General features: G+C 41.1%; 3 protein-coding genes across 5 annotated transcripts in view; 2 read left to right on the plus strand and 1 right to left on the minus strand.

The window, feature by feature from the left end:
• The window catches only part of LOC145399133 (glucose dehydrogenase [FAD, quinone]-like), a 14,544-nt gene extending 6,796 nt beyond the window's left edge, over positions 1-7,748 (plus strand). Inside the window, exons 7-13 of the mRNA XM_080271872.1 lie at positions 28-141; positions 597-753; positions 1,479-1,636; positions 4,880-5,057; positions 5,507-5,580; positions 6,285-6,436; positions 7,598-7,748. Coding sequence (XP_080127998.1) covers positions 28-141; positions 597-753; positions 1,479-1,636; positions 4,880-5,057; positions 5,507-5,580; positions 6,285-6,436; positions 7,598-7,748 — 984 coding nt within the window. The remainder of the gene's footprint in view (positions 1-27; positions 142-596; positions 754-1,478; positions 1,637-4,879; positions 5,058-5,506; positions 5,581-6,284; positions 6,437-7,597) is intronic.
• A 9,792-nt stretch (positions 7,749-17,540) lies between these two features.
• Positions 17,541-23,888, plus strand: LOC145398955 (ribosome biogenesis protein SLX9 homolog). Its single transcript, XM_080271689.1, has 4 exons — positions 17,541-17,752; positions 20,538-20,707; positions 20,951-21,155; positions 23,217-23,888. Exons 1-4 carry the CDS (start codon positions 17,601-17,603, stop codon positions 23,335-23,337), a joined length of 648 nt encoding a protein of 215 aa, XP_080127815.1. The 5' UTR covers positions 17,541-17,600; the 3' UTR covers positions 23,338-23,888.
• A 10,739-nt stretch (positions 23,889-34,627) lies between these two features.
• LOC145399069 (uncharacterized) lies at positions 34,628-57,971 on the minus strand. 3 transcript variants are annotated; one of them, XM_080271818.1, is made up of 5 exons: positions 57,926-57,971; positions 55,138-55,245; positions 47,168-47,305; positions 46,440-46,545; positions 34,628-35,052 (listed from the first exon to the last, which is right to left on the minus strand). In XM_080271818.1, the coding sequence occupies exons 1-5, from the start codon at positions 57,950-57,952 to the stop codon at positions 34,988-34,990; spliced, it is 444 nt and encodes a 147-aa protein (XP_080127944.1). In that variant the 5' UTR covers positions 57,953-57,971; the 3' UTR covers positions 34,628-34,987. The 3 variants fall into 3 exon arrangements, with proteins under 3 accessions (XP_080127944.1, XP_080127945.1, XP_080127946.1); XM_080271819.1 differs by having other exon boundaries at positions 57,910-57,957; XM_080271820.1 differs by lacking the exon at positions 47,168-47,305.
• Between the last annotated feature and the right edge of the window lie 10,617 nt (positions 57,972-68,588).

Here is a 68,588-nt window from a genome sequence, read left to right on the forward strand (position 1 = left end):
TCCTCTACACCTACACTACGGGTTCAGGTTCGGACAGTGATGGTGGCCAGGGAGGTGGTGCTGGCTGCGGGGGCCATAGGGAGTCCACACCTGCTCATGCTGTCGGGGGTCGGGCCAGCACAGCACCTCGCAGCGCATAAGGTCAGTCAATATCTCAAGTCACTCGTCCAATACAACGCCACTCTTTCTGCCCACTCCAAATGATAAATATTGCTGACTCTACACTTTTACTACTATTGATTCCACTCCACTCCTACTACTGGCTTCAAACCATCGATACTTCTCACCCCACACCCCTCCAGCTGCTCACTGCACACCCCTCCTGCTGCTCATCCCACACCCCTCCTGCTGCTCACTCCACACCCCTCCTACTACTCACTCCACAACGCTCCTACTCCTGATATCATAATACTTCTACTGATTTTGTATTACCGTCTCCATGCTTCTGTTGAGTTTCATTCTAGAAACAAATTGCTCGCTTTTAAACGTACGGTACTGTCTGAGTGTACGAGAGTGAAATGTACCGTCTTACAGTATGATAAAGAAATCTGGATATGAGACAACACTTAGCTTATCTGACACCCCCCTCCCTGCAGATCCCCGTGGTGGCTGACGTGGCAGGGGTGGGGCGTAACCTGCAGGACCACCCCGCCGTGTCCGGACTGGCGTGGACCGTTCAGAAGGGCGCCTCATATAACCCCCTCACCCTACTCAATCCAAAGAACATTTACGACTTTCTGAAGAACGGACAAGGTAAGCACAGTTGCCAATGATCTACCTTTTTATTAACAGACAGATCGATTGACAAAGGAATGGAGAAACAGGCTATACGCTTGTGTTCATTATTATACCAACATATCTGGTAAACTTAATTAATGTCTGATTTTACAGCATTCTGAAATCACATACTACATACCTCAAATTAGCATAATATTTATACTGTATGAATATCCCTCTCACTTCAATACCCGCATAGGTATGTGTACACAAGCAAAGGAATTCTATATGGACATACGTGCATACACATACTTGTACATTTACGGGTGATGCGCTAAGTCAATTGCTATGAGAAATTAACTGTCACCCATACTTTTAGTTCTTTTTTCTTTTCTTTTTTTTAACTTTCTGATCATAGTAGTGATTGTCCTCCTACTTTTATACTTTCTTTGATTAGGGATCCTACCTCATCCCATCATATTTTAACTGGGAATAGCGGCAGAAGGTATTATGATGATGTGTGCAGATGTTCCCCTTATTAAATTAGTTGCTGTGTACATTTCTGTTGGTCACCTAGGTCCGTGGAATGATGATGATGATGATGATGATGAGGAGGAGGAGGATGTCTGGTTAGGATACCCGAGGACCGTGAGATGATGATGATGTATGGTTACCCGAAGACCGTGGAATAATGATGATGATGATGATATACGCTACCCTATTAATTTTGGTTACAGTTTACATTTTGTTGGTCCCCTTAGGCCCGTTCACGTCCCCGGTGGGCACTGAAGCCAACGCGTGGGTAACGTCGGCCGAGGGCGACCCGAAGTGGCCAGAGATACAACTGGCCTTCGTCAGCGGCACGCCCATCATCGACTCTGGCTTCCTAACTACCCAAGTCCTCGGCTACAGGCAGGACGTAAGCTACAAACATTCATCTCTCGCTGTGTGTCATATTACTTCTGTACCTTTCCCCCATTCTGCCTACCTTTAATTTTCTTTTTATCTGCAAAACAAGTAAGCAAAACAACACTTTAATAAGGATACTTATTTTTCATTATTGGTATACTATATGATTTGTGCCTGTTGTCATGCGCTTCTTACGGCAACTCCTCGTTTAAACCACCTTATCAATTTGACATTCTTCTCTGCCATTAATTTCCCAGTTAAATACAAGCACATCGCTCAGTAAAGGTCCCTTCCTGTCTATAAAGCTAATTTGCCAGTTTCCCTATTTACTACACAAAAGCAATGGAAAAGGTTACAATATTTTAGAAAACATCCCCAACTTTAATGAGGTCTGTCTATGAACACTTCATCAAAACAAGCCTGTAGGTGACGATGGCTAGCTCTAAGCGAACCAAACTTTGGCCCATCCGAGGTACAAGTTATGCGTACCGCTGCCAATGACAGGAAGTGAGTTTTGACACTAAGTCATTTCTATATGGAGGTACTCCAGTGCAACATTCCACCTAAGAATCATGGCCCTGGCTTGATAATCTTATAGCCTTAGCATTTCGCGCAAGCAAGGTCGTACTTTTAGTGCTTTTCACATTTTCTGCACATGATAACCTTTGACCCCTGACCTGGCAGATATAGGTAATGCATGTTCGAAGCACACTTGTGGTACTCATTAACGTCTAAAAGCATGTAAAGTTTCATTTGATTCCATCCACCCACTGTGGCGCTGGGGAACTTGAAATTCACGGAATGGCCCACCAGAGGTAAAACTGTCTGCCAGCGCTGCCAGCAACTGGAAATGAGTTTCCACACTAAATGTCATTTTTGTATGAAGGTATTCCAGTGCAACATTCCACCCAAGAATCATGGCACTGGCTTAATATTCTTTGGAGCTGCAGCATTTCACATGTGCGTAGTAATGATTTTAGCTTTCACCGTTTTCCTATTTGATGACCTTTGACCCTTGATCTGGCCAATGAACCACATAGGCGTATCGAATTGCTGGGGAGTTAGGAGGCATTTTTGGAAACTGGTACTGGTTGTTAAGGACTCTAAGGCCAATGTTTGCAGGGTTGCCACTCAAAAACTAGAGCAGAGAGAGGAAAAATGGATGGCACACATCAGATAGGGAATGACCTCAAGATTATGCCTAAAGTATTCAGAGCTTTCTACGCCCACTAGTAATGCTTCTACAGCTCAAAACGTGAGGTACGAAAAAAAAAAAAAAAAAAAAAAAGTTTTTTCGGCCGTTGTTAGGCAACGAATAGTTGTTTAGCAACCAAAACCTTGCAGACACAACTATACCTCATACCAATTAATCTGGCCAGGCGTGTATGGCAACACTGTTCCTGCCGAGATTCTGATTGGCTGGAAATGTTTGTTCGATTTCGTTGTTGCTGAAACTGATACTCTTTTTATTATCAGATATGATACTGAGTTTATCCAAAATACAATCGTCAAAAGCAATAAGAAATCCGTTATATACTTAACAATAATGAAATTTGCGTAGGAAGATAGAAATATGAGTCAACAAAGTATTATAACAGTCCAAGTCAAGGTCAGCATTCGACCAATTCCTTTAAATCTCCGACCCTCGATAATATAACAGGAAACCTGCTTAATCTAAGCGTTGGTGAAACACGCATTTAAATTTTAAGATCCGTCCGTACCCTTAAATCGTGCCACAACTCTGAATAATTAAAAATTCTAATGAAAAGACGAGTTGTGCGGGAAGGGAGGTTTGAAAAAATTGCGAAAATCAAAGTAGGCTAAAGGAAAACTATTTCATTATATCTCCTCTATTATCACAGTACGGACTGATCTTAAAATTTAAATGTGTGTTACACCAACGCATAGATTAAGCAGGTTTCCTTAATTTTCTGTTTTATTATCGAGTGTTGGAGATTTAAAAGAATTGTTCGAATGCTGACCTTGACTTTGACTGTGATAATACTTTGTTGACTCATATTTCTATCTTCCTACGAAAATTTCAATTTTGTTAAGTATATAACGGATATCTTATTGCTTTTGACGATTGTATTTTCGATAAACTCAATATCATCTCTGATAATAAAATGAGTACCAGTTTCAGCAACAACGAAATCGAACAAACACCTCCAGCCAATCTGAATCTCGGCAGGAACAGTGTTGCCATACATGCCTGGCCAGATTAATTGGTATGAGGTATAGGTCATAGGATGGTCATTGTGTCCAAGTTAGGTCGGAATCGGTTGATTCTGAAGGGTAGAAGTGTCTGCCACAATTAAACAATAAACCATGCAAGAAAACTCGACTAACAATAAGGGCAGCATGAGCGGGCCAACAATTTATATGAATTTAACTAAGATCAGGAGCAGTATTCTCGTGCAGTAAGTATGTCCCATAACACCTCTCCAATAGCTATTTGTTTCTTTGTTTTTTTATATGGCTGGTTAATATCCTTTTGAACGTTATTAATCCAGATGTGGCCATTTTGGAAGGATTTATGTAACACCGAACAGGAAAGTAAGGTGTGATAAGCAAAATATATCGCTTAAGAAAATGTGTTAGGGAGCTTCCTTAACGGGGGAGAATACGGCCTGGCTCACATCAAGAGCGTCAAATGCACATGGACGACTGCGCAAGTATTATTAGACTGGTTATGTCCTAAGATTACATTTTTTACGTTATTTTTGCTATCTCCAGACGACTCTATTCAGCTTGGGAGAGACTTTTCAAACTGGAGAGGTTAGAGAGAGCTTTCAATAGTCCCTTAAATAAGACTATGGTAAGCTAATTGTTGAAGAGCACCATGAATAAACTCTAAAACACGCCACTGTACTAAGGGGACATTTATATTTAAGGACTTTACCAACACCCGATCATGTTCGAGCTGCCAAGTGAACATATTCTACCAGTATTTCTAAGAAGTTTACTACAGACAGGACAACATGTTATAATAATATTTCCATGGATTATACTGTATATAACAACGATTTAGTATTGTATCAGTGTCCTATGGAATTGTATACTAACAGGAGTGACATAGGTTTCTCATATTTCACTGAATTTTACCGTACAGAGGGACATGTGAGTATATTTTATCACTATTTTTAAGGATGTTACTAATATCGGTTCACATTCAGGCAGCCAGGACGTATTGACATATTTTATCACCATTTCTACGGATGTTATTAAAATCGGTTCACGTTCCGGGCGCCAGGTGTTCCAGGAGTACTTCGGAGGGATCAGGGGCCAAGAGGGCTTCACACTGGCCCCCTTCCTGAGCCGTCCCCTGAGCCGCGGCGCCGTCACCCTCGCCTCCCCGGACCCCAACCATCAGCCAAACATCGACCTTAACTTCCTCGCCCACCCCGGCGACGTGGCCACGCTCATCAGGGGTCAGTCACGGGCAGGGAATACGCAGAAACGGGCACCAAAGCAGAAACATACTGAAACACACACACACACATACACACACACACACACACACACACACACACACACACACATAGAGAGAGAGAGAGAGAGAGAGAGAGAGAGAGAGAGAGCAGAATAAAGGTAAGTTTCCTCATATAAATGACACTGAATTCTATCCACAAATAAAGCTGACTGTCGCTGTGTGGATATCTGTCTTTCTATTCAGGTGACTGACTTTATTCTGTGAAGTTGTCTGTCTGTGTCTTGCTGTGTCTGTCTGTGCGTGTCTGCCTGTGTCTTTCGGTATCAGTGTGTCTGAAATTTTTCGTGAGCATGCCCGTCTGAATCTTTCTGCGTGACTGATAAATAGTGAAAGAAAAAAACCCTTCTAGACAGTTAAGTAGCAATTGAACCTCCCCTCCCTTTGCAGGCATCAAGCTGGCCCTGGCTGTTGGAGGCACTGACGCATTCAAGCTGGACCACGGCGCTAAGTTCTATGATAGGGTGAGTGCTAGTACAGATCGCACGGAAATCCTAAGAACACTAGCTCCAAAAAGTATCGCGCAAGAGGACTTCGATGATATCCCGAACAGTTAATACAGCTCATGATGTCCCACAAAGATTAATATTAACCATCTGAATATTTGCATGATAACTAACTAGGAAATGTCACAAGCATACGATATAATACATCCTCACGAAAGCTGGTTTACCAATATGGGGTGGAATCATCAGGGATTTTGCAATAGCCACTGCCTTTGGCGTCAGATTCCCTTGCGCTAGGTGTGCATCTATTTTTTTAAGCAGGTGTACAGTCATGATCTGTTTTTTCAGTTATTCATATTTGTCTGCCTCCAGTGTATTCTATAATATATCCATTTGGACATTTAGTTCTATATATCTTCGGTGGCTCGCTACTGGAAGGAAACGAGCTCGATTCTCGACTGGTCAGACTGGTAGACAAAGTCTGTTTCCCGTTGTCGATATTCAGCCTGCAATACAAGTCGACACAGAGCAAATTCGACCCTGCAAGTCTCGTTCCTGGGGAAGATTAGGACTTAGCAAAAAAAAAAAAAAAAAAAAAAAATGGTTGTCTTCATCCAGTCCACAGGCATAATTCTAATACCGGTACTTCCTTTTCCGCTCCTACCTCCCCCCTCTCCTCCTCCATTCACACTAAACCAAAACTGCGCCCCATTTTTCGCCAGCCGCTGAAGGAATGCCAGAATGAGGGCCCTTTCACAGACCAGTACTGGGCCTGCTACGTGCGTCACATGGCCACCACATCCTACCACCCCGTCGGCACGTGCAAAATGGCGCCAGAGTACGACCCTTTGGGAGTAGTGGACCACAGGCTCAGGTGAGAATAGGCGATGAGCTCTTAGTGGTATTTTCGTCACCTATAGGAGGTTTTCAAACACCCTTTGCTTAGGATTACTACACCACACTAGTCTCTAGTATGTTATTTGCGTTTTTTCTTTCTTTTACATGAACATAAATTGCACAAAAATCTGTAACACCATTAACGTGCCTTATGCAAAAATAACTACACTCCTTTCACTCTACCTTGGCACTGATCTCTTTTGCAGCTTATTTTACAAAGTAGCAGAATGACAATGCTACGGCTCTAAATCCTTTCCATAGCACTTCTTCGTGACTACCATCATATTCTAGTGTTAAGCTAGTATTCAATAAAGGGAGATGATGATTTTAAGTCACGTAAGAGTAAAAAGAGTGTAGTTGCGAAGAGACTCTAGGGAGCCTCCTTAACCCCTTCTGTCCGATAACTTCCCTTTTAATTCACACACCGCCAGTCGATTTACTTCAACCTACAGACCTTTCGAACTGAAGAGCTTGGGTATAGCCTATAGGTCAACCTGCTCATTATTAAGAGGTTCTTCTTAAGATGCACAAAATCGCCTCGTAGTAATCCAATTGAAGTTAAAAGGACATCGCCGTAGTGAAGGTATTAACGATGCGACTGCAGATCTCACACACATTCCACTTATAGTTAGCTAATACTGTGGAGATTATATGACACAACGTTTCTTTTCCTGCTGTCATTAGATGTGGTTGTGACAGGCCTACTAATAAAATGCAAGTATTTAGCGGTAGGTGCGATGAAAGAAACTTCTGTGTCTGCGTCGGAGCTTAGAACGAAGGAGATAGTTTTTTTTTTTTTTTTTTTTAAGGGAAAAATTACCCGACCTTCAATGTTTCCAGTGTAAGGTAATATTACAAATAGAATGTGTAGATCAGGTTACTGGAGGGCAAACTTAACCCCTTTGACCCGAGAACGTAAGTTTCATTCTTGCTAACTCCAGAAGTTGTTATTCAGGTTTCGAGGGATTTTTAGAACGGGTGATGTTAGACGTAGTCTTCATTAGCTAAACCTCTTCACGACTGGAACTCCCCCCTAAGTTAAATAAAAACCGACTGACGGTAACAAGAAAAAAAAATCTTGTGAAGACTTAACATATGTACGATAAACCAGATGTATGACTTACATGTGTGATTGCAGGGTGCGGGGTGTACGGGGTGTGCGAGTGGTGGATGCGTCCATCATGCCGCTCATCGTCACCGCCAACACCAACGCCGCCACCATTATGATCGCTGAGAAGGCCGCAGACATCATCAAGCAGGAGTGGGACGCCCGCGTACACAAACCATGACCTAAATACACATATCTACGTCAAAACCACCGATGCCAGCGACCCCAATGTACTGTCTTAATACCTACTGGCTACATTATGTCTGCAAAAAGAAATAAGCTGAGGTGACAAGGATCTTGAAACAAATGCCGATGGACATATAAGCACGCACAAAGTTACTTGTTATGCTGTAACCCCTAATAAACAATAACCTAATTCCCTATAAGACTGGGGACACAGACCGTTTACGGGTATCCCTACGCCGGTACGCAGGGGTGATCATTTGTTTAACACCATTTTCATCAAAACTGTTTTATCATCATCACTTCTTTCGCAGTCAGTTCCAATGCCCAAAAATCAGTATCAAAACAGTCAAACATCTACTAACCATCAACCTCAACACGTCTGCTTTTGCGATGCGTCTGGCTCCTTGCGTGCATATGGTTGTGTTGCATTCATGAAATTTACGGTAACATGATTCCAATAGCCTGCTGAATACTGAACATTTAATTCACAAAACTGCATCAGCAGGAATAAAACAATACATACCTCCTTCCTGCACCATGGCAGACTGGTAGGCTACTGTACCTGACCGAAGATTTTTCCGTTTGGGAAAATAATTCATTACGTGTCAGTTCTTATTGTGCCAAACAAGTACCGGTATCTTGCTAACGTTACTGGTATCATTTGATAAAGTTACATTAAGATGTGAAGATCAGTCCGTAGATGGGTACCCTTGGATGGCAAAATCTAACTTTATAGAAATACCAGGAACTGAGTCTTGTTAAGTGTTGTATCTTCGACAAAACGTAATCTTCTGCTACCTCATGATGTTAACAGCGTAGCCTATAGTAAGACTCAGTCAAGGACACCGTATATTTTACGGTAAATGCTTACGCTATTACTCTGCCAAAAGTGATTCGCACACGAGTAAGAAGCGTGATTTAGTACAGTACAACGTGTCGAGAGCTGCGCAGGAAAAAACTAAGCATTCTCAGCTAACAGTTCCTTCAAAGTGCCATATACTTGATAAGCCAAACCAGTGTTGTACGCACCAGTTTCCGACTAATCAGCTCTCTAAGTCATCTACTGAAAATCTTTGGTAGAGTTCATTTTTTTTTTTTTCTTTTTTGTGGTGGTGGCAAATGACAATTAGAAGCAGCCTACTCGTACTTGTCATCTACCCTACGGTGTTTAGGTTTCTTATGAGTTAGCCTTACGTAATCTTTATTTATTTAAACAAACTGAAAACTACTGTACACCACTAAGATAACATGTAAAATGTTTTTAATACATCAGCTTAATAAAAACACTTTTTCATTACCTTGGCATTGCTGCTATTGCACTTATTACCATATCCTCTTGGCCCTCATGCACAAACTAACTTACAGTCAACCTCCACGTGTATAACTCATTTTTTTTTTTTTTTTTTTTTTTTTTTTGTAGGATGAACATAAATCGGGAAGTATATACCTACACTCTCCTCTCCCTGTCTTGCAAAAACGAAATCTGAGTTACAGAAAAGGTGATGGTAAACGTGTATCTGAATCTCAAACCTGGTGAGTATGCAATGCTCATGTCTCGAAATTTCTCATTTTTACACAATGTGTAGAAATGAATAAAATATTACAGATAAACATCAGTTTGACTTCATAGAGCAACAAGGTGGGTATGCAAAATCCGGATGTCCACAATAAAAAACAATTATAGATTATTATCATTTTCATATCTTTGGTTTGGTGCTTTTTTGTATAACCAGGAAGGAAGAGGTTCCTCCAAACATCTATGATTGTTCTTTCAAGTAGATCCTATGATGCAGCTGGCGAAAAAATTAAGAGGGTTTCTGTCAGCACAGTTCAGGGGTACTGTAGGAATATGAGGACAAGTAGTGTTCTTATGTACCGTAAATCTTATTGTGCGAACTTAAGGCCAACTTACCTGACTATGTATGGCGCTTCATTTTTTGAATCAGGGACAACTGTTTTATTATGCGGGTTTGTGTGATTAATGTTTTATTTTTACTCAGTGTACAGTAACAGTTTACTGTTCAGCCGCACATGTACAGTAGATGTTTCAAGGATTAAAGTGTTGTAGATTATTCTGGAAATTTCTGTTGCATAATTATAAGTACATAAACGTATAAAACCACGGAATATACTGTAGTTGGGGGCCTGTTCATTGTCGAATCTGTCGGGGTATAATGTACACAAATTATTTATAGTTTTCCGAGGTATGTCCGAGTCAGCAGGAATCTGTCGTAAGTGCTGTGGAATAAGAGTCAATGACACGTTTATACAGCCATAAAAATGACACTGGCGACATTTGTAAAACGTTCACTTCAATTTAATATGCCCTATGGAATAAACCTAGTTGGTGCTGATAGTATATTGTATTGTTTGACTGGCAGTAGCTCCAATATACAGGCTATATAAGGATTATATTATGTAATTTGGCGTTACCGTATATGAAAGTAAAATCGAAATAATCTTACATCCAGGTTCAGACTGTAAGACATTTGTAATGGACCTGGTAAATACAACAGAGCTACTTGGTTTATTTGCGACATCAGTGGCGCCAGCTTCACACGCTTAACGAATTTTAGAAGGTTGCTATACACATATAAACCAATAGAATACTGCTGGATATATTTTAAAACTGAAGTTAATAAAGCAAATACTTGTTCTGCAGGGTATAACTTTAGAGGTAACCAACGTTACCAATTTTGATTATATTACGTCCCTGAACTATTCTAACTAAGACTTACCTTTTAAGCCTAGTTTGAGTTGGGGAAGCAAATTTTGTAGGGGATATAGTGGCTTAGGTTAGGTTGTCGCTCAGTAACGGATGAATGTTGCACCATATTGGCTGGTGAAGGCGTGTGCATTCGGTCTATGTCAGGCCCTAGATTAGGCCTAGGTTAGGTTAGGTTAGTTTAATGCAAAATAGTGTGTTTTTAATTAATCTTGATCTTAATTTTGGGAGATAAACCCACTTTTGGAAATCTTACTCAAAATTCCAAAAGGGGGATTTTCCCCCCAAAGTGAGGGTCAAAACTAATTAAAGCACAGTATTTTGCATTGGAAACCATAAAAATAATACCCGGTAATAAAAGAAAACGTTGGTTACTTCTAAAAATTTACCTTCTGGAGCACTGAGCGAGTTCCCGACGATATTACGGTTTGTTTAAATGTTTTCATGTCTGATCACTCGGTTACAGCGGGATACATTAACCTACGTTAAAGTCTGGTTTGGTTTGGTTGTTAGGTTTGATGAAGATATTTAGTTGTTCGGTTACGTTAGGTTTGGTTTGGTTTGATAAGCACCTACCTTCAATATTGTGCAGTGAGGAAGTTGGAACTGATGAAACGGTTGCCTGCGCTGGGATTCCCTCTTAACTGTAGGCAGTAAAACACTTCTCTCATCCTGAACCCTAGAAATGATATTCGATTCTCATACAACACAGCCACTATGTTCGATTATCAGAGCGTACAATTTGGTCGCGGAATGTTCAAAGTTCCGAGAATGGCTCACTGTAATGGTTCCGTTTTCTGAGGTGATAACCATAGCAAGATGCTACCACCCGACATTACGCTGTGCTTGTGCGGAGACTTACTAAGGAGCGCAAAAACATCTGATGGTCTTAGCCCCAAGACACCCCCCCACCACCCCACACGTATATATAATTCACCTCACAACGTGCATACTTTGTAATGGTTAGTGAAAATAGAGTTTGAAATTCAAATTTTAACAGTTTGAAATTCAAAATTTTTGCAAATGCTAGTTTTCGGCGCATGAGCATTTTAGATTGTGGAGGCCGAGACTATGAGTTATCTAGCCGTGATCTCAGGTTCTTTTACGTGGACCAACAGTCTGTAACGTGTGTTCTAAAATATATCCACTAATAATTTTTTATCAAATGGGCGCGGACTTTCCATATTTTCTATTGAAATGAGTCTTTCAGAGGGAATTGGCACCTCTCCTGGACTACCATACCTACTAGGGATTTTTTAAAACTTGCCTCTGAGGGCTATTATTTAGGATTTTTTGATTCATAAATATTATGCCGACATCACCATTGCTGGATGTCAAACGCTGAGAACGCACGTTTACTTTTGGCGCAATTTGCAAATGGTGTTTCCAGGATGTACGATTACTTTGGTGGGATTGTCTGTTTTTTTGCTGTGGTTTACATCAACATACGCAGCTACATTTCCTTATCAAGGACACAACAAGCTGCAAGAAGTGGCATTCCACGAATTGCTTCTGGCTGCAACTGTTCTTTATCTTCCTGCATATTGACTTCTGCTTTCGTTTTTTTTTTTTTTTTTCTGTTTTTTCAGCTTCTTACTGAGTTGCATTTTGCCTTGATGGGTTTTGGATCTTCAATGTACTATTTTTTGTCAATCCCAATTTCGGGGAGAGTTAAGTTGTTAGGATGGATTAGGTTAGGTTAAAAGTATGGGGGTCTAGGGGGACAAAGCCCCCCCCCCCGTTAGCTTTGGGTACGGTAGATTAGGTTACACTAGGTTTGGTTTAATCGCTAAGTTTTCCAGTTTTGACGACAGTGTTTTGTTTGATACATCATACACTGACCTGTCCAGTCGGAGCGATGGTTGGTTTACAGCGCTGGTTGTCGGAGAGATTGTTGATGAACATAATCGTGGGCGACCTGGCCGCTTCCTTAAATACCAAGCATTAGGTAAATTTTGTCTTTTCCCAATCACTCCCTGCAGTCACAACTAATATGTCTATGCCTGCTGACCTGTAACAAGAATGGGGGTCATTTTTCTTAATGCTATTGAGCTATTTGGGGGGAGGGGCGTTTTACGGGTAGAATTGGGCGGAACTGGAGCCTGCCGACCTATGACAACTGTGCCCGGGTGGTATGTAGCCAAGCCAAGTAACGTGTTTTTGTGGATAGAAAATAAAACAACGTTCTCCTAAAATTTATCCAACACAAGGCAAACGACGCAGTGGTCTGACATAACTGCACAGCCTTCATCCCGAGACCTAAACCAAGAAAGCATTTTATATGCCCGTTACAAATCCACCGCGTTATCATACATTCTATCAAGTTCTCTGGCAAGTCCAAAGCAAGGATTACCGGATAATATTCAGAAGAAGCCACAACTGGAATTCAAGTATTTTGAAGTACTGTATAGCAATATCGGAATATTTGTAAGCACTTTTGTTCTATAACACTTCTGTCGCAAGGCAGTATTAAAGTTCTATCTATCTATAGCCAGATGCCGTAATCCCGTAAAGGGTGGCTGTTTATCCTTTGGTTTAGTTCTAAGGTAAGAGTCACTAACCCATTTACACATTCACCAAAATCTTGCCCATTAAAATTTTTGAGTTTCAAAATCTGATTTCACTAATTTTAGCCATGACCCTGTACACACTGTGTTAGGTGGATTCAGAGTAATGGGGGGGACAGGGATCTGAGGGGATGTAGCCAAGGCCACCGAGTAGCCTCCCCAGTCAGACTTCGGCTCATGCATAATGTAGGTCTCCCATTTGATCGCTCATGGTTGGGTTAGGGTATTTGGGGTTTGGGTAGGCCAATGCCTGAAATATCCTGTGCTGTATTTCTGGAAACATTTCTAGCAATGAAACTTTTATTTTATTTGTGTGTATGTGTGTTTGCAACGTGTTCCTACCACCGCCCCTGTCGTAAGGGAAGTTATAAATAGAAAACTGGAAAGTTCCAGTATAAAGGAATGTTAAAATCGAACCAGTCACGTTTTTAAAACCAGTTTTAGTTCTGAAACAGAGTCAGAGGGAGGCAGCAGGAGGAGGTAAATACACACACCACTTGCTGCCTCAGTGGTAGCGTTCTTGCTTGCCATCTGGTGGACAGGAGTTCGGGCCTTGTTCAGGTTGCGAAATAGTTTCACTGACGAAGTGGATGGTTACTGTCCCCCTCGAGCAAGGGGACGGGTGTGTGCGTGTGTGAAGTTCACAGCCTTGCCCTTAGATCGGACTATATGAGCTCTCAGCTCCCTTCCGGAAGGGTAAAAGCTGACCATCACGACCATCAGGTGATCCTAACCGACCCGGTAAATTACATAAAAATTTTAATATTAAATCTTATTTGTTATTCATTGCCGATGGAAGTGTTATATAACAAAAGGATTTGCAAATGTTGCCTTAAACCATACAACACATCAAAATACAGTACCGTACTTGATTTCCACTTGAGACGTGTTAATATTCACTGGATTATTGTGCCCTAGCAAAAACATATTAAAGTTAAGGTTAATTTTAACTTATCTACAAATCCAGTACTGTAGATCAAAAAGTAAACAAATGCTGATTTACTGTAATTTTGACATACATTGCAAACTCTCAACATTGATGAAAAGTTGATGTTCATGAACAGACAAAACAAACATTTTCCAAGGCTAGGTCTGAAGCATGCCAGGGCAATAAATTTACATGAGTGCTCACAGTACAGTTTTTTTTTTTTTTTTTTTTTTTTTTTAGGTATTAGAGGTACTTGTAATTCATTATTATGCAACCACGGAGTGCACTGTGTTATGACTTGCGTATTTTAACAAATCCTCACTTTGTTTGCTTCATTTATAAAGGGTTGCATGCTTGGCCTTGGTCACCTAATTGTGGCTCCTTACACTGCACGATCTAGTCCTTGACCCTAAGGTCGTATTCTGTGACCTCATTCCAAGTCCAGTTTGGTCTACCTTTTGTATCTCTGCCCGCAACATTAACGATTCTCACCCTCTGCACCCAATTGTCATCTTCCATGCTTTCCAGACGCTCATCTCAGTCTACCCAGTACTCCATCTCATCACAACACTAGCCAATAAATTCAAGTCCCATCCTACCTCTCAGCTCGTCATTCACAACCCTGCCCCCTACCCCCATCCCAGGTTTGTAGCTACTCATTAAAATTTAGGATGCAGTATATGGTCAGTAGATTTAATCACAGTAAGAAACATTACTACTAAGTGCTTTTATAACAAATGAATGTTTAATAGTGCAACTAGTTTCAGCCATTCATAGTACACTGTGGCTGAATTTCATCCAGTTACAAAGCATCATAGGCCTTTGCCTGTAGGTTAATTTGAATTATATACTTTAGCTTCAGGATGGCTAGGAATGAAGAATGCCCAGTTCAGGTCAAAATTAAGTCTGGATGAAGATGTATTTTTTCCTCATTTATATATTCTGGTAAATTGCCTTTATATATGTGGTATATATATATATATATATATATATATATATATATATATATATATATATATATATATATATATATATATATATACCAGTATATATAGTTGGATAATCATTTCTAGAAAAGCTTATTGAAGGTTGGATTTGAACACTGTGCACTAATTTTTTTTTTTTTTTTTTTTTTTCCTACATGAAAAATAGCGCTGTAGTTTGACTGGTTAAAACTAATCTTTTTATTTATGTTTGGTATGGTATTCTGGTCAGTGTCTGATGATTTTCTTAATCAGAGAGAAACACTATTGTTCTGTTGAATTTAATATGTTCGCTATATATGGAATGAGCTCTGGTCCAACTGTTAGTTTGTGTGTGTGTGTGTGTGTGTGTCAGTGTCGATGTCGATAGGTCAGAGGCTTAGCCTTTGTAATGGTGCCTACGTAACTCAATTTCCTTTATGTAATTAGTTTCTGTTAGTGTTTGAATTTTGTTCCCTTATTTTTTTTTTCTCTTTTTTTTCCAAATCTTGTGTAGTATAGCTTTCTTTTCTTCTAATCCTTGATTTTCAAGCAAAAATTTTCAAATTATTTTATTTCTATATTCCTCATATGGCTGTTGTAGTATTACGGTTGTTGTTCTATCTTCATAAAATTCTGGGCATTCTAAAATAAGGTGTTCTAAGTCTAAAATAATGTATTCTAAGTGTGTGTGTTCAGATTTTTTAATAATTTGTTAAATTTAATTTGATGCTAATAATTTTTTTTTTCCAGAATTTATATTGATATAAAAAGTGTGTGTGTGTGTGTGTGTGTGTGTGTGTGTGTGTGTGTGTGTCAAGAGATGATGATGATTGCCTAAACCTTTGTTGAGAATAGAATGTCTCAAGTAAGAAAAGTGGCCAGTGCTTTGAAGGCCTGGATATGAAACAGTGGTCTTAGTACAGAGGCTGCAAGAGAACTGAATGATGATGGGAGTGTTAATGTCCACATTATTGTAATGTATGAGTGTGAAACAAGTATTGCACAAGTTTGAAGTTTCTCAAGTGACTGTAATGGATATGATAGTACATATTACCAATAGGCTAGTTGTTGTTTCTTAACCCCAGTCTATCTTGTTGACCAGACTTGTCAGTGACAGGTTAACAACTGCATCTGTGAGGCTGTCCTACAGGTACAGAATAGTATATACACTATGTGGGGATTTGGTGCCACCATGTAGCTAGTAGACAACACTCCACCAGGTACTTCCCATGGCAAGGTGCAGGAAACTATGGTGAGTTTTGGCTACTAGGTGGATGAATTAGCTTTTTCATCCAGGGTGTTCCCTACTTGTCAAGTGGGTTGGTGGAGGGTTAGTGCCCCTCCCTGTAAAACAAATAACTCAGAGTCAAATGGCTACCCCATACGGGATTATGGCGTCTGGCAATAGATAGATAGATAGAGACCCTGGGTGCACAGCACCACCACAAATAGGTTCTACTCCAGTGCCTGGTAGTATCATATTAGTAAATAGTGACAGTGTACATGGGTAGGAAACAAAGTATCAAACAAAGATTTATGAATGATATAGAATCTCTGAATCAAAAGGTAGGAGTGTTTACGTGGATACTGTAGTATGATAATCAATAGTAATGGATTTTAATAGGGTTGTGAAAGTGTCTGTATGGGTGATGTCAGCCCAAGAATAATCTGTCTTACAGCTATGCATTATCAAACACATTCAGGCTATGTTTAGATTGCTGCCTGTGAGGTGGAATTGCTGCCTGTGAGGTGGAACCGAGAATTATAAAGGATTGTTGATATACTGTATGGCCTATTCCACTGGACGCATAATAATTCTTCATTATGCTTTCTTGTTTCAGTTGTTAGTTCCAACCAATGCCATTTAGTAACTGTTTTGGGAGTAAGATGGTCATATTGAGTTATGATTTTACTCTGCTTTTAGCTGTCATCTACTCACATGGTGTAGTGCTGCCTTCATCTTCCTTCCCCTTTCACAGACTTTGTGTCTGCCCTCCTCTCATTCCTTCCTGTCAAATTTATTACTCTTTTTTCCACTTCAGGTGAATCTACACTGAGTGAGAAAACTAATGGCTTCCTGTAACCCACTAGGAAACCATTTACAGTGCTGGGTGGTAACCATTTAACCAAATAATGAGATGCAATGGAGCCTGTTATGGTACCCCTGTTAACTGGATGGAGATAGATATATGCGGCATTCGTCCAGAAACCAAATCACCACACTAATTCCCACACTTCACTATGGCGAGGCACTGTCTACAACAAGGGAACATCAGTCCACTGCACAGGACAGCCCTGCAGGGACAGTTGCTTGCTGGCAGTTGATGGGTCTGCTCAGCCAGACAGACTGAGTTGATCAACAACAACAACTTTAGTCTTAGTAGCATAAATTATCCAAACAGTTGCATAGGTTATCAGATGGCTGAAGAGATGCATTTACCAGGATTTTAAGACATTTTATTTTTTTCAGATTCTTTGAAGGTGCAAGCACTGACCTGTACTGTACTTTACTGATAGTTACTGTAAGAGGAAGGACATTATGCATTGTATCCTGTATCTATTTACTCTTTCTTTGCAGACTTGTGTGGACAAGTCTATATAAGCACAGCACAGTATACAGCACCACAGGTCCATCACTAAGTAACACAATAAAACTGTCAAAATGGGAAAAGTTAAAAGACTACGTCAGAAGTATCATGCAAGTCTGGCTAAAAGTAAAAGTGATGAGCAAGTTGCTTGTCGTGAATTAGATAATACGAAACCCATAGTGATGCCTACAGTTGAGGGAGCAGCTGGCAGTGCACCAAATCTCAGGTAAGGATCACAGCAAGAACCAAATCTCAGGTATGGATCACACCAAGATACTGATGATGGTCTACCCTTCTCAGGTAGTGTGGGGTCTGACAGACCCTACCAATTTTTATCTTTAGTTTTTCGTATACTAAAATAAGCCCTAGCGATCTGTCCTCCCCTCTACTTTCCTGATTAGTTGAGTAGTTTAGGGTGGTGATGGGGTCATTCCTGGAACTGGCTCTATCTTTGCTCTATAGAGCTGTTGAGGTCCAACAGACCCCACATTACCTGAGGTGCACCTGAGGTGAAACACATTGGCATTCATTTACTGTGGTTCTACTTTTCTATACAGATAGTTGGGGCATTGATCTTCACAAGAGAATGTTGGTCATCTGCTTAATTAATATTAGTTTGAGTCATGTAACTGCTAAAGTCAGCAATGTGTTAATTTTCATTATTTTTTCTAAAATTCTTTAAAAAATATTTTGTACACTATAGTCACTTCAGAATTGCATTAAAGGTAAGAAGATATGTTAAAATAATTGTGTTTTAGTTCTTATTTCAATAAATGTAGTGCAAGTTTTTTTTTTTTTTTTTTTTTTTTTTTTTTGGGGGGGAGGGGTCTGTGAAACCCCACTTTACCTGACTTGTACAAAAAAATATGTTTACCTGAGAAGGGTTAATAATACTGTGTCTTCTTTATCATGAGGTAGGCAGATCCAGGGCATAACTGATGGATCTCATTGGTGACATGAATCAAAGAAGAAAGGAAGCCCTTGTTGCAATTTTCCTATCTCCTGTACCATGGGAGATGGGAATTATGAGGTTTGGCTTCCAGGTGGATGCCACAGCAGCTGCACCCAGAGTTCACAGCACCCTCACATTTAGGCACCTTGTCGGCACCTGTTCCATATGTATTCATAAGAACTAAGATGTCACAGTCAATTAGAGTATATTTTCATTTACTACAGTTTCATTCTTAAGCCAAACACCATTGAAAAGCCTAGTTCTGTGTCTGTTAAACTACTGGTTTTGATACTGAACCACTCCATACCATCAGCACATAGCAGAAAACCCAGACATCTTACTACAGTACTTGAATACAAGATGTAAGTGGCACTACCAGCCAAATTCTAACTCATATCCTTATCCCAGACTGAAGGAAGTTTGAATACATAATTATTATCCCCATTTTACACTGAATTCCCATTCCTTGACTGTGCCTGCAACTCCTCCCTGAAAACCCACACTCCTCCTCCCCCAACACCTGAATGGTTCATGATCGGTGTGGATGTGCGACAAGGTTGTGTGATGTCCCTGTGGTTGTTCAGTATATATATGGATGGGATGATGAGAGAAGTAAAAACACGAGTAATGGGAGAGGGATGACACTGGTAATGAATGGTGATGGATGGAATATCTCAAATTTGATGTATGCTGATGATGCAGTACTACTTGCAAATACCAGACAAAGGCTTGGTAGACAGTTGCAGTTTTGTAGATGTCTGTGAGCATTGTGCCCTAAGAGTAAGTGTAGAAAAGAATTAAAGTGATGGTTATTGAGAGAAAGAAGGTGCCTCCCATTGTGATGTTACAGTCAGTGGAGAGAGACTGGAATTAGTGGAGTTCAAATACCAGGGTATAGTGAGAGAAAAGAGAGGAAAATGTGCAAAGGAAATGGAATGTACAGTGACACAACGAAGGAAAGTAGCTGGTGCTATGAAGCCTGTGATAAGAAACAGAGGCTTGAGTGTTGTAGCAATGCGAGGCTTACATGAAGGAGTGTTAGTGCCAACTTTAACATACGGGTGTGAGACTATGGAGTGGAATGAAAATGAAAAGTCAAGAGTAAGAACGGTGGAGAGGCGACTGCTGAGGAATGGCTATGGAGTACAGAGGGTGGATAGGATATGAAATAATGCAATTCGTGAAAGATGCGGAGTGAGGAAGTCTGTGGACACCAGAATCGAAGAGAGTATACCGAGATATTATGGCCATGTGGAGAGCATGGATAACAATACAATGATGAAAAAGATATATCTGATTGAATTTGAGGGAGGGAGGAGGCGAGATAGGCCAAGAAGAAGGTGGAGAGATATGGTGGATAAGTGTGTGAGGAAGAGGTACGGAAGTTGGTGAGGCAATGGGACTGACAAGAGATGGAGCTGGCTGAATGAATTTTATGCGGAGAAGCTCATGACCAGGGATTTGGCACCCCATTTTAATGTGACATGATTCAGGTTGACTCTACCTGATAAGTTTATATGAAGCTACAGTACATGGTGAAAAGGTTTATACGAAGCTACAGTACATGGTGAAACCTTTTGGCCTGTCATATGGAGTTTCTGTACCTCCCTTCCTCTCTTCCTATTTCTCCCATCTCTCCTATCACTTCTTATTGCTTTTCTTTCCTTTACAGGTGGCTTTACATTGAGTGACAATCCAAATGGTTTCCTGTAAGCCAAGAAACCATTTATGACGCTGGATGGTAACCATATAACCAAACCATACGTGCTCCCTACGTGTCAGCAAGTGGGTTGGTGGAGGGTTAGTGCCCCTCCCCGTAAAGCAAATAACTCAAAGTGAATGGCCACCACTTATGGGATTCTGGCGTCTGGCAATAGATAGATTCCGTGGGCTTGAATGATGAGTGAATGGAAGTGTGGCCCATTGAAGTGGGCAAACTTTGGCTGTTTGGACGTTGCTACTCCTCACCCCACCTTAGGGTGGAAATTGAGGCCCAGATGATGATGATGATGATGACTTCCGACTTTTTAGTTTCTAATGAGACCTTTTTGTTTTCCAGTGGAAATATATTTGCTGGTTTACAAATAAAATTTGATAAAACTAGAAATCCTCCTGCAACATGCAAGGCAGATGACATGGATACTATAAGTGTGTTGTCCCAAGGCCGCCACAACAGAGAAGGATCAAAGAAGGAAAGGAGAAAGAAGAGACATGAGGAGTTTATGGAGAGTAAGAGTTATTTACAGTAATACAGTGAAATATTGTAGTAATGTTTAGAGAAGATTAAGAATTTGTAAAGCAAAGGAATGGAGGTACAATCCTGGCCAACTGTAGATGGATGTGTGATATGTAATTATACTGCTCCCTCCATACTTTTATGTACAGGACTTTGTCAACTCTGTTGTTTTTCTAATGCTGCATAATGAAGTGAGATTTTACTGTACAGTTTAGTAAGTTGTGCTCTTCTTGCAGAAATTGATGCAGTACGTGCTGGACAAAGGGCCGAGAAGGAACGACGAAAGCGAGAGAAGAGTGTAATTGTAGGTGATGTGCAGCCCATGATGAATGCGCTCCCATCACTTGAGGAAATACTTTCACTCTCCAGTATGAAAAAAGAAAAACATAAATCTAAAAAACCTAAAGGAACACCAAAACAAAAGGAAGCACAAAAAGCATTGTAAGTATACCTGTGATACAGTGCAATTCCTAAGTCTGAATTCCACCGAAAGCCATTTTCCAACAGATTTTATAGCCAGGTTTGTATCATCATACTGTTTATAAAGGCTGCAGCATACTTGCATGCTTCAGGCTTGGTCACCTAATGGCAGTTTGCCACATTGCTGAAATTTATTTTTTGAAAAAGGACAGGTATATTTAGTGGAAATAAAGATGTGGCTTCTTTTCCAGGCTCACTACTGTGTTGGCCAAAGCTACCTAAAGCAGGACCTACATGAACCATGTGGTAGATTTCATAATTTTATGTTCTGTGATTTTTTCCCCATGGAAAAATAATCATCAGTTTACTGTATTATTAAAATTTCACAACTGAATCATGACAGTCATGACTATGAGGTAAATTATAGCATTGATACAGTGATTACTGAAGGGGATGCTAAGCAGATGGATGTCTGTTCATGTAAATAATGGTAATTGTTGAGAATTACAGTTTTCCAAAAAATTCAGATTTCCAAAATCCGCTTGACCCCAAACATTTGGGATTTTGGGAATTGCATTGAACTAATTGTGTACAATGTATGTTTCATTTATGCTGTTGTTTAGCTGCTTAATTGATTGTGGTATCAGTGGTACCATATTTCTTTTCAGTCTGTCAGTATAAACTATCTTCATTTGTGCGCTAGATGGAAAGTCATTATTTATGGTATATTTTAGAGTACGGTATTGTACTGTACCTTTACCACTGAAGCATTTAATGTCATAATTAATGGCAGTATCTTCACTGTCTCGCGATGGTCTAAACCTAGCTCACGTTTTCTTTTAATGGGTGAACAATCCAACACTTGGTGAATTCTGATCGAAGGATCAGAAAGTGACGTCGCTGTGAACGCTTGGCCACCAAAAGCCAACGGGTGACGTTACACTCCCTCTTCTGTCTTTCTTTCCTTCATAATTTCCTCTTTCTTCTGCCTGTGGGCTACTCTACACTGAGTGACAAGCCAAATGGTTTCCTGTACACCAGGACACCATTTACTACCCTGGGTGGTAACCATATAACCAAATTATGGCATCTGGTGGTTTAGTGGGTAATTAAGGTGCTCCAGTCGTATTGAGCCTGTGTAGGTTTCTATCCAAGGGGTGGTTGGGGTCTGTTGCTCACATAATGCCACTCAGGGATGAGTGAGGCTGGTCGCTCTCATCTTAAATGTCAGAACCAACTTGCCTAGCCCCGGGCTCCTACACTCTTCATGGTGCAACATAGGATTGGATGGTGGATGGATGGATAGATGTTAAAACTCCTCAGACTGCATTTTAAAGAAATCAGTGATATACAGTATTGAGATAAATGCTAGTGTGAGTTTAATTAACCTTCTTGTTGCTGTTTTGGCTTCAGGTTCATCTGAATATGAACCCAGTGGACTGCAGATTCAAGCTGTCCTCCTGCAATCCACCATCCTACTTTTGAGACAGGGAGGGAATTGTGAGACATCTGTATATCCGCTGGTTATATCAGTGCCACCATACGTTGTCCCTCTCATGCACATGTATTAACCCCTCAGCTTCATTGGTTCATAATGTGCCTTTTGCCGTGGAAAAAAATGAGAATCTTTTTCCTTAAATTTAATTTATGTAGAATCGTATGACAGTCAATAATCAGTAGCTTTTTGTTAATGAGACCAAAATTGTGAAAAATAAAATTTCAGAATTGCCCATTTTTTGTTCAGATTTACCTTAAAAGGGATACAGCTGAAATACAGAAGCATGTTGCAAAATGGAATACATCTGGACATCAGATAAAAAGACAAAAAGAATAAATACCGGTAAATAAATAGCCATGGATATCAGTCGTCACCCATTGACCACAGATAACCATAGCAGTCAAAGGATTAACCCAGACCCCTTATTGCACTAAATGGCTGCGTAATAATAAAAAAGTGGTGTGTTATATGAAAATTGTTATTATGTTGATATAGCAGGTGTATAGTGAAAATTTTGCAGTGAGGAATTACAGTACTGCATTTGGGTATACCTGATGTACTTTTTTTTTTTTTTCTTTTTTCAGCATGTCTGACCTTGAGATGTTTATGGCAGTTAACCAGGACCCACTCTTCAATGAAGACCCTTTTGGAGCAGTTGCTAAAGCAGTGGAGAATAGGATAATGTATGCTGAGGAAGACGTGTAATTATCCCACCCGTTGTTTTCTCAAATTAAAATAATTGTATTGTTGAGTGGGCCATGGTATATTGTACATGAAGTAAAGGGCTTTGTAGTTTCTGATCAGTCTGCTCTCCCCACCCCCCCCTCCATTTATATATAACAAGTGTAACTTCAGTGTGACTCTATCAGATACGTTTATGTGAAGCTACAGAATGTGGTGGATGTTTTTGGTGTATCAATTAGAGCCAGGATTCTGGGGATTTGAATGATGAGTGAGTGGAAGCGTGGCCCATTGGATTGGGCAAATTTGGACTGTCTGGACGTTGCTACTCCTAACCCTGCCCTAGGGTGGGAAAGGAGGTCTGGATGATGATGATGGACTTCGGTATATTAACACAAAAGATTCAGTGGTCATATTTCATAAGGAATTATTATTAGATGATTTGTTAAACTAAAAGAAGGATGATCACAGACTGTACTCTGGTGTACAGGAATAATGAGGCAGCTGAATAGCAAATGTTTCTTAGTGTGAGTACGAGAACTTCGTAGCTATACCTGTACTTATTAACCATAAACTCGCCCATGGGAGGGGGGGGGGGAGAGAAATAAAGAATTCAGCACTCGCTCAGTATCCCTGTTTGTTATATGGTGCCCTTCTGTCTCCAATCTTTCCTGTCTCCAGTCTTACTGTCTCTGTTCTCATCTGTCCCACCTCACTTGAAATTCCCATATTTCTTCAAGCCTTTATCTGCCCTCTATTCCTGTCAGGTTAGACAAGGTTTCCTGACATGAATAGTTCAGGGACCTCCCAGTGACTCTCTCTTCCTTCCTGGGTTAAGCCTTTCAACCAACTGACCAATCAGGCCACTTCATTGCCAAACCCCTTAATCACCAAGTCACTTCATTGACAAAACCACTTGTACACCAAGACCACATCTACACCTAGACCACTTCTACGCCAAGACCACTTCTATGCCAAGACTACTTCTATGCCAGGACCACTTCAACACCAAGACCACTTCAGTGCCAAGACCACTTCAGTGACAAGACCACTTCAGTGCCATGACCACTTCAATGCCAGGACCATTTCGGTGCCATGACCACTTCAGTGCCATGACCACTTCAGTGCCATGACCATTTTGGTGCCATGACCACTTCAGTGCCATGACCACTTCAATGCCATGACCATTTCGGTGCCATGACCACTTCAGTGCCATGACCACTTCAGTGCCATGACCACTTCAGTGCCATGACCATTTCAATGCCATGACCACTTCAGTGCCATGACCACTTCAGTCCCAAGACTACCTCAATGCCAAGACCACTTCTACACTAGGACCACTTCTTTACCAAGACCTCTTCTACCCCAATACTTCTTCTAACCCAAGACCTCTTCTATGCCCAAACCACTTCAGTGACAAGACCACTTCTACACCAATACCATTTCTACATTTCCTTTCCCATGTTAGTTTCATTGCTAGTCATATATCTACATTGAATTAGTGCCATATGGTCTTTGATACCTGGTGCTAGGGATCCAGTATTCAGGTCAGCCATAAATTCCCACTGACATTCAGGAATGCCTAGCTGATGACAGGGAGAGCTGGAGCTCCTGTTTCATCAGCCCTCGGGACTAGGTCCTGACCATCCCCCTTTGCAGAACTTTTTCAGTGTCTCAGTAACACAGACAGTAGGCCAGCATGCTCTCCAGTACAAGTTTCTCTAACTGTTAACACCAGACTACATGCACAGTACACACTACACTTCCTTTTCCAAAATTGAAACAAATTATGGCATCTTTAAACATAGCCTTGGAGTCCCTAGGGGGGGGAGGGGGAACATAAATGCCCCCACCAACCGCCCCTCTCCCAGTGAAGATTCAAGCTGCCTGGAACCACTGTCTGACTCACTTCTTCTTCATCTCTGCAACATTTGCGGCCTTTCCTTCAACTTTCGCTCTGTTGAGCACCACCTCTCCTGCTCTAAACCTCATCTTGTTTTCCTAACTGAGACTCAGCTGTCTGAGGCAACTGACAGCAAACCCTTTTTTGTATCCTCCTACTTTCTCTACTCATTTCAAAGCCAAAGGTGGCTGTTGTGTATATATATGCAACGACTTATCTTGCTCTCATGTTCCTGAACTTGATTCTTCTGAATTCTCTACATTCTGGCTTCGGCTTTCCTGTCATTCTCTGACTAAATATATCTGCGCTGTTTACTTATCCCCTAATTCTACTGACTATCAAAACTTCTTTGACTATCTTACTTCTACGACGGAACACATTCTATCCATTTCTCCTTTCTCTGAAATCTCCATTCTAGGAGATTTCAATATTCACCACCACCTTTGGCTCTTCACTCATTTCACTGATTCACCTGGTGAACAAACCTACATCTTTTCTATCCTTAATGACCTAGAGCAGCTTGTACAGCACCCTACCCGTATCCCTGACTGCCTTGGAGAGAGCTCCAACATATTGACCTCTTCCTTACAACTAATCCTTCTGCTTACACTGTTAATCTTTCCTCTCCGTTGGGCTCCTTTGATCACGTTATTACCTTAACCTGTCCTATCGCTCCGGTACGGCCTGTGGACCCTCCAAAGAAACATAGACTGTGGCACTTTGGAGCTGCAGTTTGGGAGGCTCTCAGACAGTACTTCTTTGATTTTCCATGAGATGATTATTGCTTCCATGGCCGTGAGCCATCTGGGTGTGCCTTGCGCATTACGGAGGTTATTCTCTCGGGCATGGAAGCATACATTCCCTTCTCACATCCTCTCACTAATGCAAGAAAGCCTTGGTTTAATCGCGCTTGTTCTAATGCTGTCCGCAACAAGGAGAGGGCCTATAAAAGGTACCAGAGTCAACCCACCCCTGAATCACATCTTTTTTATGTTTCTTCCCTGAATCGTGCTGTCTGTTCATTGCTCTGCTAAAAATAACTTCATTTATACTAAATGCTCTCAACTCTTTAACTCGAATTCGTCCCGCTCCTTCTGGCACCTTACCAAAAACCTTTCTAACAACTTTACCTCATCATCCTTCCCTCCACATTTGAACTCTGATGGTTCTGTAGCTATTTCTTCTACTGATAAAGCAGATCTATTTTCTCAGACTTTCTCCCCCAATTCCACTTTAGATGATTCCAATGCTGTTCCTCCATCACTTCACCCCTCTGACTTCCTCATGGCTGACATTAAAATTTCTTAACCTGATGTATTTTCTGCCATCACAGGCCTCATTACTAACAAGGCATATGGGCCTGATGGAGTCCCTCCTGTTGTCCTCAAGAACTGTGCTTCTGTGCTTACACCCTGCCTAGGTAAACTGTTTCACCTCTGTCTGTCAACTTGTACCTTTCCTTCTTGCTGGAAGTTTGCTCTCATTCAGCCAGTCCCAAAGAAGGGTTACCATTCCCAACCCTCTAACAATCGTCCATTTACTTTAACATCCTGTATCTCAAAAGTTTTTGAGTCAATTCTTGACACAAAATTTTAAAGCATCTCTCCTATCACAACCTTCTTTCTGATTGTCATTATGGGTTCCATTAGGGACGCTCCACTGGCGATCTTTTCACCTATCTTTCAGATTCCTGGTCATCCTCCTTTTGGGACTTTGGCGAAAGCTTTGCCATTGCACTTGACATCTCAAAGGCTTTCAATTGAGTCTGGCATAAATCTTTTTTTTCCAAATTGCCCTCTTACGGTTTCTATCCTTCTATCTGTGCTGTCATCTCTAGCTTCCTTTCTGGTCGTTCTGTAGCTGCTGTTGTAGATGGCCATCATTCTTCTCCTAGATCTATCAACAGTGGTGTTCCTCAGGGCTCTGTCCTATCACCAACTCTCTTCCTCTTATTCATCAGTGACCTTCTAAGCAGTACATTGAACCCTATCCACTTGTACGCTGATGACTCCACCCTTCACCTTTCCATTCGGTTCCCGCAGCGTCTATCTCAACAGCTACTTCAACAAACAAGGGATGAGGCTATGGCACACCTAATGTCTGATTTGGCACGTATTTCTGACTGGGGTAAAAATAATCTAGTTGTTTTTAATGCATCAAAGACTCAGTTCTTACACCTATCAACCCAACAGAATCTTCCACAGGAGTACCCACTAATGTTTAATAATATCAGCATAATCCTGCATCATCCTTGAACATGTTTGGGGTTTCATTCACTTGGGACTTGTCTTGAAAAGATCATATTACATTTCCTTTAAAATCTACCTCCAAGAGATTAAGTGTGCTAGGCTGACTCTGTTCCTTCTATACCCTTGCACAGTTGTTGACTTTATACATGGGTTTTATCTGCCCATGTGTAGAGTACAACCATCATGTGTGGGGAGGCTCCCCACAAACAGCTCTTCTCAATAGGGTGAGTCAAAGGCTTTTCGTCTCATTAACTCCCCTCCTCTTACTGGCTTCCTTCAACCTCTGCCTTTTTGCCGCACTGTTGCATCTTTATCTCTTTTCTGTCGCTGCTTCAATGGTCACTGCTTCTCTGAACTGTCTGCTTGCATCCCTCCACCTCTACGACGGGCACGTAGCACCCGTCTAGCAGCAATGTCTCATCCCTTTTCTGTCCAACTCTCTAATGCAGGAGTTAACCGTTGCTCCCAGTCCTTCATTTATGTAACAGGTCAACTCTGGAACTGTCTCCATTTGTCTGTATTTCCTGCTAGCTATGACCTCCACTCTTTCAAACGCAGTGTGTCCAGGCATCTCGAAATGATCGGATCTTGAATTTGGCTCTCTCTTGTATTTCATTTTTCTCTTGGAAGGAACAGTATTGCGGGCTCATGGCCTTTGATTCCTGCTTCCTAGCATTTAAAAAAAAAAAAAAAAAACTATGACAGACATCTATGGTCAAATTTTCATTGTTCTGTGGTTCACATCAGCTGACAGTTAGTATGTGATTTGGAGAGACATCACATGAACAAACCCTTTCACTCCCCATCCCTGATCCCCTACCCCCTAATCATAATCCCTGCCCCCTCTCCCCCTTTTACCACTTACAGGACAGAAAGACGATACTGTGGGGAGGCTCACAAGGTGTTTTGCAACTCTTCCAGTTTCCACCTACCTTTATTTCCTCTTTGTTTGCCGACTGCTTCATACTAAGGCAAGAAATATGATTTTTAGAAATTCTCTGTGGTTAAATGAATCAAACTATACATCCATACTTTAAGACATACTCACTCATTACAGTACTGTATATCAGTAAAATAATCTGTGAAGAAAATTAAAGTACTGTACTACATTTTTTCTGCAAAAATATGAGAATAATCCTGCCCAAGGAAAGAAGCTGATCACTGAACTTTAACGTCTGCATTGAGTAATCTAGCGAGTTGAGGATAGTGGTGGCTGAACAGGGAGCTGTAGACAGAGGCGTTAATGAACAGTACAGAGCCCTCAAGAACAATTTCTTGAGAGTTACTGATGTAACATGCAGTTGGACAAGAGGACCACCAAGACATAAAGTAACTTGGTGGTGGGATGAGGGTGTAGAAGCTGCAGTTAAGGAGAAAAGAATGCTTTTCCGGGAATGGAAGAAGGGTGGTAGCAAAGAGGAATATTTGGCTGCCAAGCGTAGGGCTAGAAGAGAGGTATACAGGGCAAAGTCTGAGTCACAGAGACATTTACTTGATAACCTAAATCATGGGGAAAGGAAAAATATGATATTTAGGGTGGCAGGTCAAGTGAAGAGGGATAATCGGGATATTATAGGTGAGCAGTGTGTGAAGAATGATGAAGGAAGAGTAGTGGTGAATAGTGAGGATATTAAAGATGCATGGAGGGAGCATTATAACTGGTTGTTGAATGAGGAGTTTGACTGGGACAGGGAAGGTTTGGAGCCAGCAGATCCAGTGTCTGGCCCTTGGCCTTTGATTGATACTGCTACTGTGAGTGAGGCAATAGACAGGATGAGGGTGGGGAAGGCAGCAGGTGTGTCTGGGTTGACTGCCGAAATGTTGAAGGCCTCAGGCGATACAGGGGTGAGTTTAGTCACTGACCTGATAAATAGGATTATTTATGAGTGTGATTGAGGCGTCTGGCAATAGATAGATAGATAGTGTTGTCCCAGATGATTGGCTGAAGAGTGTAATTGTAAATGTGTATAAAGGGAAGGGTGATGCCCTGGAAAGAGGAAATTATAGAGGTATAAAGCTTCTAGATCAGATAATGAAGGTAATGGAGAGAGTTTTAGAAGGTATGATTAGAGAAAGAGTGAAAATTGATGAGATGCAGTTTGGGTTTATGCCAGGTAGGGGGACCACTGATGCTATATTCATTGTTCGTCAGCTTCAGGAAAAATATATTGGTAGGAGAAGGGATCTTTATTTTGTTTTTGTTGATTTGGAAAAGGCCTTTGACAGAGTCCCTAAAGAGGTGGTGAAGTGGGCAATGAGAAAGCATGGCTTGGAGGAGTGGCTGGTTAGGGTGGTTATGGCTATGTAAGTGGGTGCTCACACCCAGGTAAGAGTGAATGGAGATTTGAGTGATGAGTTTTCCATGAATGTTGGTGTGCATCAGGGGTCAGTCTTGAGTCCCATGTTGTTTATTATGGTACTTGAAGCCCATTTACGTGACTTTAGAAACGGACTCCCGTGGGAGTTGTTGTATGCTGATGATTTGGTGTTGATTGCAGAGAATGAAAGGGAGGCGGAGGAAAGGTTTAGGAAGTGGAGAGATGGTATGGGGCACAAGGGTTTAAGGGTAAATGCAGATAACAAAAGTGATGATATCTAGGGTTGGTGGCGGTACTGTCAAAGACGAGGGAGAGTGGCCATGTGCAGTTTGCCACAAGAGCATGGGAAGTAATTCCATCTTGTGCGGTGTGTGTGATAAATGGGTGCATAAGAGATGTAGTGGTATCAGAGGTAGACTGCGAGATAATGCTGATTTTATGTGTACAGTGTGTCGGGGTGAGCAGGTGGAGATCGTCAGACGTGAAAGGATTGAACTTGCTGGTGAATCTCTTGAGTGTGTGGAAGAGTTTTGCTATTTAGGAGACATGTTGTGTGCTGGAGGTGGGGCTGGAGCTAGCTCTGTGGCTAGGGTGAGAAGTGGTTGGAAGAAGTTCAGGGAGCTCTTGCCTCTCCTGACATTGAGAGGACTCTCCCTACGTGCTAAGGGGTCTTTGTATGCAGCATGTGTTAGGAGTGTAATGCTGTATGGTAGTGAGACCTGGGCAGTGAAGGAGGAAGATATTCGCCGGCTCAGACGTACAGAAATGACAATGATTAAGTGGATGTGCAGTGCGTCCCTGCGTCCAAGGCCAGGAGGGGCTGGGTTTACACTGGAAGAGTTGAGAGGTAGGATGGGACTGGAGTGTATTGGTGTTGTGATGAGGAGAGGTAGATTGAGATGGTTTGGAGATGTGGAGAGGATGGGGGATGATAATTGGGTGAGGAAGGTGAGAAGTGTTAATGTTGGGGGTGGGGTTATGAGGGGTAGACCAAGAAAGACATGGGACGAGGTCACTAAGTGTGACCTCAGGGTTAAGGGACTGAACAGGGAGGCTGCAATGGATCGTGCAGCATGGAGAGCCCCCATTAGGTGACCAAGGCCGACACATGCAAGCATGTTGGAGCCTTTAAAAACGAAAACGATTGAGTAACCTAGCCCATAGCCCTTATGCTCATAGTATGGCAGTCAAGGATCTGTTGATGACTGGAGGATGGCCCATCACATTCCAAATATTCTAACATTTGCCATGGCCTTACTTTGGCAGACATTGATGTACTGTATAACTTAGCAGCCTCATACTTGAAAATGTTCTTTTTTCTCATCACACTAAAACATGGCTGGGGAGCGCGGTAGCTCGGTGGTAGGGTGTCGGGCTCGTAATCGTGAGGTTGCGAGTTCGCGCCCCGCCCGGTAGCTGCCGTGCTGGGAAGGGTAGCGCTCTCCTCTAACCCTAGCAGGGCTATATGATCTGATGAGGTCTAGCTCGGGGATTAATCCCCCCTAAAACATGTCTGTGATGACATTTATTTTTATTTATTTATTTTTTTACTCAGGCCACATTGTGGAACTTACTTTCATTACGATTGAACTGGAAAGGTATGACCACGTATTAGGCATGCTTATACTTCAGTATTATTTTCTTTAACCCATGGTACCAGGAGGGCCATTAAATATAAACAAAGCATTTCACTCCTGTACTGGGCAGATCTCACCCACACTGGAGGATGGCAGCATCATTATTAATATTGCCAAATTAAAATTTTCACACCATGTTCCTCATATTTTACATGTACAATCACATAACCCCCAATCAGTGTCATTACTGAAAAAATAATAATACTGTAACTTACCTTGTTGGACACCAATCTGAAATCCCACCAATGTTGCCTGAGGACTCATCACTTTCAATTTCTGGATTATAATCACTATCGTCTTCATCAGTCGATACAGTATATATGTCAAAATTATCCCCTAATGAGTCTATCTGTGATGCAATGAACATAAATTCCTCGTCACTATCAGGGGGGAGCATAGGTGGCCACCACTAACACAAGCAACCTTTCTACACATACAAAGGGATTGTTCTCCTGAGCTAGACCTAGATAGATCATAGAGCCCTGCTAGGGTTACAGGAGAGCACTACCTCTCCCAGCAAAGGTAACTACTCAGGCGCGGCACAAACTATCAACTTTACGATATCGTCACACACTTTACCACTGAACCACCCCCCACCCCTTTACGCATACGATAGCCAGGCTAAATCCATTCAGTGATTGTTGGAGATATGGGCAATACCATGGGAAAATTTTAAAAATATATGACTGACTTGGAGTGCACCATTGGTCAAGGCCTACAACGTTTCTATTATGTTTTATCACATGATTGTGACAAATCATGTTGCCACACTTCTCATACCCATACCCATAATAAAAGCTCATATGCCATGTAATTACAAGAAAGTAACCATACAGAGTGTTCTTTAAACCCAGTTGCTTCAATTACATAACCTCAGTACACATGTACAGATGTCATAAATTTGATACTGATGCCATGCATGTATGGAAAACAAATTTCTGGTAACAAAAGGGTTAACATGAAATAGGGGAACAAGGGTTGATGACAGTACGGGGATGATGGCTACTGAAGAAAAGGAGTGGTTGGTTGTGTTAATGAGGACAGTGAACACTGGCTGGAAGGTAAGTCAAGCAATGTACGAGGTATGGGATGAGAGTGACAACACTCTACAAGTGAAGAATCAGACAAGTCATCATATGTGGCACAGGGAATGTCACCAGCTGATCCGCTGACTGAATGACTATCCAACTGGTCTTTAATCCTAGACAGGTAAACCTCACATTGTCCTACCTTACAGGAAACCCTGGTCCATCTGGACCCACAGTAGGAAAAAATTAAGAACAAATTTGCAGTGCTGTGATATTATTACAAAACCCTATGAAATGAAATTATAAGGCTTCTTGAGCATTCATACAAAACAGAATAGAATTCCTTGAACTTAATGGCACTTCTGACAAAATGAAAAAAAATACATCCTATTACTTGATTTGTTCATTCATTCAATCATCATCCAATCCTACATTGCCCCATGAGAAGCGTAGAAGCCCGGGACTAGGCAAGTTGGTCCTGACATTTGAGATGAGAGTGACCAGCCTCACTCATCCCTGAGTGGCATTACATGAGCAATAAACCCCAACCACCCCTTGGATACAAACCTTCATTGGCTCAATCATATTGGAGTGCTGTAATTACTCACTAAACCACTGTATGGATATGAGGTATAGCAGAGAAAGTACTTGTAGCAAGGCAATGGAACTCAACTAACTTGAAGGAGATATGTTGCAATAACACACAAACGTCCCACCATACCTGTAAAGGTAACCCAAAGGTCCACCTCAACCTAATGAAAATGGGCAATTATTGCACCTGCATTTTTGGCTATATGATAAATCAGCCACACAGACAGAATGTCAGACATTATGGATAGTAGAATTAGATCATACTTAGCCTAAATACAGTCATTGATGTTCAGTGTATTCACACACAAGTGTATTATATGCCTGTATGTATATGCTATAGAAATATCCTTCTATTTCATGTAAGCTTACATACCGCCACGTAACAAAGAGCAGGTGAGGACACAGAATGTTAGACATTATGGACAGTTGTATTAGAACATAGCCTAAATACAGTCACTGATGTTCAGTATATTCACACGCAAGCATATTACATGCCTATAAGTATGCTTTCGATACACCATATTTCTTGTTAGGTTACGTGGGTCCAATTGGACCCACTACTACTTGCCGCAATGTAACAAAGAGCAGGTGAGGGCACAGAATGTTAGACGTTATGGACAGTAGTATTAGAACGTGGCCTAAATAGTCACTGACGTTCAGTATAGTCACTCACAAGGATATTACATGCCTGTAAGTATGTTTTAGAAACACCCTATTTCAAGTTAGGTTACATGGGTCCAATTGGACCCACTATTACTCACCGCCACGTAACAAAGAGCAGGTGAGGACAGGAACGTGTGACTTCAACGTCTGGACCAGCAATTATGGTTGGCCTATTGGGGGTTACTAAATTCATAACAGTGGACGAGGTCGTGACATCAGTGCAGATTCAATGGGATCAAAAAGGTAAAACGGTAAAACAAAAATAAGCCACACACACACTGTTAGACGTTATGGATAGTAGTATCAGAACATACTTAGCCTAAATACAGTCACTGGTGTTCAGTATTTTCACACACAAAAGTACTCAATGCTTGTATGTATATGCTACAGAAATACCCTTCTACTTCATGTAAGGTTAGGTGGGTCCAATTGGACCCATGACTACTCCCTGCCAGATGACAAAGAGCAGGTGAGGACAGGAACACGTGACTCCATCGGTGTCTGGAGCAGCAATTACGGTTGGCCAACTGAGCGTAACCAGATTCGCAATGGCGTGCAATTATTATGTGGGAGCTTCACTCCCTGATCAGGTGTGACTCCAACTGGGACTAGGGATACTTATCTAGGGTTAATGGAATGTCACCAGCTGATCAGCAGATGAACTATCCAGTCGATGTAAAGAAACAGATTTATAAAAAATATATTAATATATCTGCATATGATTCTGCCAGTGAGGTGGAGCCAAGATTCTGACGACTTCAGTGATGTGAACTGAGACCCACTTTCCTGAGGCCAGACTTTCATAGTTCTCCCACATTTATGCTTTCTGTTTCTGTTTCTGGGTTCTACTTTTAAACAAAACAGTGTTGGTATGATTATACTTTCTTCCTCACATGACTAAAGAAAATTCTATATTTTATCTCCAAATTTCTTTGAAGGCATGTTTTATTCAAGTAACAAATACACTCATCAGGTTACCTTTAGTAACTATGTTAGATATGCAATCAGAAGAGTAAAGCAGTGAAGACTTTTAACCTCTTTATTAAAAAACTTACAAAACTTCTTGAATCTCTCCTCTCTCAAATTTTGTCATGGAAAGCATGCCTATGCATGAAGGGGTTAGTATAAACGTTACAAGTTTAGTACACAGAACAATATAATGGTACATACTAAAATAATGTTCTAGTGCAGCACATTTCAGTTTTGTACCTGAGCTGCAGTCTTTTTCAACCCAGCCATTTAGGTACTGGTATGATGTACCACCACTTATAATTACTGATGTCTGTCACTGCTCCAGGTCATTATCTTCCTCCTCTTCTTCCTCATACACTGCCGAGTCATGCAACATTCCTGCAAGGTACAACACTTCACTGAAATATCTGTAAAATTCCTAGTAATATCCACTCAAAAATTTATTACTATATAATGATTTGGGAAGAAAAGTGAAGATGGTATAAGAAAAGAACACTGAATGTCGATGAGATAAGGATTCCTGTGAAAGACAAGCACTGTAATGAAGACCACAGTACTGAACTGCTATAAAGGCAACTCCACACATTATTCCATACATGGTACATCCTTTTCCTCCCTTTCTTACAAATATTCACTAACCGCATTCAATCTTTGCCTTCAATGCCTCCTCCCACCCTCAAATTCACTAATGGGTCGTTTGCAGATAAGTCCCTCTGTTGCATTTAGCACAATCATACCCAAGAATACCAAAGTGGAAAAAAACAAAGCCAAGCTAGTGTTAGCTTTTGGCTGTTCTAACTTAACATCAAGGACAAAGCGGGGGAAGAAATTACAACATAAATAGATCAATATATCAGAATTATTATAATTTTTATGATTAAAAAAAACAGCAAGGAATTGGCTAGTCTCTGCCATCTGAGGAATGCTATAATAATAAGACTAATGTGAAGGGGAAGAGGAGGAGGAGGAAGAGAAAAGCAATAATAATAATTTACCACCAATAATAATACTGTACCAAAAACTTACCAGAGAACATCTATGGTATTTCCTAAATAATACTGGCAGCTAATGTAACATATAAAATTAGTGATCAAGCTTTCCACCTCTTAACTTGGTGCATGTAGTGAAAGTGGTAATTAGTCTGGAATACTATATAGTGTTAAGGTATTACAGAAGCATCTTCACAGTCACAACTACAGTAATTACCTGCAACTAGACTTGATTAGTTTAACCAGACTTGATTCATTTACCAACTGTTGAACACCACAGTGACCCCAAATTGCAACTGAAATGGACAGTGTACCACACAGAGCCTTAAAAATCAACAGACAGCCCTTGCCACAGGCATTAAGACCTAATTAAAGAGGTATTACCTTCACAAGACAAGAAGCATGTGGGGAGGGGGCAGTGAGACCTGGAACTTTAAATATCAACAGGCTGGAGCTTTATTGAGACCTACTGTGCATGTAAAGATACACAACCAAAGATATCCCAGTCTCTAAGGTAGGTCCCCAAGTCATACTGCAACTGTGTGTGTATGTGTGTGTGTAGGGGGAGGGGGGGGGTTCAGGAAGGTGGCAGGACCTCTAACCCGTGGACTACGAAATTACCTTTTTTATCCCACCCTGTGGTGTGCAAAAAATGAAGAAAAATTTTTTGTTTGTTTTTGTTTATTATAAACTTGAAGATAAAATCCAGGGCATAATCTGGTTAAAAGAAACACTCTCTCTCTCTCTCTCCATCTCTGTGTAGGGCCATGCATAAATTTATGTAGGGGAGTAGTGAAAAAATGAATAAAAAAACACAAAAATTTTTTTGTTTTTGTTTATCATAAACTTCAAGATAAACATCCAGGGCATCATCTGGTGAAAAGAAAAATCTCTCTCCCTCTCTCCGTCTTTGCGTGGCGCCATGCGAAAGTTTGCGTTGGGGTGGAGTAGTTAGTGGTGATGCACAGCCAGCACAGCCTGAGCTGTGGCTCACAAGGTGATGCTACCCAGCCTGAGCTGTGGCTCACAATCCGCAGGTTAAGCTTTGAAACCAGCAAGCCTTTACCATGAACCTATTAAATGTGTGCATGATAGTATTGTGATCCCTACCCTGACGTATGGAAGCGAGGCATGGACCTTGTAAGAGGGGAACAAGTCAAGAGTGAGAGCAGTGGAAATGAGTTACTTGAGAGGAGCATGTGGAGTGACGTGGAGGGGCAGGTTGACGAATGAAGAAGTGAAGGAACGCTGTGGGGTGGATGTGGATGTGGTTGAGAAGATTAGGAGAAATACACCGAGGTGGTTTGGACATGTGAAGAGAATGGAGAATGAAAGACTGACTAAGAGGGTGTATGTAGGTGAGGTGGAGGGAGGGAGAGGGAGAGGTAGACCGAGGATGAGGTGGAGGGATGGAGTTGAGAGGTATATGAGGGAGGGGGGGGGGTGAGTTGGGGGGAGGATAGTCAAATGGTGGGTGACAGAGCGACTTGGAGGTGTTTTATCTGCGGCGACCCTTTGCGGGATTAGGGTGTCGGGCTATAGATAGATAGATAGATAGTATTGGAACCAGCTAATTCATAATGAAAAATATATAAATGTTTGTTTAATCCAATGACTCTAAACTCTTGTAAGTCTTCTAACATAATGGCTGCATGCTTAAAACACAAATAGAGAGGGCATACACTGGTCCCTACTTTACACACTAAGGAAAGCATATGCCAGCCCTCAATTTTTACATGGTATGCTAAGACAGCATTAAGGGAAAGGGAACGGCTAGTAGCCCTGCATGACCAGTTGGTATGTCGAAAGCACTCCTATGGGAGTAGCCACGATTATTCTGTGTACAGTACATACGATGTCAACTGACGACTAAACAAAATAATTTCCCGTCACATTTTTATATACTAGCACTTGTTCGTATGTATATTTTCTATACTTTTGGAGTAATAAACTTTTCAATCAATACTTATGTTAAAAATAAAAAAAAAAAAAAAAAAAAAAAAAAAAAAAGTATCTTTGAGCTGATTCAATCACTTAACAAACATGTACTGAAGTGTGTTTCATAGCATGATGACGATCCACCACTAAACAAGGAAAATGATAACTGGAATATGAGACAGGTTAGGTTAGGATAAATTTGGTTAGTTTACCCTAAAACTGGTTAGGTTAGCCTAAAATGGTTAGAACAAATAAGGCTGGGTTGAATTATGAAAATTTGTTAGGTTTGATTGTGGTAGGAGGAGGCACTCACCATCCACTCACTCGATGTAGTGCTGCTCTCGGGTGTCTGCCCTTTCCTCTCCTCCATCTCTCTTACCTTCCATCTTCTTCTGTTTTACTTTCCTTCAATTTTTCCTTATCCTTCTGCCTATGGGTAACTTTACATTCCCTCTTCTGTCTTTCTTTCCTTCATTATTTCATCTTCCTTCTGCCCGTGGTTGACTCTACACTGAGTGACAAGCCAAATGGTTTCCTGTACACCAGGGAACCATTTACTATGCTGGGTGGTAACCATATAACCAAATTTTGGCGCCTGGTGGTTTAATGGGTAATTATGACACTCCAATCAGATTGAACCAGTAAAGGTTTATATCCAAAGGGTGGTTAGGGTTTATTGCGCATGTAATGCCACTCAGGGATGAGTGAAGCTGGTCACTCTCATCTTAAATGTCAGGACCAACCAGGGTTGCTATGATTTAAATCAAATGGTTTAAATCATGTGATTTAAATCGATTTAAATCAGAGTGAAAAAATCATGATTTAAATCAAAATTGATTTTTATAAGATAAACACAGTAAAAAAGAAGAAGACAGAATGTGATGGATGTGTATTGTACAGATGCATCAAGTCTGCTTGGCCTGTACTATTCCTGTACTGATCTTGGTCAAGTCAGGCACGAGTGATTGCCTTTAGTTAAATGGCAAATATTAAAAAACTGAGGAAAGAAGGCTCTTTGATAATATTAAGTGCTCCGGTTAGGAAAGCCTTTAATGCATCATGTCTTTTCGAGTTGCATAGCAACTTTTGGGTAATAAATGTATGATACCAAAATATGATTTCATTTAACACTGATAAAAGCTTAGTACAAAAAAAAAAAAAAAGTTCATAAAAGTAAAAATAAATAAGAATAAAAAATCCAATTAAGTAAAACAATCAATTTAAATTCAAAAATCTGATTTAAATAAAATATTCTATCTATCTATCTATTGCCAGACGCCTCAATCTCATTCGGAGTGGCCACAAACAAATTACCTCCACGTCACCCTGTCCCCCGCCATTTCACTGCCCTGCTCCCAACTCACACCCCCCTCTCTCATACACCTCTCCACTCCATCCCTCCATCTCATCCTCGGCCTCCCCTTCCCTCTACCCCCCTCCACCTCACTCACATACACTCTCTTCGTAAGTCAGGGTTGTTCTAACATGGCATCCATCTGTCTTCGTGCACCACAAGATAGTGGCTGTCTGTGAACACACATCGCTTTCCTAAGCGCTTTTTACCACATTTATAAGAAATAAAAACACTGAAACTTGAAAACGCACTGCTAGAGTACAACTGCCCCTCATTTATCCGATGTAATAGAGCCAAAGGCATGCCCGAGTAGTGGCAATGTTCAGCTAATGAACAATATCCCCCCTACTATACCCGGACCCTACCTAAACCAAACCTTCAACCTATACCTAACCTATTTGTACAGTACCTCTGCTTACTTTGGCAGTGTTTTCTTGTCACTCAGGCATATTTAGACATCAAAATACACACAGGAATATCAAAATAATTTTTAACAAGAAAATCAAGCAAAAAAAAAAAAAAACACTGAAAAGCAAAGAACACCCTAGCTATACACTGCGGTATGTACAGCACCCTTCCTAATTCTGGCAGTGTTCTCTGGTCATTCTACCATATTCAGACATCAAAACACGCATAGGAATATCCAAAATTATTTTAAAAACCAAGAAAACCATGCAAAAAAAAAAAAAAAAATGAAAACCAAAACACACCCTACCTATACACTATTGTATGTACAGTACCCCTCTTAATTTTGGCAGTGTTTTCTGGTCATTCTCCCATATTTAGACATCAAAACACACATAGGAATATCCAAAATAATTTTAAACCTAAAAAACCATGCAAAAAAACACTGAAAACCAAAAAATACCCTACCTATACAGTACATTATTGAATGTACAGCATCGCTCCTAATTTTGACACCGTTCTCAGGTCAATCTGCCATACTGAGACATCAAAACACACATAGGAATATCCAAAGTAATGTTACACACCAAAAAAAAAAAAAAAAAAAAAAAAAAAAAAAACTATGGTATATGTACAATACCCCTTCAAATTTTGGCAGTGTTTTCTGGTCATTCTGCCATATTGAGACACCAAAACACACATAGGAATATCTATATTAATGCTAAACACCAAGAAAACAATGCACAGACAACAAAGATCCACAAAAAAACTGAAGACTGTTGGAAAATCAGTTATTTTTGTGATATGAATGACAGCTGCCCCTTGGGGAGGGGGGGGGGGAGAAAAAATCACGGTCAAAAATGCCACAGGAAATGGGTTATATTGGTTTAAATGGTATACCATCATCCTCACTGGTGTTTATATCATAAGATAAGCTAATAAAAACACAGAAAACTGATGAGTAAAATAACAAAACTGCAGTGAGAATAAATGGAGTAAAACTTGCCTTCATATAACTTCTCACCATCCTACTGCAAAAGTTTGCATGCACCTTGCCAGAGTTAAGCATAGGCTATGTCTAAATGCAGAATTTCATGAGCTTTCTCGTGGATTTCACAGAAATTTGATACGGCCAATAGTATTTGAATAAATTGCAAAAACTTTAAAAAAGTCATGGGTCAATGCCAGGTGCTATCATCTGACTTGTGGCTTGTTGTCTGTCTTACACACACATTGGCCATTGGGAAACACAACTCCTGGTGACTAGGCGACTTTGAAAGTTTGGTGTAGAGGTGGACAGGCACTTTCATCTGATCTGTGGCTTGCAGTCTCTGTTAGACGCACAGTGGGAGTAGGGAAAGGCTAATCCCAGGGACTGAACGACCTTAGACATTCGGTGGGGATGCATACGGACATTTTGACACTGCTTGTGGGTTACGGTCGGTATTGCTCAGGTGCTGGAGGTTCGTAGGGAGTGATCAGACCAGCGCGCAACTTTGACCATTCAGTACAAGGGCAGAAGGACATTTAAGCTCAGGTTGTGGGTTACAGCCTATTTCCTCCGCATGGCTAGAGCCCAGTGGCCACGATATCAAATGTTTGAACATGTCGGCTGGCCAGCTGAAGTTCTTGGGGACTCTTACATCTGGATAATAGCAAGTAAATTTGGATAATGGTTTAACAGAGCCATGGTCCAGTATCCAGATAATGAACAGGTCTGGATACTGCACGTCCAGATAAATGAGGGATTACTGTACTTTAAGAATTCCATGAAGGGCTGAAGCAAGAAAAAAAAAAAAGTGGGGGGGGGGGAGAAAACTGCAAAATGAGAAGGTCCTATGTCTCCTTACGGATTACCAAGAATTATGAATAGGACGCTGGTGATAAATGAAAAATGATATTAGAAGAAAAAGAATAATAGTTTGCAATGCTTAAGACTAAAATGCTAAGATGATCTGATGTTGTCAAGATGCTTCACAGTGGCCTATAAGCGAAGAACAATACCTTTCTTGTTGTGATACAATATTATCGTATTATTACCCGAAGCAATGACTGAACGGCCGATATTCAGTTAAATCACATGGATAATGTATAAAGGTGGTTTACATGTCAATTTTAGGATCTTGCCTGCTGTTAACTACTCTTAAAAAAAAAAAAAAAAAATCATGTCACCACTAGGGCAGAGAGGGGCCCGAGCTTGACCTACTACTCAGTAAGGTACAGCCCGTGGGTTTTAATAACCAACAGTTCAGTTCCACTGTATGTTTGCACTGCATTTCTAACAAGTTAAAATATTTTTTATATAAATTATTTACATTATTCTATGTTTTCTGGAGGTACAGAGTTACTTTGTTACGAATCATTAAATACAGGGTTTGCAAAGGCCATAGCATGCATCCTCTTGAAAAAATCTTGAAACAACCCCTACAAATTGAGGGAAGTCATTCCCTACTTAAACTTTTAGCATACCATTTTAATATAAAGCCCTTAGGAAAGGCCCTACATTAGCTTTAAACATACAGCCATTAACACTGGATCCTCTACTACAAGCCTTCCATTCTCACCGTAGCAGCTCCAAGGACTAAACACTGGATCCATTACTCCAAGCCTTCTAAGTTCCAGTCAAACTCCTCATTCAGCTACTGGTTATAATGCTCTGTCCAAGCATCGTCAATATCCTCACTGTCCACCACTACATATCCTTCATCTTTCTTCACACACTGCTCACCTATGAAGACCCTGTTTTTATCCTCTATCTGATCTGCCACCTTAAATATAACATTCTTCCTTTTGGCACTATTCAGGTCTGCCAGTAAAAGTCTCTGAGACCTAGAATTTGCTCTGTATACCCCATTTCTGGCCCTATGTTTGGCAGTTAAATACTCCTGTCTCTTCCATTTCTGGAAGTCTTCCTTTCTCCTTAAGAGAAAACAGCGGCTTCTGCACCTTCATTCCACCACCATGTTACCTTATGTCTTGGAGAGGCCCCTTGTCCATCCACACACTGAATCAGTAACTTTTAAGAGACTGCTCTTGAGAACTCTACACTGCTTATTTACACTTCTGTCTACAGCTCCCTGTTTAACCACCACTTGATTCATCTTGCTATTGAAAGCAGCCCTTACTGCCTGGTTTTTCAACTTCCATACTAACGTAACATGAGCATAATAATGTACAGTGTCTGATATTTTCCATGGAGTTAACGTGGTTCGACTGTATTGAAGTTAATGAGGTTAAGGAACCGAGGGGACTAAGGTAGTTGGACGTTGGATGAAATGTGTGCAGGAAAGCACATGACAAAGGTCAGTCACTACTTTTCTATCAAGGGTCAAGAGAATGATTATCTGACAGGTGTATGAGAAACACATGCATAAAGTACAAAAAAATATATATACATGCAGATGGTAATGCTTTTGAGGTAGAGCCCGGATTCTGTCAACATGGTGCTAGTAATTTTCTTAGTTTTGTACTCTCTGCTTCCTCTCTGGACTCTTCAAATTCATTCAGCTTAAAAGAATTTTAGGTGGTTACTCGCCATATACTAGTCCTGTATGAGACAGCCCTAGCATGTATTCAGTGGGTGTTAGCACAGAAGTGGTGACATGCAGAGGTGTATGGTATGTAGGATGACTACTGGGCCTTGGTAGGCTGTGAAGCCTGTGCCCAGAGTTGGACACAAAAAAAATTATATATATATATATATATATATTAACTTTTCTTAGAAACAGTAGATTGAGATTACATTTTAATGTGAGAAATGCCACAAAAGTTTTATCCAAATGTTAGAAGATGTCATGAGAGACATAATATGATGCTAGACTGTGTGAGAAAGTGAGGTACCGGGTATGGATGCTGCTGAGGATAAGAACTGACAAGAGACCACTGTGACAGGATGAATTATGTATGGAAGGGCATGGGTCTGACCTCTCTCTCTCTCTCTCTCTCTCTTTTTTTTTTTTTCCTTTTTTTTTTTTTTGACAGTCAATGGACCAACTATCTGGCAGGTGTATGTGAAGCACATCTATAAGGAAAATCCATCCATCCATCCATCATCCAATCCTGTGTTGTCAAATGAGGAGTGTAGAAGCCCGGAGCTAGGCAAGTTGGTCCTGATGTTTAAGATGAGAGCGACCAGCTATACTCACTCCTGAGTGGCATTACGTGAGCAAAGTACTCCAACCACCCCTTGGATATAAACCTGCACCAGATCAATCCGACTGGAGCACCTTATTACCCACCAAACCAGCAGGTGCCATAATTTGGTTATATGATTACCATCCAGCATAGTAAACTGTTTCCTGGAGTACAGGAAACCATTTGGTTAGTCACTCAGTGTAGTCACTCATTGGCAGAAGGAAAAGGAAAGAATGAGGGAAACAAAGACAGAAGAGGGAGCGTAACGTCACCCATTGGCAGAAGGAAAAGAATGAAGGAAAGAAAGACAGAAAAGGAAGGAAGGAAGAAAGGAGAGAGCAGACATCCAAACCAGCACTATAATGAGTGAGTGGATGGTGAGCACCCCCATCTACCACATTATAAAGAAAATACCAAAAAATAAGGGTGAGCGAAGTAAGTGCAACAATTATCATGGCATACGTCTACTGAGTGTTGTAGGGAAGGTATATGGAAGAATTATTACAAAAAAAGTAAGAGAGACATCAGAAGTCCTAGTGAGAGATGAAAAGGGTGGCTTTAGGAGTGGCAGAGGATGCACGGATCAAATATATGCAGTGAGACAGATAGTGGGGAAGGTGTGTGGCAAGGACAATAAGGTGTTTATGGCATGTGTGGATCTGGAAAATGCATATAACAAAGTGGACAGAACAGGACTGTGGAAGGTTTTGCACACTTTCGATGTAGATGGTAAGCTGATAGGTGCTGTCAAGAGTTTTTATGAAGGTGGTGAGGCATGTGTAAGGGTAACTGGGAATCTAAGTCAATGGTTCACGATCAATGTAGGCATGCGAAAGGTTGTGTGATGTCCCCATGGTTGTTCAATATATACATGGATGGGGTGGTGAGAGAAGTTCAAACATGAGTAATGGAGAGAGGGACGGAACTGGTAATGAATGGTGATGGATGGAATATCTCAAATTTGTTGTATGTTGATGATGCAGTGCTACTTGCAAATACCAGACAAGAGCTTGCTAGACTAGTGCAGAGTTTTGATGTCTGCGAGCATTGTGCCTTGAAAGTAAATGCAGGAAGGAGTAAAGTGATGGTTATTATGAGAGAAGGTGACCTCCAGTGTGATGTTACAGTGAACAAAGAGAGACTGGAATTGGTGAGAGAGTTCAAATACATGGGTACTGTAACAGAAATGAGAGGGAAATGTGCAAAAGATGTGGAAAGTAGAGTGACACAAGAAAGGAAAGTAGCAGGTGCTATGAAGGCCTTGATAAGAAACAGAGTCTTGAGTGTTGCAGCGCACGAGGCTTACATGAAGGAGTGTTAGTGCCAACTTTAACATACGGATGTGAGACTATGGTCTATCTATCTATCTATTGCCAGACGCCTCAATCCCGTTTGGGGTGGCCACAAACAAATCGCCTCCAAGTCGCCCTGTCCCCCGCCATTTCACTGCCCTGCTCCCAACTCACACCCCCCTCTCTCATATACCTCTCCACTCCATCCCTCCATCTCATCCTCGGCCTCCCCCTCCCTCTCCCCCCCTCCACCTCACTCACATACACTCTCTTCGTCAGTCTTTCACCCTCCATCCTCTCCACATGGCCAAACCACCTCAGTGTGTTCCTCATAACGCTTCCTATCACATCCACATCAACACCACAACGCTCCTTTATATCTTCATTCGTCAGCCTGTCTCTCCACGTGACTCCACAGGCTCCTCTTAAATAACTCATTTCCACTGCTCTCACTCTTGACTTGTGTCCTTCCAACAATGTCCAAGCTTCACTTCCGTACGTTAGAGTTGGTATCACAATACTGTCATGTAGTAACTTTTTCACTTCCATGCTCACTTCCCTGTTTCTTATCACTGCTTTCAAAGAACCAGCAACCTTTCTTCCCTGCTGTACCCTTTCAAACACTTCACCCTCCATGAAAATGAAAAGTAGAAATGTGCTGATACCAAGATGTTGGCTGATACCAATACCAATACCCACTTGTCAGCCAATACCAATACCAATACTATCAGCACATCCCCAATGAAAAGTCAAGAGTAACAGCAGTGGAGATGAGACTGCAGAGGAATGTATGTGGAGTACAGAGAATGGATAGGATGAAAAATAATGTGATATGTGAAAGATGGGGAGTAAAGAAGTCTGTGGACACCAGAATCAAAGAGAGTGTACTCAGGTGGTTTGGTCATGTGGAGAGAATGGATGACAACAGAGTGGTGAAAAAGGTATATCTGGGCGAATCTGAAGGAGGGAGGAGGCGAGGTAGACCAAGAAGAAGGTGAAGGGACATGGTGGATGAGTGTGTGAGGAAGAGAGGTATGGAAGTTGGTAAGTCTAAGGAACTGACAAGAGTCATGAGCTGGATGGATGACTGTGCCGGGAAGTTCATAACCAGGGATTTGGCACCCCTTTTTAATGTGACAGTGTTCAGACTGGCTGTATCAGATAGATACCAGTACATGAGAGGCTACAGAACATGGTGAAATTTTTTTTTGGCCCATCTGATGGAGCCAATTTGGATGTCTTGTGTGATGAGTAAATGGAAGCGTGGCCCATTGAACTGGGCAAACTTTGGCCGTCTGGACACTACCGTACTATGCCTCACTCTGCCTCAGGGTGGGAAAGGAGGTCCGGATGATGATGATGATGATGATGATGATGCGCGGATGCTTAGATTTGTGAGATGGAGTCAAGGTAACAGCCTGAATGATATGTGAATGTGTGTATGACCCATTTCACTAGGCATGTTGATAGTTTTCCCATTTTCATACCTCCTTTTACCTTGTTTTCTGGATCCTACTTCACCTCATGCTTAGAGTAAAAATCAGTCAAGACAGGGATGATTATGATGGTGAAATGACAATGGTGATTCTGAATACTGAACATGCAAAACATATGGAATTAACTGTGCTGTATAAGAATTCAAGACTGACTTACTATGTATTAAAGGTGCAGCATCAAGGTTGAGACTACTCTGGTTAATCTGCAGTTCATTCATTGTGATGCCTGGTTTGCTCTCATTTGAAAACATACCACCATGCACCTGCAAAATAAAGCAAGAACCTTAAAAAGCAGTATCAGTATAACACACAAATGATACAGGTAATACACTGGTATGATTTGCTTTATGCTGTGTGAGAGAGAGAGAGAGAGAGAGAGAAACAAAGATGTGATCTGTTAGAGTAAGATTTATTTTGCTCATGCCTTTAAGAAACGAGTGGTAAACGGGGGTCACTATACTGTATTATGCTCTACGGTATATACAGCAAACCTGAACAACGAGGTGTACATTTAGTGAGTCCAAAGACACAAGAGACCTTTTGGGTTGTGAAGGAGTGGTGGATAAGGTTGAAGCTTGTGCAGTTATCAAAGAAGTCCTTGGTCTTGTTAACGTACTCAGTCACACCCACTTCCATTTCACCCTTATCGGTGTCGTAGGGACCCAAGATTACCACAGTCTAGTATTCAACAGATATAAATGCCTAGCCTGCTATGATAGTATACGCTGCTACAGACTAACATTTTCTTTTCATACAGTACAGTATAGGATAGTAATACTTTAACACATTAATCTGCCATTCTGTTCTCTAAACTCTTTTCTATTCTTATACAAACTTATTATATATCACACAAAACTACAAAAGTACTGTACAATAAATACCAACCTCTCTGTTGGCAACATAAGCATCTACTAATGAACTGCCACTGGTAACAGAGTCTGCAGGTGTGCCAGAATGAGAACTCATATCAACTTTCCTTGTTCTTGCACGGCTTAATTGGCTCTTGATAGCTAGCTCCTCCACCTTTGAAAAGAAAAGAAAAAAAAAAGAAGGGGGGAGGGGGTGAATAGAAGAATTTACACAAATTTACTATTTCTATGGGTATCCACAAGGAGATTAAGAATGGAGGGATGGGGTGGAAGTGTGTGTAAATGAAGGGGGTGAAAGTTAGCTCGAGAAAGGGTACCCTAAAGGAGGAAGGAAAAATAACACTGAGGCAATGCATCTGTGGTCACCCCTTCCATAATTAAGGAGTCTTGCAATAGATACATACTGTATATAGACAGAAACTGGAGAAAAATAATGAAGTGCTTTCAAAGCTAGTATTCAATAGAGGCCACTGCAGACTCCAGTTTAACAATCCCACGCTGTTTAAAATGCCTATTTCTCATTGTTAAATATCCACACTGTTGTGTGAAACTGTGAATCACAGTAATGTCATATACCATAATATAAACAGTACAAACAAAAAAGGTAGTTATAATGTAGTGTGAATTGTTTTATCTATCAAATATGGAAATGAAATATTTGCAGATGGAAACCCCACCATTTTATTGGTCCTGTAATATTTATTACATTTCTACTATGTAGTAGAAATTTGGATCTTAATATATAGTTACCTCAGACTGTAAATTCATCCTAGCTGGTATCTTGACTCATTCAATCTCTTTGTAAGCTTAAATTTAATATTTTGTAAATACTGGTATTAAGCATTTTGCCCACCCAAGCCACATGTGCACAGCACAGAAGAGTCTCCTGTTCTGTTCCAAACTTCTTCCTCATTCCACACTCACTCACCTTGAACTCTACATCCAGCTATACAGATCGTGAACATAGAACTTGACTCCCTGTATTTGTAGTGAAGACAAATGCCTTGGCTTGCTTTACCTTAAACGTCCAACCTCATCCTGGTTTTGGGATGGTCTCCTAGACCAGATGAAATGTGATGATGAATGCCAGCATTTACTTAACATTAAATTTAAGCCAACATAGAGATTAAATATGGGTCAAGTTCCCACTAGGCTTAATTTCCAGTCTGAGCCAACTATATATTAAGAACAAAACTTCCATTATGTAGTAGAAATATAATATTAAAGGACCAATAAAATGGTGGGGTTGCCATCAGCAAATATTTCATTTCTGTATATGATAAATAAAACAATTCATGCTACGTTATAATTATGTTTTCAATTAATATCCTTCTTTCCTTCCATTCACTTGTCTTTCTTTCCTTCATTCTTTCCTTGTCCTTCTGCCTACGGGTGACTTTACACTCCCTCTTCTGTCTTTCTTTCCTTCATTCTTTCCACTTCCTTCAGCATGTGGGTGACTCTACACTGAGTGACAAGCCAAATGGTTTCCTGTGCACCAGGAAACCATTTACTACGCTGGGTAGTAACCATATAACCAAATTTTGGCGCCTGGTGGTTTAGTGCACTCCAATCGCATTGAGCCGGTGAGGGTTTATATCCAAGGGGTGGTTGGGGGTTTATTGCTCACGTAATGTCACTCAGGGATGAGTGAGGCTGGTCACTCTCATCTTAAATGTCAGGACCAACTGCTTAGCCCCGGGCTCCTACGCTCTTCATGGGGCAATGTAGGATTCGATGATGGATGGATGGATGGATTAATTATTATGGCATGTGACATTACTGTGATTCACAGTTTCACACGAATGTTGATACTTAACAAAGAGAAACAGGCCTTTTAAACAATGCAGGACTGTGTTAAACTGGAGTCCGCAGTGCCCTCTATCGGTTGGAACTTTTCAGAAGCACCCCATTCTGTCGGAAAAGAAAGATTATGGCACTGTCATTACACTTATTGGAAGTCAGGTATACTTATTCCCCTGTACAAAGGAAAAAGGGAAAAAGAAGTGTGTGGTAATCATTGGGGCATTTGTCTTCTTAGTGAAATAAAAGTACATAGCAGGATACTTACAGAGTGAGGGATATAACGGAGGATGTACAATAATCCCTCGATTATCCAACATAACAGAGCCAAAGGCATGTCCAGAAAGTGAATCCATCCGGATAATGGACTTCTCCCCTGGGCCCCCTTCGACAATAACCTAACTTTGAGAGCCATCATAAAAGGCCACTACAGTACATCGTACAACACTTTTTCCTGTTGTTTAACACTACTCTATCTGGTCTTGCTGACCTATAAACCACAGACAAACAACTACCATGGTCAAGTAGACTCATCAACCACAGACAAGCAATCACCACAGATGGGCAATACCCTGCAGTGACATGACAAAAACATGACAAAAACAGCTACACAAGAAAAATGCAGTGGGCACAAACCACAGATGTAATATGGAATAAAATCAGATAAAATAGAATAAAATCATGGTACAGTACACTAAGCTAGAATAAAATCAATGTCAACACTCACAATTCGACCATCCCACATCAGTCTTACCCAGAATCACCTGCTTCTTCTCCAGAGTGAGAACTACCCTCTTCCTTTTCCCTGGTGGAGTGGCCATCATCACACACCCTAGGAAGAAGCATGCAAGGAATAGCAATAGCAAAGCCTGAAGCAGGTAGGGAACAACTACAAAAGCCACCACACGTGCTGCCATAACAACTGCCTGAGAAGAGCTGTTCACTACACGGTCACCGGGCAGGAACCGGAAACGACCGAGGGGGTCTCTAGTGGATGCTGGGTGAACTACCACACCAGACAGCACGGCACCACTGGGCTATTCCTGCCCAGCTGGGCAAAAATGTTGGCACAGCCAATGTTTCAACCCAGAAGCAAGTATTTTGTATGGATAAAATGGATAAATGTTCGTACAGCCCGATCACAGCATTCAGGTAATGGATCGTTCAGGTAAAGGGCATCCGGATAATCGAAGGATTATTGTAGTTGGAGAGGAACAGGCAGGCTTTAGGAGGGGAAGCAGTTTTGTAGATCAGATATTCATTTTTAGGTCTTTAGTGGAAAAGTTTCTAGAGAGAGAAAAGAAGTTGTATGCAGCCTATATAGATTTGGAGAAAGCATATGACAGAGTGGATAGACAAGGAATGTGGAAAATATTACCAATATATGGAGTAAATGGGAAGCTGCTGAATATAGTGAAGAGTATGTATGAGGGTGTTAAGGCCGCAGTGCATGTCGCTAGTGAACTGAGTGAATTTTTCTATTTGAATGGTGGATTGAATAGGCGATGTGTCATATCTCCAGGGCTGTTCAGTCTGTATATGGATGGAGTAATAAAAAAGATGGCTACAAGGTAGGCAGTGAATGATGAAGCAGCCCTAATGAGAGAGGGATGCATCTGGAAACTTCCTGTTCTGTTTGCAGATAATGTTGTATTGTTAAGTGAGGACGATGGGGAACCGGAAGGCTTGGTGAATGAGTTTGGGGGAGTGTGTAAGATATGGAATCTAAGGGAGAACATCGGGAAAAGTAAAGATACGGTCTTCGCAAGAAATGAAATCACTGAATGCACAGTGAGGACGGATGAGGAAATGGAAAATATGAGTGCATTTAAATACTTGTGAGGAGTAAGGATGGAGGTCTTGAGGATGAAGTGCTTGAAAGGGTACAACAGGGAAGAAAGGTTGTTGGTTCTTTGAATGCAGCGATAAGAAACAGGAAAGTCAACACGGAAGTAAAAAAGTCCCTGCACGATAGTATAGTACAGTATTGTGATGCCAACTCTAACATATGGAAGTGAACCTTGGACCTTGTTGGAAGCACACAAGTCAAGGGTGAGAGTACAAAGGAGTACAAAGGAAAACAAACAGCAACAGACCTTATGGTCCTTTCGAGGCTGTTTGGTACAGAGTAGACTATGACTACGAGATCTAACTCTACATGCTGAAGGATAAGGATAGTAAAGCAAGAAGGCTCCCCCCACCTCCAAACCCTCCAGCCAAAACTGGCAAGAAAAAGTGAGAAAAACCACCACGCAGCATGGAAAAACTGACATGGAAATTTCATAGGAAAGACTGAAAAGGAAAACTACATTCTATAATACATTATCTATAAGCTACCAGTATGAATAACCTGAAAGAGAAAGTAGTAAAGTAAAATGAGTAATCGAATAAATAAATAACTAATGCACGTCACTGTACGGGTACGTTGAGTTGACGGGGCGTCTGCGGACACAGTGTGGAAATTGCACAGTGCACAGTGTGGATATTCAGGGGTGGTGTGGCAGCCTTGCCTGGCGCTATTAAGATAGGCAGCAGTCAATCAGGCCCCAGCTCCATTCATTCCACTGAGACTAGGAACTTTCCCATGCAGGACAAGCAAACAAGTCACCTCCTGAAGCAGCATGTGGAATTACATGGAGAGACAGACTGACACACGAGGAAGGAGCATTGTGGTGTAGATGTGGATGTGACACAAACCAAACTCTCATCCTTTTTCTGTCCAACTCTCTAATGCAAGAGTTAACCGTTACTCCCAGTCTTTCATTTATGCAACAGGTCAGCTCTGGAACTGTCTCCCTCTGTCTGTATTTCCTGCTGCCTATGATCTCCAGTCTTTCAAACGCAGTGTGTCCAGGCATCTCAAAATGATCGGATCTTGAATTTGGCTCTATATTGTATTTTGTTTTTCTCTTGGAGGGAACTGTTACTGCGGGCTCATGGCCTTTGGTTCCTTCTTCCTCGCATAAAAAAAAAAAAAAAAAAAAAAAATTAGGAGAAATACATTAAGGTGGTTTGGCCATGAGGAGAGGATGAAGAATGAGAGACTAACGAAGAGAGTGTATCTGAGTGAAGTGGAGGGGGGGAGAGGGGGGGGGGAGACCGAGGCTAAGATGGAGGGATGGAGTGGAGAGGTGTATGAGAGAGGGGGGGTGAGATGGGGGGAGGGCAGCAAAATGGCGGGGGACAGGGCAACATAGAAGTGATTCGTTTGTGGCCACCCCTTATGGGATTAAAGTGTCTGACAACAGACAGATAGACACCCACTGCAAATTGACTTAGGACCTACACACACAGAACTGCTATGGGAGAGTCCTCTGTCTCTGCTTTGTGTTTCCACCTCTACCAAGTGAATTTTTTGGACAAGAAGTAATTGGCAACTCCTCTGATGTTGGCGAGAGGTGGTGAAACACTCAGCACGTCAGTGCTTCCCCAGAAGCGTCAGTGGGAGTATATGTTCCTGTCACTCCGAGCTTGCACCTCCCTCTTCTTTCGTATGCATTACTGTTTACCCTGTCATCTTCCTTGAGTCGAGTTGTTGTGCCTGGAAAGTACTGCTCAAGGGATGAGAGGGTCCATATCATTGCATGGAGGCAGGATAATGTCCCTGCAACACGATTTGTGAATGTACTGAACGCGCAAAGTTGACTGTCATGAAGGTTCTTGCTGCAGCGCGTAGCCTGTCACCTGATGTGGTACCAGAGAACAAGCATGGCTGTGGAAAAAGGACGATTTCCAGAGGTACAAATACGCTTCTGAAGAGGGAAGTAATCAAGAATCCTCGACTGATAGCAGCAGAATTGAAGAGAATGCATCCCCAGTTGTTACAAGACGTCTCAATTCGAACTATCCAACACAGCTTGCAGAAGGAGCTGGGTTTGCCAAGCTGCACAGCAGCCAAGAAACCGCTTCTCATTGACTGCATGAAGAAGCAGCGCACTCAGTTTGCCAAGTGGTATGCACACTGGACATCGGATGAGTGGAGAAAAGTCATGTTTTCCGATGAAAGCACATTTCAAGTGTTCCAGGTGTGTTCTGCCAAGGTTCATTGCCCTGCCTCCCGTAGTTGATTTGACCCTGCTTACACAGTGCCAACTGTTTAGCACCCATAATCTGTAATGGTATGGGGGTGTTTCTCAGGTGAAATGGGAAGGGGAGGCCTCTACTTTCTTCCTAAGAACTTGATGAATGGTGGCCGGTACATTCAAGTTCTGAAAGATCATTTGTTAAACTTTGCTATTCATGGGTGCAACTTTTTCATGCACAATTCAGCTCCACGTCACAAGTCAAGAAAGGTGACAAAACGGCTTCAGGATAATCGGATTGAGGTCCTCGAATGGCCTGGCAACAGTCTGGATCTAAATCCGATAGAAAACTGCTCGGAAAAGATGAAGAAAATCATGACAGAGAGGAAGACACCCAATCTGGACAACCTCAAGACTGAACTGACAAATGTTTGGTGCAAAGAAATGTCCTTAGATTACTTTAGAGATCTAAGTGATTCCATGCCAAAACGCATTCAACTGGTCCTGAAAAACAAGGGAAACATAATTTCATATTAATGAATGGCATTTCATGAACAAACATTGTGTTTTCTGTGTTTTTTAATACCTTGTGGGGAAGGTCCTAAGTCAATTTGTGGTAGCTGTAGACAGTTACACTTACTCTGCAATACAGAACAGAAAGTATGTAAAATAAACTGCTGGGTGCAGATGAGACATGAAATACTTAACAGACAATAAAGAGCTTTTAGGAACCTGCAGTCTGAACATGGCAAATGAAATGAAGTGTCAGAATGAAAAAGCGAAAAATTTAAGAAAAGGGTAACTTCAGAACTTGGTAGTAACACAGAAGCAGAATGCTAGCTTGGAGGTGAAAATAACCTTGTGTGAAAGCATACTTCTTCTACCACTCAAGGCTGTGAAAACTGGGCAGTAAGTGATACAGAACAAGCTTACACCCAATAAAATTTCCTATTTCAGTACAGCTGCAGGTATAAGCTCAATAGATGAAGTAAGTGACAAAGCATTAGCTATATGAAAATAGCATAAGGGAATGAATCAAGTAAAATATTCTGAGATGGTTTGAATTTACAGTACAGTATTCAAAACTATTACACATACTGTACAAGGTAAGTTTCTTTTACACAACTATAGGCTATTCCTTAGGGCAAGCTGGTCTCACTAGACTTGGATGACAACTGGCCTATGAGAAGAAAAACTCTAAATTCAAACCTGAGACCTCAAGTGGAGGTTGGCAACAAAACAGACGAAGCCATTACTAAACTTCTCCAAGTGTCTTGCTGATTACGCACCTGTGGTAGTGGAGCTACAAGGTACCCAGTATCATTACTGACAGGAACATGTGGAAAAAGGCTTACACATGCACACATGATCAAGGCCTTCTAAACTATAAACATTAACTTAACTCTGATGATATGGTTAAAGTCCATAAATTTGTCTGACAATACACTATAGGTAGCTTGAGTAAATATCCTTAAGCTGAAGAAGTTAAGATAGAAACTAATCTGTAGGTCATTCAAAATAATACCTCAACTAGGCACTAGTGAATAAAACAGCCAATACAGCAGCATGCAACTGAAAGGTATCATCTGCCATTGGCTAGAATGAAAAACATATCTAGGTTCAGAGCACAGTAAGACCTCACTATAATGGACTAATTGGGGCCCAAACCATTCTGAAAAATGAGAAATTCTAATAAAAGCGACATCCAGACTTCCCCCTGCAAATCCGGACTTTTTCCGATATATCAGACATTAGTCCGGATTGCATGAACGGTTTTTAAACTGTTTTGACTACCATTGTGGTACTGTACTGTGTTATAACTTCATTACATTAATCAAATGGTATAATACATATAATAATACTGTACTGTACTGTACGCTGATAAACATGTCTTTTATTTACCTTATTGTGGTGAACATAGCTGCAGTGCTCAGGCAGTCTGGACTGCTTCGGGCTTTATCGGACTTTTCCGATATACAGTACTGTATAGGAATTTAATCCAGTGGCTCCTCAAGTCCGATAAAAGCAAATTCCGGTCTACTGAAGTCCGTTATATCGAGGTTTTACTGTAATAATAAGGTTAAATTAACTGACTTGTCAAAGGTTAACAATGATTACTGCAACTGCATGTTTTACCTGACAAAGACTCACAAACACCCACCTGGAGTTTATGAATAGCATATTCATAGGTGTTCAGTAAATTCTGTACCATTCTCTCTTCCTCTTTAAGAACTGCCAATTCCTTCTCGTAAAGTATCTCTTGGCGAAGCTGAAATAAAACAAACCCTGTGTTACCCTTAAATATTAGGGCCAGGGGACTGCCAATACAGTCACAGTACAAGTGTATTATTTCACAAAGTCTGCTCCACTGGGTTCTTGAGTTCTGATCAAATTTAGGCATGGGTACAATTCATGAGGAAAAAAATCAATTACTGTAATGCAATGAGGAAAGCACCAAAGGCTGGAAGTGCAAAAGAATCATTCATTCCAGTTAAAATTACAAAAAAGACAGCCAAATTAAAAAAAGAAAAAGAAAAACTTTCATTTGGAGATTCCTGGAGACAGTGTTTAAAAGAATGGGGGTCACAGGCAGTGGGGAAATGCAGATTGAGGAGGTTAGAGCTGTGTTGCATTAATGACGGACTGAGTGCTGATCAACTTTTGTACTAAAGACATGGACAGAAATGGGGTGAAACTGCACTTCCAGATGGATGCTGCATGCCCACCATACCGGTACTGGAGAAGGGATGCAAGCACAAACTGAAAGTTCTGATGGACAGTGACAATGAAACAGTGCCAGTAGAGGGGATGAAATACTGTGGCAAAGTGAGAGAGGTTGAAAAGGTTTAAAAAATCCTCCTGTGCCTTTCCAAATATGCTAATTCCACATATCTCTCCCTACCTCTGATAGTATCCTATTACAATGTCTATCTTTCCCACTACATGAAGACAAATATCCCTATGACTGTCCCACACTTTTCTTTCTCCTTATTTGAGGGAATTATATACTGTACTTGACTTCCAGCCCTCTGACACTACCATCCTCCCAGGCCAATCTGCATATTATCCAGATCCATTCAATCACCATCCTCTCCCAAACATTTCACTTCAAAACTGCACCACACACTTCAAGATTTCCTGGTGGTTTCTCAATTTTTTCTTAAATAACTTGTACATTTCCACCCAACTGGCTCAGTAGCCAGTTTGATTCATCTACTATTACTTCTGGATGTACTGGTTCCACTGGGTTTTGTTTGCAGGCAAAGCTACAATAAGTAAGGTCAGGTCACAATCTGATATAAAGTAGTTAGGTTTAGTGTCATTTTTTGTTGGTCAGGTCAAAATATGATCTGGTTAGGTTACACCCAGCAGTAGTCTAGATTAAACACCTATGTTGATTTAGTGTGGTGTAGGTTGGGTTTTGTGGTTGGGCTATATTATGTACGGTAGGTCTGCTTTAGTTAAGGCTATCATTACCATAGTACTCTATATGACTGTACTGTAAACCCTCAATTATCTGCTGTAATTCAGCCACGCCCTACACCAAATAATGTGAAATGCTGAATACAGTATTGCAAAATACCCACATCAGCTCAACATTCGGTGTCAAGCCAAATATTGTGTTATCTGTCTCAACCCTCTATCCTACAAACTTTTTCATAAGTAAAAGATGGAAACTAAGCATAAAATACAATAAAACAATGATACAGTACAGTAATACATCAACAAAACACTGGTTGATAGGCCTCAATGCTGGATAGGCTATTGCATGGAACTGCTGGTTACATCCTATTTCAGTGATCGATGTCGCATAATTTCAGTGGATATTGTTTTAACAGACATGAGCCAGCAGCGCCGGATATTGAGTTGGGCCAGATATTGTGACGGTATAACTTTAGAAGTAACCAACGTTACCAATTTTCATTATATTACGTCCCTGAACTATTCTAACTAAGACTTACCCTTTAAGCCTAGTTTCAGTTGGGGGAGCAAATTTTGTAGGGATAGTCATATAGTGACTTAGGTTAGGCTGTCGCTCAGTAACGGATGAATGTTGCGCCATATTGGCTGGTGCTGGCGTGTGCATTCGGTCTATGTCAGGCTCTAGATCAGGCCTAGGTTAGGTTAGGTTAGGTTAGTTTGGGTTAGTTTAATGCAAAATAGTGCATTTTTAATTAATCTTGATCTTGATTTTGGGGGATAAACCCACTTTTGGAAATCTTACTCAAAATTCCAAAAGGGGGATTTTCCCCAAAAAATGAGGGTCAAAACTAATTAAAGCACAGTATTTTGCATTGGAAACCATAAAAAAAATAATAAAAGAAAACGTTGGTTACTTCTAAAAATTTACCATTGTGACAATGGATAATTGAGAGTTTATTATACATTAAAAGGGATTATTACCCTCCACTTGGCTAAACAATTTCAATGTAGTACTGCAACTGAGAATTTCCATAACATAAATGCATGCCATCACCATCTGCTGTTTGGCGACTGTAGGATTAGTTACTACATGAAAAAAAAAAAGAGCTAAACACCTCTTCTATCTATCTGTCTGTGGCCAGATGCCATAATCCCGTAAGGGGTGGCCGTTTGAGTTAGTTGTTTTACAAGACGGGGCACCAACCCTCAGCCAATCCACTTGTTGACACGTACTGGTAAAGAACACCTATGGGTTGGCTATATGGTTACTACCCAGCGTTGTAAATGGTTTCCTGGTTTACTGGAAACCATTAGGCTTGTCACTCAAGGTAAAGCCACTTGAAATGGAAAGAAGAGTAATGAAATGCGACAGGAAAGATGGGATATAGGAAAACAGGGCAGGCAGAAAAGGAATGGCAGAGTCTCAGAGGTGAAGGAAGTAGACAGCACCACTGAAATCTTGACCTATATTTTACATCATCTCAAACTAATCCAATGACCAAAAACTTACATTATATTTAACTTACGCGGCTTGTTCTCATAGCATGCGCCATTTTCTCGACTCAGACTTGCGACTGTACAAATCACTCGCATTACGCCTCCACTAACTGCAGGAACTCTCAAGCAAGCAGTGTTGCCAAACAAATCTTGAAGAAGCCCTAAACTGAACACAATAAACTGTACTATCTGTAGGTGAACAGTTCACATTATCGCATTGGGCGAACGTCAAAATATGCTGGATACAGTATGATTTTTTTTTTTTTTTATTCTATTAATTGCTGGATACAGTATGATTTGTTTTATTCTATTAATTCTTTACCAGAGTGGGGCTGCTTTTTCATATTTTCTATTGATATGAGTCTTTCACAGGTTATTTGTTATTTTTCCTGGATTACCATAGGTACTGGCCAGTTTTATAAACTTACATATGAAAACTGTAAATGAGGATTTAAAATACGTAAATATTTCGCCAACGTTTACCAGTAAGCCATATCTATTGTTCCTAATGCACTTTTTTTATTTCATAGCTTATCGTAAGTTGGGTTTGGTTAAATCGTTAGTTCTTGCGTACATTTGAGTACGTTTGATACACTGACGCGTCCAGTCGGAGCGTTGTTGGTAGGGTAAACCACAGAACTTGCGACCAGTCGGAGAGATCGTCTGTAAACATTGCCGCGGGCGACTATTACTTCTTGCAGTCAGAATTCAAGATTTAACTATTTGTGTTGCATATGTTTAATAAGTGAAATGAAACTTAACAAAATTTAATTCCAGTCCCGGGCCCTCGCGCTTGATATGCGCACGTTACCACTGAGCCAAAGAGAGGATCCCCACATTACCTCTAGGTAACGCGGGCTTTTGTACACCCCATTACATATGTACCAAAGTTATTTCCTTGAAACCTTGAGTGTGGTATAGTTCGAATTGCCTAGTCTGTTTGGTAAAGAACTACTAATATATTTAATGAAAAACGCTAGCTCTGTAGCTAAAGGAGCTAATTTGTCACTGCTGTCACCACTACAGATTCTACAGAACCAAGATCCAAATAAGATGGAGAAATAGAAGAAGGGAAGGACGGGAGGAAGAAGTAGTTGCAAGGAGAGTGGAAAGGCTACAAGAGGATGAGAAAAAGGCAGACTATAACAGAGAAGTGGAAGAACGATTGGGTAAATATGAATTGGAGCGGATGGGGGACGTGGAAGGTGTGTGCAAAATATTCACAGAAGAAATATGTGCAGCATGTGATGTGGTGTGTGGGGAGAAGAGAAGACAGAAGGGGATGCAAGGAACAGGTGGAATGAAGAGGTGAGACAGGCTGTGGCACAAAAGAAGAAAGCATACAATGAATGAATGAGAAATAGGGGCGTGGACGAAGTTGAGAGGCGGAAGAGAGAGTTATATGTAGAAAAGAAGAGAGAGGTGAAAAGATTAGTAAGAGAGTGTAAGAAGAGAGTGGATGAAGAATTTGGAAGGAATTTGAGTGTAAAGTGGAGGGACTGTAAGAAAATGTTCTGGAAAGAGGTGAAGAGAGTAAGACAGGGTGGCAGTGAAGTTAGTAGGGGAGTGAAAGATAAAAATGGTAGAGTACTAGTGGAGAAGGGAGAAAAAGTGAGCAGATGGAGAGAACACTTTAAGGAATTGATTGAACAAAGAGAATGGAAGTAATGCGAGTAGAAGTGGCTGGGGAATGGCTGGGAGAAGGAAGGAGGTGAGAAGACAGGAAGAAATCAGTAGGATAGAAGTTGTGGAAGCATTGAAGAAAATCAAATTGGGGAAAGCCCCAGGAATTGATGGAGTGTGTGGTGAAAAGCTGAAGCATGGGGGAGAGACAGTAGTAGAATGGATGTGGAAGATGTGCCGATTGGCCTGGGAGGAAGGTAGAGTCCCGGAGGATTGGAAGTCAGGTATAATTATTCCCTTGTACAAAGGAAATGGGGAAAAGGAAGTGTGTGGTAATCATAGTTGCATTTGTCTTCTTAGTATAATGGGAAAAGTGTATTGTAGAATACTTATTGACAGAGTTAGGGAAATAACAGAGGAATTAGTTGGAGAAGAACAGGGAGGCTTTAGGAAGGGAACAGGTTGTGTAGATCAGATATTCATTCTTAGATCTTTAATGGAAAAGTTTCTAGAGAAGGGAAAGAACTTGTATGTAGCCTTCATGGATTTGGAGAAAGCATATGACAGGGTGGGTAGACAAGGAGTATGCAAAGTATTAAGAATACATGGAGTAGATGGGAAGTTGTTGAATGCCGTGAAGAGTATGTATGATGGTGCTAAGGCTGCAGTGCGTCTGGATGGTGAACTAAGTGAATTTTTCTCTTTGAAGGTTGGGCTGAAACAGGGATGTGTCATGTCTCCATGGTTGTTCAATCTGTACATGGGTGGGGTAATAAACGAGATACAAGGTAGGGCAGTGGATGTTGGAGTGGCCTTAGTGAGAGAGGGTAGTGTTTGGAAACTCCCTGTACTGTTGTTTGCAGGTGATACTGTGTTGTTAAGTGAAGACGAAGGGGAGCTGCAAGGCTTGGTGGATGAGTTTGGGAGAGTGTGTAAGAAACTGAATCTAAAGGTGAATGTAGGGAAGAGTAAAGTGATGGTCTTTGAGAGAGGTGAAGTCAGTGAATGTACAGTGAGGTTGAATGGTGAGGAAATGGAAAATGTGAGTAAGTTTAAGTACCTTGGGAGTATGATGAGTAAGGATGGAGGTTTGGAGGGTGAAGTGCTTGAAAGGGTACAACAGGGAAGAAAAGTTGCTGGTTCCTTGAAAGCAGTGATAAGATACAGGGAAATGAAAAAGTTACTACATGACAGTATTGTGATACCAACTCTAATGTATGGAAGTGAAGCTTGGACGTTGTTGGAAGGACACAAGTCAAGAGAGAGAGCAGTGGAAATGAGTTATTTAAGAGAAGCCAGTGGAGTCACATGGAGAGACAGGCTGACAAATGAGGATATAAAGAAGCGTTGTGGTGTTGATGTGGATGTGATAGGAAGCGTTATGAGGAACACACTGAGGTGGTTTGGTCATGTGGAGAGGATGGAGGGTGAGAGACTAACGAGGAGAGTGTATGTGAGTGAGGTGGAGGGGGGAAGAGGGAGGGGGAGGCCGAGGATGAGATGGAGGGATCGAGTGGAGAGGTATATGAGAGAGGGGTGTGTGAGTTGGGAGCAGGACAGTGAAATGGTGGGGGATAGGACGACGTGGAGGCGATTTGTTTGTGGCCACCCCGTACGGGATTGAGGCATCTGACAATAGATAGATAGATAGACGATTCTTTCCAACACATAGACGACATCTTCATTCTCTAATATTTGCATTCCTATGTTTTTTTTTTTTTTTTTTTTTTCCTTGGTGGTGACGAGGAGATCACGATGACTTTCACATGTCATCCCATCAATCCATTTACCCACTTCTAGTCCCCAGTGGTGCTTGTCCTCTCCCTTCGGGCCCCGCACACAACTCAATACCATCTTACCCAAAGACTACATTTGCTAATTTCACACCCCACCCATTCCTGTTTCCCTATCCATTTTTTCTCCTGATATATGACTTGCATCTTATTTACCTACCCACAACACCTGCAGTTTAATTCAAAGCATGTAGCCTTCTCCCCTTACCATCAGTAGCATAGCCAGAGAGGGATAGCCAGGATGGCACTGGCTGTCTGTCCCTGAAAAGCCTGGCCTCACCAATGGCCATACCAGATATCCTTGAGAATACCCTCAGACCCCACTAAAAAGATCTGCTTGAGCCATCCCATTATTACGCTTAGCCACTACATGCACCTTTTTAAAATTTCTAGTTACGCCCCTGCCCAGCATCTTTCACCAACTACCACAAATCCACATCGTACCATTACTGCTCAGTTGTATCTGTTCGCTTCAAACATATCTCGTCTGATATGGCTAATATAAAAAGTGCTTTCTGAACTATCTGCATTGCTCATATTCACAGGATAGCTTCTGGCTTCCATTTGCAGCCCACCAGCCACCACCTGCATGGGATCGCCTCCTCTCCTCCTGCCAGCTCCATTCAGTTCTAAAACAACTGCACTGACAGAGTTAACTGATTTTTGGCTCATGCCTTTAGATGTATGACCTGAAACTTACCTGATGCCACGTAATGTAGCCAGGTCTCCGCAAATGGGGTGGCCAAAGTGAGGCCAAACCCTGTTTTGGTGGCGATGGGACACTACTGCACTAAGTACACACATTAAAATATCCGAAATTTCAAATGGGAGGCCAGCTGGGAAGCTAAGGGTCTAACTGGGGGAGGGGGGAGACATGCCCAATGATGTAGGCAGGTCTCGATAGAAAGGGAGACCAAGACAGGATGAAGCTCTTTTTTTTTGGGGGGGGGAGGAAATGCTACACATTGTCGACACATTAAATAATGAGATATTTCAAACGGGGAAGGGGGCAGTGAGGGTGACAATAGTCTGCCAGGGAGGTGGGAGTCCCCCTGTAGCTACGCCACTGAGTATGAGGGGGTATGGCATACCCCCCTTATTTTAATAGGCTAGGAGGCACGGCATACCTCCAATATTTTAAGAGATGCAGTACAACCCCCATTATTTTAATAGGAGGTACTGTCTATCCCCATTATTTTAATCGAGGGTACAGCGTAAGTACCCCCACTATTTTAATAGGAGTTATGGCGTAACCCTACTCTTTCAGTGGGGGATATGGCGTACAGGCAATATTTTCATAGGAGGAACAGCCGACCCCATTATCCTTTTAGAGGAAAAAATTTCATTACATATTCTTCTCGACCCCTCACGGGAGTGGCCGCCTGTGTGTGTGTGTGTGTGTGTGTGTGTGTGTGTGTGTGTGTGTGTGTGTGTGTGTGTGTGTGTGTGTGAAAATCGCTCTTATGATTTCCACTACAGTGCCTAATGTCCATCGTCTCATACTCTTTATCATACCTGACCCACCCAGTATGGCGGGTGGTTGGTGATGTGGAGTGAGGTAAAGGTAGGGCTGAGTGGCGTGGAGGGAATAAATCTGGGAAGGAACGTAGGTTAGGTTTTGGCGGGTTTGGTGGGAGGGAGTAGGGTAATCGCGGGGATTTGGGCGGGTTGAAAGGAGTAAAATTGACAAATGAGGTAAGGCTGAGTGCGAAGGGGGCGCATGGCGTGGAGCGGAGTAAAATTCGGAGGGGAAATAAGGAATACTTTGGTGGAGGTGGAGGTGGAGGTGAAGCGAGTAATAGCGTAATTGAGTGGGTAGCGGTGGGGTAAAACTGGCTAATGAGGTTGGGTAGAGCATGGTGGGTTTGGTGGAATGGTGCAAATTTGACAGGTAAGGTAGGATAGAATATGGAGGCGTTGGGAGGAGTAGAGAGGGGTAGAGGTGGGGTTGGTTGGGGTGGAGTGGGGAAATGTTGGGGTCGGGTGGGGTGGAGTGGAGTAATAGGGGGCTAGATGCCGTGGAGATAAAGCTGACATGTTAGGTAGGGTGCAGTATGGCGATGTTGGGAGGGATGGAGTGTGGAAAGCGACAGAAGAACTAGGGTACAGTTCGGGGGAACTGAGTGTGCTGAAGTGGGGCGGCGGTAGTGTTGGGCGGGGTAGAGTGGGGTAAAACTTACAGATGGACTATGCGTATGGTGGGTTGAGTGGGATGGAGAGGGGTAATAGGAAGTCTGAAGCGTGTAAAATTGACGAGTGATGCAAGGAACAGCATGACAGGGTGGAGTGGGATGAGTGAGGTAAGGTAGAATACGGTGGGGCTAGGTGGGGTAGTGAGGGGTAATGGTGGACTTGACTGGGGCGGAGTGACGTAGAGAGAGGTAAAGGTGGACTTGACTGGGATGGAGTTGGGTAATGGAGGGGTTGGGTGGGGTGAAGTGGGGTAATACTAAAAGGAGATGTAGAATTTGGATGGGTTGGAGTGGGCGAATGCTGAGGTTGAGTTGAGCAGAGTGAGGTGATTTTGCCACTTGAGGTTATATAGAGTATGGAGGGGTTGGATGGTGTGGAATGAGGTAAAACTCGCCAGTGAGGTATGATAGAATATGGAATGACTGAATGAAGTGTAATGAGGTAAATTTTGTAGGTCAGGTAAGTGGAATATGGTGGGGTTGAGTAGGGTGAACTGGAGTAAATTTGAGGCTGGAAGGGGTGAAGCGAGGTTAATTTTAGGGTTGGGTGAGATGGAGTGGAGAAAAAATGGCAGGTAGGATAGGGTTGGGTATGGAGGGGTTGGGTGGGGTGGATTGGGTTAAAACCGACAGGCGTGGGAGGATAAAGTGTGGAAGGAACATCTTCCCCCATTAGTGTAACAGAAGAGGGAAAAAATGCATTTTATCAGAGAGAGAGAAAGAGAGAGCTTGTTTAGTCCGGAAAACAATTATGGCAATCTGTGTCAAGTGCGGGGAATAATATAGGTGAGTCCAGTCGTGTGTGTGTGTGTTCTTACCTACCTAATTGTTCTTACCTAATTGTATCTTTACAGGAATGAGTCAAGCTCGTACTGTCCCGTGTCTTAAACCATATTTATCGTACATATCCTTAAATTTGTGAATTGTTTTGGCACACACTATTTCATTCGGTAGTGCATTCCATTGATCAATTGCTCTGTTTGGGAAACTGAATTTCCTTACGTCTTTATCACCTCTCTTCTTATGCAGTTTTTTGCAGTGTCCTCTTGCTGATGCTTCTCCATATGTTAAGTAATCATTTATGTCTATTTTCTCCTTTCCTGATATGCACTTATATAGCATTATCATGTCACCTCTTTTCCTTCTCTCCTGTAGTGTTGGTAGATTCAGCTTATTTAGTCTTTCTTCGTAGCTTAGGTCCCTTAAGCTTGGTAGGTATCCATCTTGTAGCGGCCCTTTGAACTTTTTCAATCTTGTCTATATGCTTTTTGAGATGAGGACTTCAGACTACTGATGCATATTCCAGGGTTGGTCTAATAAATGATGTTGTTATCCTTCTTAGCATGTCTTCATTTATGTATGTGAATGCTATTCTCATATTTGCAAGCAGTGTATACATGTTCCGTACCTTCTCGCTGATGTGGTCAGCCGGAGATAGTCTGTTATTGATAATCACACCTAGGTCTTTCTCTCTTTCTGATGTGTATAGGGTTTTATTTCCTAACTTATAATCCCAATCAGGTCTTTTTCCACTTTTACCAAACTTGATTACATGACACTTGTCCACATTGAATTCCATTTGCCATGTACTACTCCATTCATGAAGTTTATTTAATTCTTCTTGTAGCTCTTTACAAGAGTCTGTGTTAGTAATTCTCCTTTGTATTTTTGCATCATCTGCAAACATACTCAGATAGCTCTCACTTCCAGTGTTACTGTTTATATCATTTATATACACTAAAAACATGATTGGTGCTAGCACTGAACCCTGTGGTACTCCACTAGTCACTTCTTTCCATGATGAGTAGTTTCCTCTTAGTACTGTCCTCATTTCTCTTTTTATGAGAAAGTCTTGCATCCAACAAAACAGTTTGCCTCGAATTCCTCCTTGATGGTACAGTTTCCATAAAAGTCTTTGGTGTGGTACTGTGTCAAAAGCTTTCTTGAAATCTAAATAGATACTGTCCACCCATTCTTCCCTTTCCTGTATTGTGTTTGTTACTCTGTCATAGTAGTTCAACAGATTAGTAACGCATGATTTTCCTTTTCTGAAACCAAACTGTCTTTCTGTTATCATACTGTGTTCTTCTAGATGATTTACCCAAGCTTTTCTTATAAGTTTTTCTAATACCTTGCTTACAACACTGGTCAGTGATACTGGTCGGTAGTTGAGTGGATTTTGTCTATTTCCTTTCTTGAATAAGGGGACAATATTTGCTTTTTTCCAAATATCAGGTAGTTTACCTTGACTCAAGGATTTCTTGAAAATTAAAAATAATGGTTTACTTAACTCCTTTGCACATTCTCGTAATACCCAACATGAAATTTCATCAGGACCACTTGCTTTTCCTCTGTCTAATCTACTTAACTCCTCCTGTATTACTTTTTCTGCTATGTGTATATCTGGTAGTATGTGTGGACATGCATGTTCCACATAGTCCCTCTCAAAATTTTTTTCTTCTGTAAAAACTAATTGGAAATTCTTATTTAGTGCTTCACAAATATCTTTCTCTTGTGTATAAGTGATTTCCTCGTCCGTAATGGATTGTATTATATCTTTTACTTTGGTTTTGCTTCTGATATAGTTGTAAAACAGCTTTGGTTGATCACTACTTTTATTTATTATATCCTCTCAAACTGTTTTTGGGCTTCCCTCCTTATTCTTGTATAGTCGTTTCTTGCCTGTTTGTAATTATTATACGCCCTTTCACTATTGTGTCTGTATCTATTCCACAACAAATCTCTTCTTTCTTTTGATTTTTTACATTCTGTATCGAACCATTTCTGTATTTTCTTATCTGCTTCTTTGTGCTGTGGGATGTACTTCTGGATCCTATTTCATAAAATTCACAAAATTTTTTATTTACAGCATTTAAATCTTGTCCTCTAAGCTCATTTTCCCAATCAACTTCTAAGAAATACTTCTTTAGGTCTTGATAATTTCCCTTTTTATAGTTTAGGCTCTTTTTGTAACTGTCATTGCTGTTTACTATGTCATATGCTATCCTGAAGTTATAATTTAGTACTGCATGATCGCTTTTGTCGAGTGGAGGGTGATATATTAAACTGTCAATATCATTTTCTTGCCTAGTAAATATTAGATCTAGCACTGAAGGTACATCAAGTCCTCTTTTTCTGGTGGTTTCCCTCACATGTTGCGTTAAGAAAAACTCTTGTACTAGATCCAGGAGCTTTTGGTCCCAACAGCTTTCTTGGCTATTTATATCTAGAGTATTCCAATTTATATTTGTATTGAAGTCCCCAGTTAGTATAATTCTTTCCGATTTCTCTTCCATTTTATGTAGCAATGATCTTATACTCTGAATTGTATTCTCTGCCAGGTCCTCATTTTCGTCTCTTTCCCATGTGTTTGATCTGGGTGGCATGTACAAATTGGCTACAATTACTTTACCTTCAGATGTGTCGATCTCTACTGCAATCAGTTCTACTTGTGTGTGTGTGTGTGTGTGTGTGTGTGTGTGTGTGTGTGTTCAGGCGTTTAAAACTGGGGTTTATTCATTTTTGCTCCGCCAGTAATTTATTTTTGATTTTTTGAACCTCTGCTTGGGACCCTTTGGTATTATAGGAAGCTTATAGTCTCATCATTGAGGTTCACACTTAGTATCTTATAATACTGATGATGTTTTTTTTTTAATAACAGATTAGAGGAAGGAAAAACAATTAAAAAAAAAATGTAATCCTTACACCAGATTACTGTAGTCCTCCGTCCATAAAAAATCTGTAACAGTTGGACCTGAACTGCTGTATGCTGAAGTTTGGGGGAAACAACTCTGGAGAAGCGAGTTCCAAAGAGATGCAGTTCGGGGAATCAAAGATATCTGATAGGTGGAAGTTCTGCAGTATGGCAGTGTGACATTCCAGTCATGAGCTCTGCCAGATGCCCTTGTATCACAGGGGAAGGCATGGAGAGGTGGCACAATGGATGCAAGTTCGTCTGAGCATTTGCCATAAAAGTATCTGTAAAATAATGCAAAGGAGGCAACATTTCTTCTTACCTGTAGGGGAGGTAATTTATTTGTAATAGCAGGGTTATTAATAATTCTAACAGCTGTGTTCTGAATTTTGTCTAGTTGTTTTAGTGCAACCTCTCCACATCCATTCCACGAGGGTGAGTAATATTCCAGCTGAGAGCGTACATGACTCTTATAAGCTATAGCTAACTACTCGACTGTGAAGAAGCTACGAACTCTGTACAGTAATCCAAGTTTCTTTGAGGTGGTTTTAGCAAGCTATCTGACATGAGAGGTCCAGCTGAGGGCATTGTTAAGTGAAACACCAAAAATTTCAATACTTTTGGAGATAGGAATATCAGTAGAATTGAAAGTAATATAGGAATCTGGCAATATCTGTCTATTAGTCAGTTGTATATAATTGGTTTTAATAGCATTAAATGAGACAAGGTTATTTTGTCCCCATTCATTGATCCTAGCTAAGTCTTGCTTTATGGAGATGGCAGTACTGAGTTGTGAGTTGGAGATATTAAACTTTGTGAATGTGAATGAGTCTTTAAGTATGCATGAACTGTGAAGTTTTGAGTCATCTGCGTATGAATGGATGAGATTATAGGTGACAGATAGATCATTAATATGAATTAAGAATAAGGTTGGAACCAGACCTGATCCTTGTGGCACACCGACGTTAATTGAGTGGAAATTGGAATATACATCATCTACTTTTATCTTTCTGTCACTGAGATACGAGGAAATCAGAGGAACAAAAGACGTTAGTCCATAGCAAGGGAGTTTGGACAGCAGGGAACGGTGCCACACTCTATCAACAGCTTTAGAAATATCAAGGGCTACTGCTTGAGTTTCTCCATGTTGGTCAATTCGTTGATGGATGGTGTGAGTCAGGAGATTGAGTATATCAATGGTGGATCTTTCGTGGCGAAAACCATACTATCACTAATTAAAATGTTTGATTCAAGATATTTAACTCTGTGCTTATTCGTTACAATTTCATATACTTTACCAAGAGAAGACGTGATAGCCATTGGTCTGTAATTAGGGGGGTCAGAGGAACTTCTTTTCTTCGGAATTGGATGGATAATGGCTTTTTTCCAA

This window comes from Coenobita brevimanus, chromosome 47 (assembly GCF_032717465.1).
Source record: "Coenobita brevimanus isolate Jiangsu-jjx chromosome 47, ASM3271746v2, whole genome shotgun sequence".
Taxonomy (NCBI): domain Eukaryota; kingdom Metazoa; phylum Arthropoda; class Malacostraca; order Decapoda; family Coenobitidae; genus Coenobita; species Coenobita brevimanus.

Bases quoted from the DNA above. Each gene is read 5' to 3' on its own strand.
- LOC145398955 (XM_080271689.1), top strand. From the start codon at position 17,601: ATGGGAAAAGTTAAAAGACTACGTCAGAAGTATCATGCAAGTCTGGCT. The intron at 17,753-20,537 runs GTAAGGATCACA...TTTGTTTTCCAG, and splicing joins GGCAGTGCACCAAATCTCAG to TGGAAATATATTTGCTGGTT. The intron at 20,708-20,950 runs GTAAGAGTTATT...CTCTTCTTGCAG, and splicing joins ACATGAGGAGTTTATGGAGA to AAATTGATGCAGTACGTGCT.
- LOC145399069 (XM_080271818.1), bottom strand. From the start codon at position 57,952: ATGGCGCATGCTATGAGAACAAGCCGC. The intron at 55,246-57,925 runs GTAAGTTAAATA...GTTTTATTTCAG, and splicing joins ATGCTATGAGAACAAGCCGC to CTTCGCCAAGAGATACTTTA. The intron at 46,546-47,167 runs GTTGGTATTTAT...TTTATTTTGCAG, and splicing joins CTTATGTTGCCAACAGAGAG to GTGCATGGTGGTATGTTTTC.